Here is a 72,089-nt window from a genome sequence, read left to right as displayed (position 1 = left end):
GCTGTAAGCTTTGTACATATATATTTTTATACACTGTTTTGTAAAGGAATTTCATTGTGGATTTCACCTAACATGCACACACACACACATATATATATATATATATATATATATATATATATATATATATATATATATATATGTACATATATATGTGTGTATATATATATGTATATATATATATATATATATATATATATATATATATATATATATATATATATATATATATATATATATATATATGAAAATCGTCTTTTCTGCTGATTCTTGCTCTTATCTGCATTGAGAGAGAGAGAGAGAGAGAGAGAGAGAGAGAGAGAGAGAGAGAGAGAGAGAGAGAGAGAGAGAGAGCATCTACAGGAAGGCGAACAAACACCAACGTCCCAAATATTCTCCCCAATCGGGCCAAAGGATGCAAAGGACTCGAATAAACTGTGTCAAGGATGCCAAATAAAGAATGCCGCAATAACATAACAGAACGAGGCGTGATTGCGTTATCCTGCTTAATTCTCAAATTCTGCACATTTTGGAGCTCATGTATACCTTTCATTACGGGAAGCTCAGCTATTGCATTACTTGCAATAATCGTTAGATATTCACATAACATTCCCAAGAGCGAGACCTCAGCAGACCACCGCAATGGAATAATGCAATGTATTTCTTAAAAAAGCAACGGATGCTTTCCTTGCAAATTAGTACACAGGAAGTGCTCATTGAGGTTAACCGGCTGCTTAAGTAATACTAGGTAGACCAAAGAAAACATCTTCAGGAGGTCTGTAATGGTGCGTTCAACATCAGTTATTACATTCAGAGCTCGTCCAACCATGATATGGCCATTAGTTTACTATAATCGTCCCTAATGGGTTAAGGAGAGTGATAGGTACTGTGGGCTCCATCTGTAACTAGTACACCTGTATAAATTAATTAAAAAACTTTTGTTGTTAACAGTTCTACTTTGGCACAGGAAGAAGTAAGAGTTGATTAAACTCAATTAATTAAGTCAAAAGCGACACATTTTTTTTATGTCAAATATGGTTATGAAACTAATACAAGCACATCCATTGCAGAAACATGCATGCCCAAGCACGCCATCACTTCCTATCTTATTTGTATGATGGCAGCAGAACGGCAGAAAGTCATAATTTTAATGAAACACCGAATAAAAAAATCGCCCTTTCATTTTTTCTGCGATATAATAATATCCACGTTTCCTCTTGTCCAGTATAATGACAAACTAACAACCTCTGTAAAACGTACTGAAGTCTAATTCTTTCGTTATCATCATGGGTGTGGAACAACGCTTAGGACTTTCTCTTTACCTGTATCAATATTTTCTTATTTTTCTCCTTTGCAAGAGAGAGAGAGAGAGAGAGAGAGAGAGAGAGAGAGAGAGAGAGAGAGAGAGAGAGAGAGAGAGAGAGAGAGAGAGAGAGAGACGTGATGGGGTTGAGATTTATTTTACTGGAATGAATCAAATGTACAACAAGAATATAATGGAAATGGAGGGAGAAACTGAAGATCAGTGCAAAAGAGAAACTGAAAGACTGCCAAAAAAAAAAAAGAGAAAATGAAGGATGGTAGAAATGAGAAAAATTGAAAAATGGCAGGAAAGAGAAAATAACAAGACGGTAATTATATTAAAACGAAAAAATGAAGGGTAGTTGAAACGAGAGAAAATGAAGGACAGCAGAAAGAAGAGGAAACAAATAGAAAGAACAGAGGGAAGGAAAAGCACTAGATTAGAGAAAACTAAAGAAAGCAGAAATGACCAATATTGAACAGCAGAAAAGAGAAAAAGTGAAGGACATAACAGAACGAGAGAGGGACGGGCAGTAAAAGAGGGATAATGATGACGGTAGATGCAAAAGAAAATTAAAGGCAGATTGAATGAGGAAAATTGAATGAGATCAAGTGCAGCAGAAAAGAAAAAAAAAAAGCTGGGTAAAACCACAAGGGCAGCTGACTGACGCAAGGCATGGTTACACGAATGAATGATGATCCTTCTGCTCAAGGTAATTATCTTCTGTTAGGGAGAATAAACTATAAGAAACCAGAAATTAGGTTCGAAATCTTTGTTTTCTCAGTTTTTCTGGGAATACAGAAAAATAATATTGGATATATTCCTTCGAGAAAGTACGTTTTGAGAGAGAGAGAGAGAGAGAGAGAGAGAGAGAGAGAGAGAGAGAGAGAGAGAGAGAGAGAGAGAGAGAGAGAGAGAGAGATTTGAATGGATTCAAAATGAAAATATAAATTATGGCATATTTTGATCTTGGAGAAAGTACGATTTGAGAGAGAGAGAGAGAGAGAGAGAGAGAGAGAGAGAGAGAGATTTGAATGGATTCACAATGAAACAATAAAATTATGGCATATTTTGATCTTGGAGAAAGTACGATTTGAGAGAGAGAGAGAGAGAGAGAGAGAGAGAGAGAGAGAGAGAGAGAGAGAGAGAGAGAGAGAGATTTGAATGGATTCGCAATGAAACAATAAAATTATGGCATATTTTGATCTTGGAGAAAGTACGATTTGAGAGAGAGAGAGAGAGAGAGAGAGAGAGAGAGAGAGAGAGAGAGAGAGAGAGAGAGAGAGAGAGATTTGAATGGATTCGCAATGAAACAATAAAATTATGGCATATTTTGATCTTGGAGAAAGTACGATTTGAGAGAGAGAGAGAGAGAGAGAGAGAGAGAGAGAGAGAGAGAGAGAGAGAGAGAGAGAGGGAGATTTGAATGGATTCAAAATGAAAATATAAATTATGGCATATTTTGATCTTGGAGAAAGTACGATTTGAGAGAGAGAGAGAGAGAGAGAGAGAGAGAGAGAGAGAGAGAGAGAGAGAGAGAGAGAGAGATTTGAATGGATTCACAATGAAACAATAAAATTATGGCATATTTTGATCTTGGAGAAAGTACGATTTGAGAGAGAGAGAGAGAGAGAGAGAGAGAGAGAGAGATTTGAATGGATTCGCAATGAAACAATAAAATTATGGCATATTTTGATCTTGGAGAAAGTACGATTTGAGAGAGAGAGAGAGAGAGAGAGAGAGAGAGAGAGAGAGAGAGAGAGAGATAGAGAGAGAGATTTGAATGGATTCGCAATGAAACAATAAAATTATGGCATATTTTGATCTTGGAGAAAGTACGATTTGAGAGAGAGAGAGAGAGAGAGAGAGAGAGAGAGAGAGAGAGAGAGAGAGAGAGAGAGAGAGAGAGAGAGATTTGAATGGATTCGCAATGAAACAATAAAATTATGGCATATTTTGATCTTGGAGAAAGTACGGTTTGAGAGAGAGAGAGAGAGAGAGAGAGAGAGAAATTTGAACGGACTCACGCTGAAACAATAAAATATGGCATATTTTGATCTTGGAGAAAGCACGATTGAGAGAGAGAGAGAGAGAGAGAGAGAGAGAGAGAGAGAGAGAGAGAGAGAGAGAGAGAGAGAGAAATCTGAACGGATTCACACTGAAACAATAAAATATGGCATATTTTGATCTTGGAGAAAGCACGAGAGAGAGAGAGAGAGAGAGAGAGAGAGAGAGAGAGAGAGAGAGAGAGAGAGAGATTTGAATGGATTCACAGTGAAACAATAAAATTATGGCATATTTTGATCTTGGAGAAAATACGATTTGAGAGAGAGAGAGAGAGAGAGAGGGAGAGAGAGAGAGAGAGAGAGAGAGAGAGAGAGAGAGAGAGAGAGAGAGAGAGAGAGAGATTGAATGGATTCACACTGAAACAATAAATTATGGCATATTGTGATCTTGGAGAAAGCACGATTTGAGAGAGAGAGAGAGAGAGAGAGAGAGAGAGAGAGAGAGAGAGAGAGATCACAAAGATATTGTAAACTTATGGTCCGAGTATTTTGACAGACTAGATCACCCACGTCTGTTTTTTCTTTCTCTTCTCTCCAGTATTGAGAAAATTGATACCGGTTAAATCATTAGAATACTCAATCAAGTGGTTTACCCAAGTAGCAAGTTATGTGGTTTATTACAATGGATTTCCGGTTGCGACTAGTGTTACGTTGTTGCCTTTGCCTCTCGTCCGCGTTGCGCCACTAGGCCAATGTTTGGTTGTTTCTCTCTTCTTCTTGGCAAGGTTGTGATTATCTGATTTCCGTCGCCCATTATATTCTTCTGATGCACATAGCCTTGTAGATTTAGCTATGATGCATGAATTACTCGATGAAGTTTCAGTACCCCATGCAAGGGAGGTTTTCATATTTCTTAGATGTCCTTGCGAGTTTGTTATGCGCTTTATCAGTATGGTGATGTGCATCATACTTAGACTGTTATTTTTTCATAATTTACCTATAATTATTGTTCGTATGCTTTGCTACTTACAACCATATTTCATTGTTGCAAAATAATATATTAATCATACAACTAGGAAATGCCAAATGAGCACGGGTTTGAATTTCTGTGTTCAGTAATCCATTAATTTTCATATATTTATATGTTGCTACACTCTAACATGTTCCTTTGTTGTAGCTGAAACATTCTTCCTACAGCTACGAAATGACATCTGAGAAAAGTATATCTGAATAATACGTCACGCTGATCTTCCCAAAACATCCTCATATCCGTCCTCTCTCTCACCTGTGGAAGCTTTCTGCAGCGTCGGTGATTCACGTCTGCTCCTCTCATCGTCCCGACTCCCGCCCCCTGTCCCCGGCCCACAACACATTCGACGTCTTCCGTCGGGGAAGTCCAACTGGTTTCGTCAAAGCCGGAGTTCCTTGTCAGTCAACTTGGTTGGTTATCTTTAATTTTTATGACGTTACTGTCGCTTTAAGATTAAATAACCACGATGTATTTCGCAGCATGCAGACAAAAAAGGCTTTATGAAGGGTTTAGTCAAGTAAATGATCTTTGATAACACCAAAAGAAGCTCATGGCAGATGAGAGGCACATCTTCATGGGAAGCGTATAAAGGCAAACAGCACAGCCAGTAGGAGGTCAGTCGTGCGCTGGTTGGGCTAGTGATCGTACCACGCTCCAGGACTTGAACAGGGAACCATCTGTTGACTTCAGCTTGCCCAGCATCAGTGGATTTCTTTTTGTCAACTCATTCAGGTTAGAGTTCAACTTCTTTTGTGAATTTAATTTACTGGTCTGAAACTTAGTTTTTCAGTGGGCAAGTTGATGTGGTTTTTAATATGTTTTCAATGTTTACCAATTCCAGAGATTAGCCATTATTTAGAAATTATAAGTGCTCGTGGTTCCTGGTGTTTAGCAGACCAGACCCTGTCACCATTCTTGACATTTATAACATGAAGTTCTAGCAGGTCAATGTTATTTCAAAGAGACGGTCCACAACTGACTCACATTAGGTACAATTATATTCTAAATATACTTGAGCAACAGATCACTTCAGCTGGATAGGTCTACTGCTCAGGTAAACAAAAGCCACTGGATACAAATTAATTATGTATTTGTGAATCCTGACGTAATCCCACGTTACGGTCGGATATTCATGCTGCCGTAGCTTTGTAAACTATGCTGACATTCAATTATCCTTTATGTCTGTGTTCTGTAACTTTATTTCCAATTTTTCGACTTGAGTGATTTTGTTCGCTTTTCGCATTAGTAAGCTCTCGTGTGCTTTGAGACTTCTGATACCTGTAAAACGCAAATTAAAGCAATATGAGAGATAATGAGAGGATCCTAACTTCGACACGTTCCACTCATTAAAGATAATTTTTTTTCCACGTGACAATAGCCCCCAAAATCCAAAGAACTTCTGGATTTACTAGCAACTACTCCGCTTCCTTTTAAATATTACACTCAAGATTAAGAGAATGGTCATATTCACTTAAACAACAATAGAAGATTTTGTGATCATACAAATAAAGCAATTGTGTTTTTTTTATATTCTTAAAATATTTGCCTTATACTACATTGTTCTTATTCACATCATACTTAGCCTACTATGTTGCATTGTACTACATTGTTCATGCATCATAGATAATGTTTTACTTTATACTACCGTGTTCTTATTCACATCATACTTACTGTGTTACTTTATACTGCATTGTAATGATTCACATTATACAGACTGTGTTACCTTATACTACATTGTTCATATGCTCTTGATATTCAGCGAGGGAGTTATGTTTCGATCTCAGCTGTTGGAATGCTAATCCTGGTAGGCACTGCATGGATGCTACACATAATTTCGTCATTATTATTATTATTATTATTATTATTATTATTATTATTATTATTATTATTATCAACTTGGTCCCTATGAAGAAAACCCAGACGAACCCAGGTAGAATAAATAATCGCTGAAAAAGACTTAATCCACGACTTGCTTGAAACACAGACATAATCTCATTTAAAATTCGTTACATCGTTCCTCAGAAAGTTGCTTTGTAAGAATTCAAGTCTCGTTCTATTTGAATAATTCGTGTAAATAGATGTCGATGTTGTCTTTCTTTTTCCTTCTAGTTTTGCAGGGAAAACATTCGGAGAGGGAACAAAAGCCCTTAATAACTGAACTAGACTCCGTGCTGGCATTTAATATAGCAACTGCATTGATGATTTTCTTTCATTTTCAGGATGTGCATTTACCGCAAGATGTTTTCGGCTATGGTGGTGGCCTTGATCGTCGTGATGTGGACGGACAGACAGGCATACGCAAGCCTTTCCTCACCTGAATGCAAAGCTAGCAGTAACTGTGGGCCCGACGCTTGTTGCTTAGTCGGTAAGATTAAAATCTAAAACGTTTTGTGAAAGATTTGACTAAAGAAACTAAACTATCGTCATATTATTTTTAGATAATGAAGAAGGCATATTTCTTGTGTATAACTTCATTTGCATAAACAGATACGGATATGATTCCGAAAAGAGAAGAAAGGGAAGACAGCTTGAATCTTGATTCGAAGTAAGACTGATTTTTGCTTGCTGTTACATCCCTAGTAATGTCACGCCTATTTATTTATTTAGTTTGTTTACGAAAATTTCTGGTAGATATTATATAGCCATATCCAGATTCAACTTTCATTTGTTTTTATGATTTATGATGTATCGGGGAACGATTAGCTAGAAAATATTAAGTAAAAATCAATATGTATATTGTTTGATGATGATTCAGTTTTTCCCAAATCATTTTCTCATTCAAGTGGCGCAAAATTTATTCATACTGCCAGGATTGCTTTATAATTATATATATATATATATATATATATATATATATATATATATATATATATATATATATATATATATATATATATCTGCATGTATGTATGTATGTATTAATATATATATATATATATATATATATATATATATATATATATATATATATATATATATATATATATATATATATATATATATATATATATATATATATATATATATATATATATATATATATATATATATATGTATGTATGTATGTATGTATTAATATATATATATATATATATATATATATATATATATATATATATATATATATATATATATATATATATATATATATATATATATATATATATATATATATATATATATATATATATATATATCAGAGAACTGTAGTCTAGTTCAGGCTACATTTGGCAACATTGCGCTCCATAACTGACAAAATATTGTCGATTATCTACAAACGGCTGCTTAAGTAGGATTCTTTTCGACAATGCTTTTTTTTCTCTTTGCCACAGGATTCGCACGCTACAGCTTGCCCCAATGCGCCCCCATGGGAAATGTTGGAGACTGGTGCCGAATCCAAAATTCCCCAAGGGAAATGACCCTGAATTATCCTAACGGCCTTGTGGTAAGATTGTCGATTGACTTTTCTTGAACTCTGTCACCCTTTTTGAGAGAGATTGGTTCTCTAGGATTTCGTAATTTTAAGAAGGGGTTATTATTTTAACGTTAAATTTTGTAAGCTGCCCCGCTGGTATAGTGGTTAGTGTAGTGGGATGCCACTTAGATGTGGCAGGTTCGCGTCTCCCCCAGGGAGGTTAAAAGTCACTGGCTCTATCATGATCAGTTACTGCTGTAGTGTGGGGTCTGCAGTAGCAAGTTGAAACCAACAATCGTTGGAAGCTTGAATTTCAAGTCAATGGCCCCTGTGTGCTTGTTCCATGTGAATAGGTTTTATCTTCTGAAATAATAATAATAATAATAATAATAATAATAATAATAATAATAATAATAATAATAATAATAATAATAACCAGTGCCCTCTTAATGTTTGGATTTGCTCACAAATCCATTTGTCATTTTTGTTGGTGTTTCCAAAAGCTCTCGACGAGTATGAAAATTATAGCTACTACTTGGAAAATCTAGTTATTCTTGTTGTTTGTTAACTTACTGTTGTTATTTTGCTTGCTATTTACAATGCTAGAAATGCCTCTGGAATAAGCCGAAGATCATCAAGAGAGCTTCCACATTTGAAAGAAAGGGATAGGAAAATAACGAAAAACACAGGAATAGATAACTAAATAGATAAACGAATAAACTACTACTGAAAATAAAAGAATAATGAACACTGCAAAAACGATATTGGCAAAGGTAAGTCGAATGTTCTTGCGTTTTACCTTTAGAAAAGGAACTCAAGAAAATTGGGTACTTGCAGTGTAAGGTAGCATTGACAAAAGGGTCTGAAGATTCATTATCGTGCCCTGGCAACCTATCAGTGAGAAATCAGACGCACTGTTGATAGTTGGGTCGGGAAAACCTCTATAATGAAGCCTTCAATCTCGTTGGCCACGGCTTTAGACGGGGAGTTGAGATTATGGTTACCCAGCATCTTCTCCATTTGGTTGATAGACAAAAGTGAATTTCATGAGTATCAAATAGTTATTCAACTTTTGTTGCATTGTCTTTCATTCCTGTCCTCAATTCTGCTATGGCAGCTAAAAGTGTAGCACGATTTATTTAAGAAAGTATCTTGTCTTTTAACGAAATAAATCCATGAGTTTCCCATATGTTTTTGGGAAAGTTCTTCCCGTTTATTTACATCATTTATTGTTTCTGTAGACGTTTTCTATCAGTTTAGTCACAAAGCTTCTCCTTCTTGCAGCTCCAACTTCAAGAGGCTTACCACGGAATGTGCCCTTGCCGCGCCGGCCTCCTCTGCTCCAGAACAACTTCCCAGTGCTCTCTGCCGGAGCTGTCCGGCGACGACAATTCACTCCAAAGCATCTCAGGCTAATGCCCGGGCATGGGTTGTGGATATGAGCCCAGACAGAGCGACTCTAGGGTTCCTGCTGCTGCTAACAGCGTTCTGGAACCTAGAAAGAGTTGCTCGGTCTTGGGCTTTTTTGTATACCTTGGTCCTATTTAATCTACGTGTACCTGCCTCCCTAGGCCCCTGGATCATTGTTTGAACGGGGATGTATTTACAGTTTTCATATGCAGTATTTCCTATTTATGGTTAAGAATTTTATGTGCACAAATAACGAGTCGTTTTATATCAAAGCTGCAAAGAGTTCTGAATTCGTATACAACAGAACTCAAGTTCAATCAAGACGTTGAGATTTCAGGATGTCTATTGGAAAATTTCGTCGGGGACACTGGACAGAAGATAATTTTTCATTAACAAATCCCGTGCAGTCCTCAATATCGTAATTAGTCTAATTACTACTATTCTTTGGAAGTTAATCTCTTAAAAAATATGAGGAGAGTTTTCCATCACTCTGAGTGAAACTTGGGAGGCAGTCGTCCTCTCTCTCCTTACCAATGAACCTTCATGAAACCGAAGTGTTATGACGCTTTCTATTATCATCAGAATTAATGTTGGTCTCCTCCTTTATTCTTCATGCTCTGAAGAAAAGGAAACGAAATGTTGTAATTTTTAAGAGAGGAATGTTGCTGTTGCAGCGTTCCTGTCTTGTAGGACATATCCAGGGCTACTTTTTTTTTTTTTATCCCGAAGCATTTGCATATCTCCTTGCTAATGTTGTTTAATACTTGCAGCAAGAAGAACGTACGTTATTTGTATGCACACCATTACGCTTGAGGCTTTACAGTTGAACTCTGTATCATTAATACAACATGCATTTATGCAGGCTGCAATTAGCTATTCTTGTACCAAAGACGGCCTATTTGGGCATTTTGTTAACTATTTATAAGAGAATGAATAAAATTTTAATGATCTCAATGACTTTTTAATCAATAGGCTACAGCGTACAAATAATCCTTAAGCAATTACAATCTCACGTGAATGACTCACTTGGAGGGCAAATTCCTGTTTGGAAAACTTAAAGATTTGATATCATCATCACAAACAATAATCTTTGACGATTCTCATTCTTTTTATTCTGAAGAATTCTGTTTGCTCAGCGTTGATGAATATGAATGCCATTCACTATATATAAAATGTGAACACCCAGATGAAATCAGTACTTGGGCACTACGGAAAAATTAACGACGGTACCTCTCGTCAATTGGACATTGTCCGCTCCTATAAACCGTCCAGGGAGCTTGGCGAAAAGTCAGAAATGCCCCTTTTTCCTACATATATATATATATATACATATATATATATATATATATATATATATATATATATATATATATATATATATATATATTATATATATATATATATATATATATATATATATATATTATATATATATATATATATATATATATATATATATATATATATATATATATAAAAAAGTCGTTGCTTGTGACAGGAGGTGGCATCGGAGAAAAGCAAAAAGCCAGTCAGTGGTCCCTATGGAAACTGTTACAATGTAAAAGATTGTGAATCAAAAACACGAAACAATTAAACAAGAAAAAACGTCTCCACCACAAAGAGAGAGAGAGAGAGAGAGATAGAGAGGTTCCCTAACCTCGAAGTAGGGGGACGGAATGTCTCTTGGCTTGCCTTCATCATATGAAGACTTTCTCCCAATAGAATATCCAATCCAAAAGTCAGTGAAAGCGCCAGTGGTTCCAGGTGACTGACAGTTCGAAAAGTACATCCAAATCTATCTAACTTGGGAGGAAATTTCTGCCTGACAAGGGAATTTGCTCACCTCGGACCCCCTCCTTAACCTTAATTTATTGTTTACCTTAGCTTTTGGACTACGATCTTTTGTACTTGGGAAGTTTGAGTGGTTAACAGTGTGGTGCTCTTGCTCCTCACTAACCAGAATCTACGACAGGCTCAGTCATAACCGTCATCTCCTGCTGTCATAGCTATCAAACCGTTAATTAGACATTCACGATATGGGTCATCTCAGAATAATAAGACCCCTAATTCCTTTCGCTTAGTTGCAGGGTAAGATTACATCTCACCTGTAGGAGGCGTGTGGAGAAACAGATTCAGAAATATGTACTTATAGCGGTGCTACTTTGACTCTTTATCTACTTCGAGGTGCTAGTACTAAACATGGCAGAAGCGCCTTGGGATGCCGTGTTTAGTACTAGCCCCTAGGGAATCAAATATTATATACATCCATTTCTATATTGTGTGGTCGACAAATTATATTAATAAACGATGTCTTCGTGCGGCTGTCCACTACACATTTACTATACGGTGTTTAGTACTAGCACCTCGGAGTGGGTGACGCGTAGGTAACAAGCCAAAGTAGCACCGTTAAATCAATAGCAAAGCTGAGCCGTTTTGAATATTACAACATTCAACCTGGCACGTTGTTCTGATAATAACACTCTAGCAAGTGAAAATTGGGAAATGTCTATAATTATGCGGTAACTTCACAATTCAGATATAAAAGTCTTCATTGGTTAAAGTGATAACGGAATATTACCATACTCAAGAAATCGCATTGTGGGTGGCGCAAAATATACACAAAATACCCAACGCTTGTACAACAGTCACATAACCGGCTGCTAGATAGCCGTGAGACCGAGATCAGATTATGACTTACAAAACAGTTGTCTTTGCCGTTAATGTGTAAATACATCGTTTATCGTAAACTTGTGCTATGCATATTATTCCACAAGGAGAAACCCCTGCAATTTTCACTAGTCGTCCTTCGGATTATTTTTATTCTGTCTTGGCTATAAATTAACAAATGTAACATCTACTGACTATCCTAGCTTAAAGCGAATCAGTGAAGCAATAAAGCAAGCTATTTCACACAAGAAATGTTCCCAGCATAGACAAAAGGAAAAATGAAACATCGAAGAACTAACCTTAACCAACCTAAATAATAATGAAGAATAAAAACTACATAACAATACATTTTAAATCAAGAAAAACGAGAGTTAGAAAACTTCCCTGACGATCTAGAAAAAAAAGGCGTGAACATCACCAGGCAAACGTGATTCAAACTTACGTAGATATATACAGAAGGGCTTACATGGGCAGAGGAAACAGCTTTTGTTATATAGAACGGGGTTAAAATTGACGCTAGATTAACCACTACCTTTCGTAGACTTAAATAAACTAACATAGAAACTAGGAGGCGAATACGCTGTGGTTACTTAGTACAAACCTAACGATAGGCACAATGATTCAATCGAAAAAGACCCTATTCGAAAGAAAACGAGACCGCGGGTGATGGTTTCCACTAAAACCCACCGAAACCTTCGAGACTCAATATAATTAGATCTCCAAAAATTCATGAGACCCCACTTCGATTTCGACCAATAATATAATTTCCTTACGGCTAAAATCAATGTTTCAGATATCGTGGGCTTACGGTGATAAAGATGAAAAATATTTCTTGAATAATGCATGCAAATGCTTATGCATACAAAAAATCATCACACCTTCATATTTAATTCATAAACATGCCGATTTATATCGATAATATAACCAAAGTCCAAAGAAACAATACTAGCACGTGAAGCCGAACTTGCAACAGAGAGTCAACTCAGGTTAAATGAACGATGAGCTTCAAATAATGATTATTTATCTCATCTTGCGTAAATGAAGACATCTGGCTAAGTGAGCGCGAATAAAAGGTATTCTTATAATTTCTTGCATATAAATTTACAAGGGTAGGTTAATGTTCGAAGTAACATGGAATATTGTTGTCTGCGGGTCTGTTGTCTTGGGTCTAGGGAGGTGAATGGAATACCCACTGTAGTTTTGGTTGGAGGGCGGGAAATTTCAGTTAGTGCATGGCATGGTGGCAATGGTAATGTGGTTTTCTTTACAGAATACTCTGCATATTTATTATTTTCTTGGGCAAACAAATAATTATAATTGCTCAGTGACTGAGCACTTTCGGGGCTATTTAACCAAAGAACTTATTGAAGAAAAGTTTGAAATCCCATTCAGTTCCCGTCATCCTTATTGCTGATGATATAGTAAAATAAACTGCGAATCAGTTCATAGGCCTAGCTTCACTGGTCCATGCTTCATGTTCTAGCAGTAAACAGTATCAAAGGTTGTTTTTCAGTTTACGGATGTAGATATTACTTTGTTATCATAATACAGTTATTTTTATATGTATGCAATGAAACTGTACATAACATTAATTTTGAATGACAAGAAAATTTCATGAGTTGAACAGTCTGTGAGCATTGGTGTAAGTGTAGTCGGGGCTATACTAATGAGATAAATTATAATTATTAAAAGTGCATCATTCGTTTGTTTGATATGAGCAGACTGTTCAATACAAGAACGTCTCTGTGCTTGTGTTGGTATATTATCGATACAAATTGGCATGTTTATGATTTATATAAATAACAAGCCAACTATATCGGAAACGCTGATTGAAGCCAATCACGAGGTACCCATGGGCATGCACCAAATCTTCGCCCCCAGGTGGGGAGGTGAAATGAAACCGGCTATATGTTCTCTGCTGCACGTTTAAATGTGTTCAGTGATCTATTAATTGTCATACATTCATATGTTGCTACACTCAAACATATTCCTTTGTTGCAGCTGAAATGTTCTTCCTACAGCTATGAAATGACATCTGAGAAAAGTTTGAATAATACGTCACGGCGATCTTCCCCAAACCTCCTCATATCCACATATCCGTCCTCTCTCTCATCTGTGGAAGCTTTCTGCAGCGTCCGTGATTCACGTCTACTCCTCTCATAGTCCCGACTCCGGCCCCAATCCCCGGCCCACAACTCATTTGACGTCTTCCGTCGGGGAAGTCCAACTGGTTTCGTCAAAGCCAGAGTTCCTTGTCCGTCAATTTGGTTGGTTATCTTTCATTTTTATGACGTTACTGTCGCTTTAAGATTAAATAACCACGATGTATTTCGCAGCATGCAGACAAAATAAGGCTTTATAAAGAGTTTAGTCAAGCTAATGATCCTTGATAACGCCAAAAGAAGACTCCTGGTAGATGCGAGGCGCATCTTCATGGGAAGAGTATAAAGGCAAACAGTGGGTGCAGCCAGCAGGTCAGTTGTGCGCTGGTTGGGCTAGTGATCCTACTAAGCTCTAGGACTTGAGCAGGACATCATCTGTTGACTTCTACTTGCCTAGCATCAGTGGATTTCTTTTTGACAACTCATTCAGGTTAGAGTTCAACTTCTTTTGTGAATTTAATTTACTGGTCTGAAACTTAGTTTTTCAGTGGGCAAGTTGATGTGGTTTTTAATGTTTTCAATGTTTACCAATTCCAGAGATTAGCCATTATTTAGAAATTATAAGTGTTTGTCATTTCTGGTGTTTAGCAGACCAGACTCTGTCACTATTCTTGACATTTATAACATGAAGTTCTAGCAGGTCAATGTTATTTCAAAGAGACGGTCCACAATTGACTCACATTAGGTACAATTATATTCTAAATATACTTGAGCAACAGATCACTTCAGCTGGATAGGTCTACTGCTCAGGTAAACAAAAGCCACTGGATACAAATTAATTATGTATTTGTGAATCCTGACGTAATCCCATGTTACGTTCGGATATTCATGCTGTCGTAGCCTCGGAAACTATGCTGCCATTCACTTATCCTTTATGTCTGTGTTCTGTAACTTTATTTCCAATTTTTCGACTTGAGTGATTTTGTTCGCTTTTCGCATTGACAAGCTCTCGTGTGCTTTGAGACTTCTGATACCGGTAAAACGCAAATTAAAGCAATATGAGAGATAATGAGAGGATCCTAACTTCGACACGTTCCACTCATTAAAGATAATTTTTTTTCCACGTGACAATAGCCCCCAAAATCCAAAGAACTTCTGGATTTACTAGCAACTACTCCGCTTCCTTTTAAATATTACATTCAAGATTAAGAGAATAGCCATATTCACTTAAACAACAATCGAAGATTTTGTGATAATACAAATTAAGCAATTGGTTTTTTTTATATTTTTAAAATATTTGCCTTATACTACATTGTTCTTATTCACATCATACTTACTATGTTGCATTGTACTACATTGTTCATACATCATAGATAATGCTTTACTTTATACTGCCGTGTTCTTATTCAAATCATACATACTGTGTTACTTTATACTACATTGTTCATATTCACATTATACATACTGTGTTACTTATACTACGTTAGTCTTATTCACATCATACATATTGTGTTACATAATGCTACAATATTCTTATTCACATCATACATACTGTGTTACAGTACATTGTTCATATTAACTTCATACATACTGTATTGCCATGTGAGAAGAATATTTGGAGCCCTTGATATTCAGTCAGGGAGTTATGTTTCGATCTCAGCTGTTGGAATGCTAATCCTAGTAGGCACTGCATGGATGCTACACAAAATATCGTCATTATTATTATTATTATTATTATTATTATTATTATTATTATTATTATTATTATCAACTTGGTCCCTATGAAGAAAACCCAGACCAACCCAGGTAGAATAAATAATCGCAGAAAAAGACTTAATCCACGACTTACTTTAACACAGACATAACCTCATTTAAAATTCGTTACATCGTTCCTCAGAAAGTTGCTTTGTAAGAATTCAAGTCTCGTTCTATTTGAATAATTCATGTAAATAGATGTCGATGTTGTGTTTCTTTTTCCTTTTGGTTTTGCAGGGAAAGAGGTTCCCTCGAAGTCCACATTCGGAGAAGGAACAAAAGCCCTTAATAACTGTGAACTAGACTCCGTGCTGGCATTTAATATAGCAACGGCATTGATGATTTTCTTTCATTTTCAGGATGTGCATTTACCGCAAGATGTTTTCGGCTACGGTGGTGGCCTTGATCGTCGTGATGTGGACGGACAGACAGGCATACGCAAGCCTTTCCTCACCTGAATGCAAAGCTAGCAGTAACTGTGGGCCCGACGCTTGTTGCTTAGTCGGTAAGATTAAAATCTAAAACGTTTTGTGAAAGATTTGACTAAAGAAACTAAACTATCGTCATATTATTTTTAGATAATGAAGAAGGCATATTTCTTTTGTATAACTTCATTTGCATACACAGATCCAGATATGATTCCGAAAAGAGAAGAAAGGGAAGACAGCTTGAATCTTGATTCGAAGTAAAACTGATTTTTGCTTGCTGTTACATCCCTAGTAATGTCACGCCTATTTATTTATTTAGTTTATTTACGAAAATTTATGGTAGATGTTATATAGTCATATCCAGATTCAACTCTCATTTGTTTTTATGATTTATGATGTACCGGGGAACGATTAGCTAGAAAATATTAAGTAAAAATCAATATGTATATTGTTTGATGATGATTCAGTTTTTCCCCAAATCATTTTCTCATTTAAGTGGCGCAAAAGTTATTCATACAGCCAGGATTACTTTATAATAATTTATATATATATATGTATATATATACATACATACATACATACATACATACATACATATATATATATATATATATATATATATATATATATATATATATATATATATATATATATATATATATATATATCAGAGAATTGTAGTCTAGTTCAGGCCACATTTGGCAACATTGCACCGCATAGCTGACAAAATATTGTCGATTATCTACAAACGGCTGCTTAAGTAGGATTCTTTTCGACAATGCTTTTTTTCTCTTTGCCACAGGATTCGCACGCTACAGCTTGCCCCAATGCGCCCCAGGAAAATGTTGGAGACTGGTGCCGAATCCAAAATTCCCCAAGGGAAATGACCCTGAATTATCCTAACGGCCTTGTGGTAAGATTCTCGATTGACTTTTCTTGAACTCTGTCACCCTTTTTGAGAGAGATTGGTTCTCTAGGATTTCGTAATTTTAAGAAGGGGTTATTATTTTAACGTTAAATTTTGTAAGCTGGCCCGCTGGTATAGTGGCTAGTGTAGTGGATGCCACTTAGATGTGGCGGGTTCGCGTCTCCCCCAGGGAGGTGAAAAATCACTGGCCCTATCATGATCAGTTACTGCTGTAGTGTGGGGTCTGCAGTAGCAAGTTGAAACCAACAATCGTTGGAAGCTTGAATTTCAAGTCAGTGGCCCTTGTGTGCTTGTTCCATGTGAATAGGTTTCATCTATTGAAATAATAATAATAATAATAATAATAATAATAATAATAATAATAATAATAATAATAATAATAATAATAATAATAACCAGTGCCCTCTTAATGTTTGGATTTGCTCACAAATCCATTTGTCATTTTTGTTGGTGTTTGCAAAAGCTCTCGACGAGTATGAAAATTATAGCTACTACTTGGAAAATCTAGTTATTCTTGTTGTTTGTTAACTTACTGTTGTTATTTTGCTTGCTATTTACAATGCTAGAAATGCCTCTGGAATAAGCCGAAGATCATCAAGAGAGCTTCCAAATTTGAAAGAAAGGGATAGGAAAATAACGAAAAACACAGGAATAGATAACTAAATAGATAAACGAATAAACTGCTGCTGAAAATAAAAGAATAATGAACACTGCAAAAACGATACTAGCAAAGGTAAGTCGAATGTTCTTGAGTTTTACCTTTAGAAAAGGAACTCAAGAGAACTGGGTACTTGCAGTGTAAGGTAGCATTGACAAAAGGGTCTGAAGATTCATTATCGTGCCCTGGCAACCTATCAGTGAGAAATGAGACGCACTGTTGATAGTTGGGTCAGGAAAACCTCTATAATGAAGTCTTCAATCTCGTTGGCCACGGCTTTAGACGGGGAGTTGAGATTATGGTTACCCAGCATCTTCTCCATTTGGTTGATAGACAAAAGTGAATTTCATGAGTATCAAATAGTTATTCAACTTTTGTTGCACTGTCTTTCATTCCTGTCCTCAATTCTGCTATGGCAGCTAAAAGTGTAGCACGATTTATTTAAGAAAGTATCTTGCCTTTTAACGAAATAACTCCTTTTTATCCATGAGTTTCCCATATATTTTTGGGAAAGTTCTTCCCGTTTATTTACAACATTTATTGTTTCTGTAGACGTTTTCTATCAGTTTAGTCACAAAGCTTCTCCTTCTTGCAGCTCCAACTTCAAGAGGCTTACCACGGAATGTGCCCTTGCCGCGCCGGCCTCCTCTGCTCCAGAACAACTTCCCAGTGCTCTCTGCAGGGCTAATGCCCGGGCAAGGGTTGTGGATATGAGCCCAGACAGAGCGACTCTAGGGTACCTGCTGCTGTTAACAGCGTTCTTGAACCTAGAAAGAATCGCTCAGTCTTGAGCTTTCTTGTATACCTTGGTCCTATTTAATCTACGTGTACCTGCCTCCCTAGGCCCCTGGATCATTGTTTGAACGGGGATGTATTTACAGTTTTCATATGCAGTATTTCCTATTTATGGTTAAGAATTTTATGTGCACAAATAACGAGTCGTTTTATATCAAAGCTGCAAAGAGTTCTGAATTCGTATACAACAGAACTCAAGTTCAATCAAGACGTTGAGATTTCAGGATGTCTATTGGAAAATTTCGTCGGGGACACTGGACAGAAGATAATTTTTCATTAACAAATCCCGTGCAGTCCTCAATATCGTAATTAGTCTAATTACTACTATTCTTTGGAAGTTAATCTCTTAAAAATTATGAGGAGAGTTTTCCATCACTCTGAGTGAAACTTGGGAGGCAGTCGTCCTCTCTCTCCTTACCAATGAACCTTCATGAAACCGAAGTGTTATGACGCTTTCTATTATCATCAGAATTAATGTTGGTATCTTCCTTTATTCTTGATGCTCTGAAGAAAAGAAAACGAAATGTTGTAATTTTTAAGAGAGGAATGTTGCTGTTGCAGCGTTCCTGTCTTGTAGGACATATCCAGGGCTACTTTTTTTTTTTTATCCCGAAGCATTTGCATATCTCCTTGCTAATGTTGTTTAATACTTAGAGCAAGAAGAACGTACGTTATTTGTATGCACACCATTACGCTTGAGGCTTTACAGTTGAACTCTGTATCATTAATACAACATGCATTTATGCAGGCTGCAATTGGCTATTCTTGTACCAAAGACGGCCTATTTGGGCATTTTGTTAACTATTTATAAGAGAATGAATAAAATTTTAATGATCTCAATGACTTTTTTAATCAATAGGCTACAGCGTACAAATAATCCTTAAGCAATTACAATCTCACGTGAATGACTCACTTGGAGGGCAAATTCCCTGTTTGGAAAACTTAAAGATTTGATATCATCATCACAAACAATAATCTTTGACGATTCTCATTCTTTTTTATTCTGAAGAATTCTGTTTGCTCAGCGTTGATGAATATGAATGCCATTCACTGTATATAAAATGTGAACACCCAGATGAAATCAGTACTTGGGCACTACGGAAAAATTAACGACGGTACCTCTCGTCAATTGGACATTGTCCGCTCCTATAAACCGTCCAGGGAGCTTGGCGAAAAGTCAGAAATGCCCCTTTTTTCCTACATATATATATATATATATATATATATATATATATATATATATATATATATATATATATATATATATATATTATATATATATATATATATATATATATATATATATATATATATATATATATATATATATATATATATATATATATAAAAGTCGCTGCTTGTGACAGGAGGTGGCATCGGAGAAAAGCAAAAAGCCAGTCAGTGGTCCCTATGGAAACTGTTACAATGTAAAAGATTGTGAATCAAAAACACGAAACAATTAAACAAGAAAAAACGTCTCCACCACAAAGAGAGAGAGAGAGAGAGAGAGAGAGAGAGAGAGAGAGAGAGAGAGAGAGAGAGAGAGGTTCCCTAACCTCGAAGTAGGGGGACGGAATGTCTCTTGGCTTGCCTTCATCATATGAAGACTTTCTCCCAATACAATATCCAATCCAAAAGTCAGTGAAAGCGCCAGTGGTTCCAGGTGACTGAATGTTCGAAAAGTACATCCAAATCTATCTAACTTGGGAGGAAATTTCTGCCTGACAAGGGAATTTGCTCACCGCGGACCCCCTCCTTAACCTTAATTTATTGTTTACCTTAGCTTTTGGACTACGATCTTTTGTACTTGGGAAGTTTGAATGGTTAACAGTGTGGTGCTCTTGCTCATCACTAACCAGAATCTACGACAGGCTCAGTCATAACCGTCATCTCCTGCTGCCATAGCTATCAAACCGTTAATTAGACATTCACGATATGGGTCATCTCAGAATAATAAGACCCCTAATTCCTTTCGCTTAGTTGCAGGGTAAGATTACATCTCACCTGTAGGAGGCGTGTGGAGAAACAGATTCAGAAATATGTACTTATAGCGGTGCTACTTTGACTCTTTATCTACTCCGAGGTGCTAGTACTAAACATGGCAGAAGCTCCTTGGGATGCCGTGTTTAGTACTAGCCCCTAGGGGATCAAATATTATAAACATCCATTTCTATATTGTGTGGTCGACAAATTATATTAATAAACGATATCTTCGTGCGGCTGTCCACTACACATTTACTATACGGTGTTTAGTACTAGCACCTCGGAGTGGGTGACGCGTAGGTAACAAGCCAAAGTAGCACCGTTAAAGCAATAGCAAAGCTGAGCCGTTTTGAATATTACAGCATTCAACCTGGCACGTTGTTCTGATAATAACACTCTAGCAAGTGAAAAGTGGGAAATGTCTATAATTATGCGGTAACTTCACAATTCAGATATAAAAGTCTTCATTGGTTAAAGTGATAACGGAATATTACCATACTCAAGAAATCGCATTGTGGGTGGCGCAAAATATACACAAAATACCCAGCGCATGTACAACAGTCACATAACCGGCTGCTAGATAGCCGTGAGACCGAGATCAGATTATGACTTACAAAACAGTTGTCTTTGCCGTTAATGTGTAAATACATCGTTTATCGTAAACTTGTGCTATGCATATTATTCCACAAGGAGAAACCCCTGCAATTTTCACTAGTCGTCCTTCGGATTATTTTTATTCTGTCTTGGCTATAAATTAACAAATGTAACATCTAATGACTATCCTAGCTTAAAGCGAATCAGTGAAGCAATAAAGCAAGCTATTTCACACAAGAAATGTTCCCAGCATAGACAAAAGGAAAAATGAAACATCGAAGAACTAACCTTAACCAACCTAAATAATAATGAAGAATAAAAACTACATAACAATACATTTTAAATCAAGAAAAACGAGAGTTAGAAAACTTCCTGACGATCTAGAAAAAAAAGGCGTGAACATCACCAGGCAAACGTGATTCAACCTTACGTAGATATATACAGAAGGGCTTACATGGGCAGAGGAAACAGCTTTTGTTATATAGAACGGGGTTAAAATTGACGCTAGATTAACCACTACCTTTCGTAGACTTAAATAAACTAACATAGAAACTAGGAGGCGAATACGCTGTGGTTACTTAGTACAAACCTAACGATAGGCACAATGATTCAATCGAAAAAGACCCTATTCGAAAGAAAACGAGACCGCGGGTGATGGTTTCCACTAAAACCCACCGAAACCTTCGACTCAATATAATTAGATCTCCAAAAATTCATGAGACCCCACTTCGATTTCGACCAATAATATAATTTCCTTACGGCTAAAATCAATGTTTCAGATATCGTGGGCTTACGGTGATAAAGATGAAAAATATTTCTTGAATAATGCATGCAAATGCTTATGCATACAAAAAATCATCACACCTTCATATTTAATTCATAAACATGCCGATTTATATCGATAATATAACCAAAGTCCAAAGAAACAATACTAGCACGTGAAGCCGAACTTGCAACAGAGAGTCAACTCAGGTTAAATGAACGATGAGCTTCAAATAATGATTATTTATCTCATCTTGCGTAAATGAAGACATCTGGCTAAGTGAGCGCGAATAAAAGGTATTCTTATAATTTCTTGCATATAAATTTACAAGGGTAGGTTAATGTTCGAAGTAACATGGAATATTGTTGTCTGCGGGTCTGTTGTCTTGGGTCTAGGGGAGGTGAATGGAATACCCACTGTAGTTTTGGTTGGAGGGCGGGAAATTTCAGTTAGTGCATGGCATGGTGGCAATGGTAATGTGGTTTTCTTTACAGAATACTCTGCATATTTATTATTTTCTTGGGCATACAAATAATTATAATTGCTCAGTGACTGAGCACTTTCGGGGCTGTTTAACCAAAGAACTTATTGAAGAAAAGTTTGAAATCCCATTCAGTTCCCGTCATCCTTATTGCTGATGATAAAGTAAAATAAACTGCGAATCAGTTTCATAGGCCTAGCTTCACTGGTCCATGCTTCATGTTCTAGCGGTAAACAGTATCAAAGGTTGTTTTTCAGTTTACGGATGTAGATATTACTTTGTTATCATAATACAGTTATTTTTATATGTATGCAATGAAACTGTACATAACATTAATTTTGAATGACAAGATAAATCTCATGAGTTGAACAGTCTGTGAGCATTGGTGTAAGTGTAGTCGGGGCTATACTAATGAGATAAATTATAATTATTAAAAGTGCATCATTCGTTTGTTTGATATGAGCAGACTGTTTAATACAAGAACGTCTCTGTGCTTGTGTTGGTATATTATCGATACAAATTGGCATGTTTATGATTTATATAAATAACAAGCCAACTATATCGGAAACGCTGATTGTCAGCCAATCACGAGGTACCCATGGGCATGCACCACATCTTCGCCCCCGGGTGGGGAGGTGAAATGAAACCGGCTATATGTTCTCTGCTGCACGTTTAAATACGTGTTCAGTAATCTATTAATTGTCATACATTCATATGTTGCTACACTCAAACATATTCCTTTGTTGCAGCTGAAGTGTTCTTCCTACAGCTACGAAATGACATCTGAGAAAAGTATTTGAATAATACGTCACGCTGATCTTCCCCAAACCCCCTCATATCCGCATATCCGTCCTCTCTCTCACCTGTGGAAGCTTTCTGCAACATCCGTGATTCACGTCTACTCCTCTCATAGTCCCGACTCCGGCCCCAATCCCCGGCCCACAACACATTTGACGTCTTCCGTCGGGGAAGTCCAACTGGTTTCGTCAAAGCCGGAGTTCCTTGTCAGTCAACTTGGTTGGTTATCTTTCATTTTTATGACGTTACTGTCGCTTTAAGATAAATAACCACGATGTATTTCGCAGCATGCAGACAAAATAAGGCTTTATAAAGAGTTCAGTTAAACGAATGATCCTTGATAACGCCAAAAGAAGACTCCTGGCAGATGCGAGGCGCATCTTCATGGGAAGCATATAAAGGCAAACATTGCAGCCAGTAGGTCAGTCGTGCGCTGGTTGGGCTAGTGATCCTACTACGCTCTAGGACTTGAGCAGGACATCATCTGTTGACTTCTACTTGCCTAGCATCAGTGGATTTCTTTTTGCCAACTCATTCAGGTTAGAGTTCAGCTTCTTTTGTGAATTTAATTTACTGGTCTGAAACTTAGTTTTTCAGTGGGCAAGTTGATGTGGTTTTTAATGTTTTCAATGTTTACCAATTCCAGAGATTAGCCATTATTTAGAAATTATAAGTGCTTGTGATTCCTGGTGTTTAGCAGACCAGACTCTGTCACTATTCTTGACATTTATAACATGAAGTTCTAGCAGGTCAATGTTATTTCAAAGAGACGGTCCACAATTGACTCACATTAAGTACAATTATCTTCTAAATATACCTGAGGAATAGATCACTTCAGCTGGATAGGTCTACTGCTCAGGTAAACAAAAGCCACTGGATACAAATTAATTATGTATTTGTGAATCCTGACGTAATCCCATGTTACGGTCGGATATTCATGCTGTCGTAGCTTTGTAAACTATGCTGCCATTTACTTATGCTTTGTGTCTGCGTTCTGTAACTTTATTTCCAATTTTTCGACTTGAGTGATTTTGTTCGCTTTTCGCATTAACAAGCTCTTGTGTGCTTTGAGACTTCTGATACCGGTAAAACGCAAATTAAAGCAATATGAGAGATAATGAGAGGATCCTAACTTCGACACGTTCCACTCATTAAAGATAATTTTTTTTTTCACGGGACAATAGCTCCCAAAATACAAAAAACTTCTGGATTTACTAACAATTGCTCCGCTTCGTTTTAAATATTATATTCAAGATTAAGAGAATGGCCATATTCACTTACACAACAATCGAAGATTTTGTGATGATACAAATAAAGCAATTGTTTTTTTTATCTTTGTAAAATACTTGCCTTATACTACATTGTTCATATTCACATTATACATAATGTTTTACTTTATACTACATTGTAATTATTCACATTATACATGCTGTGTTACCTTATACTACATTATTCTCATTCATATCGTACATACTGTCTTACCTTATACTGCATTGTTCATATTCACATCATACATATTGTGTTACCTTATACTACGTTAGTCTTATTCACATCATACATACTGTGTTGCATTATGCTACATTATTCTTATTCACATTATACATACTGTGTTACATTTTGCTACAATATTCTTATTCACATCATACATACTGTTCCATTATAGTACATTGTTCATATTAACTTCATACATACTGTGTTGCCACTTGAGAAGAATATTTGGAGCCCTTGATATTCAGTCAGGGAGTTATGTTTCAATCTCAGCTGTTGGAATGCTAATCCTTGTAGGTGAAGTGTCAACACTGCGGAAACTTGCCACTGATAATAAAAGTTTTCTAACGCCAAAAATTTAAACGATAAATGTTGTCATGACGTTCCCAGAAAGTTTATGGGGACAGAACATTTGAAGACCAGTGAATATGTATGAAATTTGTGAGATTCAAGTAGCAAGTGTATTTGTATATTTTGTTGGCTACAGTGGACTTTGTAGTTCCTACAAAAATTCATTTAGAAACAATTATTTAACATTATTTTGACTTGAACAAATATTGTCATTATTTCCACTTGAAATGAACAAATAATTCTTTCTAAGGTAGGCTACTTTTGTGGATCTGTACTGAACAGATAGGGAAATACTTTAATCATTTGGTCAAAGTTTATAACCTCACTAAGTAACGTTAACTTATGTTCCCGCAGAAAGTAAATAGTTTGAAAATAGCAACCATATGACAGTTGAATGTACTGAAGCCCACTTTTAACTCTCTCTCTCTCTGAGTTAGTGATTGACTAATAATACCCATTCTTATGTTACCGAGTTTCCTCAAATTCTCCGTTTTAGTTAGTAGTTGTCTTTTGGAAACTCATATAATTTTCTGTTTGCCTTCCTGAAGGTGTCATATTATCGAGATGCCATATTAGGCGATTTGCGCAACTCAAGAACATTTTTAATTCTATTCAAGTTTTTGATCAGGTCAACAAATGCACTAACCGAAACTCTTTCTTCTATCTAATGCTTCCTTCGCAACTACAGTAGGTCTTTCTTTTGTTCCTAACTCTCGGTGAAACTTTCCTTTTATCATGAATAATGTTATGCTGAATGTATTGTCATCAGTATTCTGGGGTCTTAGTGATATACTCTCGGTTACTTTTGTAGGTTTGAAAATAAGTGTTCTTTCACCCCCAAAAAAAAAATTAGAGTACGGAACTTTGGAATGATATCACGTTAAAGGGAATATCTTGAATGCCAAGACTATGATGTTGAATGTTTTTTTTTTTTTTTTACAATGTCTTCATAGTTAAATTCCGTCAACGAATAGAGTTGCATCGGCATACCAATAATCTGTTCATGAATTTGTATTCTTAGAAAGATTACGCTCAAAAGACTTCTTCCGCAAAATTGTAGTATTCTTTTTCATTAAATGAAGGGACTAGCTGAGAAAATGTCACTTACTTCTTTTTTTTTCGATTGGCAAGATGATACACTATAAAGGTCACCGTAATTAACAAATAAAACATAATTAACATAACAAAATGATTAACAGTCACTTTAGCTAGTCTCTAGACAGCGACAACCACAACACACTCATCAAAGAACTCGTGATACGGTGAAGAGGATTTCTCTTAAAATAATTAGTAATAATAATCCATGTGATGATAATGGTGATTACTGTAATTATGATGAGATATATAAATACAAAACACATAACAGGTGCTGCAGGCTAGTATCTCCAGACAGCGTTAACCACAACGCACATTAAACCACTTCATATCCTGCCGTTATCTCGTCTGAATGAATTACGCAAGGTAACCTTCCATTCTCAGAAATTTGGTCAAAGTAAGGACCTTGGGAAGCGATCTGTATCCTTCGCAGCAGGAGAGATCCCTGGATTCCTTTGTACAGAGGCGCGATTAACGTAGAGGTGAGGGGACCCAGCGTCCAGAGGGGATGGAGAAGAAGAAAGATGCTGAGCACGGACGCACTCTTCATTGTCTCATTTACAGTATATACATTCTTCTTTTTATTTGCTATTTTCCCCAGTTTTCTTCTTTTTCTAAATATTTATCGAATGAAGGTCTAACGAAAATCGCGCTGTCCCGATTGCTGGCTGTTCTGCCTGAAATGGCGGCACAGAAGACATGATAACTATGCGTTTTGCTAATTTGCCCCTCTTTCTCTCCAGTCTGTCCGCTTATCTATCTAGCCTTGTCGTCTCGTCTGTGAGCGATATTTCAAGCATATCTTTAAAACCTAGTGGAAGAAAACCCAGGCAGACAACGCTGAATCTGTCCAACATTTCCAAGCAAACAAAAAGACTCGTGTTCGAGAGATTGCCAATTAGGTGATGGAGCATCATGAGGGATGTAAACGATCCTTTTCCTGCTGCTGGCAGGATGCTGGGCTGTTTAGGGGATTTAAAGGATTTAAGCCTTTTAAGAGGTGGATGACGACCCCTACAATGTTTGATTGTGGAAGGGACCTGCCGACTCGTGGTCACTTGGGGTAGGGCAGTGACACGCAACTATTTCAACAAACGACAATGTCAAATAGTAACTTGTTAAGCCAGTGAAATAATACACACATATATATATGTATATATATATGTATATATGTGTGTATATACTGTTTACATACATATGCATATATATTCATATATATGTATATACAATACATATACTGTATATATATATATATATATATATATATATATATATATATATATATATATATATATATATATATATATATATATATATGAATAAAAGAAGACAGAAATATAACAAAAGCAAAATACAATAGTTGAGCTTGCATTCATGGCTTCGTTGTCTTCCTTGAAGCGGCGAATATTTTCGTGGGGTATTTCTGTACTCTATTGGGATGCCCTTCTTGAGCGACCCCCATTATAATACTGCAAATGAGTAAATATTACTTAGATTTTTCTGTATCCTTTAGATTAGTAATATTCAATACTTAGATACGGACGACCAAAGTCCATAACCTAATCTAAACCTAAAAGATGCAAGTAGAGGAGGGAAAATATTTTAAAGGATAAGATGGTTTTACCTCGAGATAGCAATACTTTAACTTTTTTTGTATTGTGGCCACCATAACAGCACATGTGTAACTGTACCAGACCGCTAAGGTTTGTTGCAAATTTTGATGTTGCATGTTTTTAATACTTTTTCTCTCTTTTTTATCTTTTACAAGATGGGACCGTTAATCTTATGCTGAACACGCCCCTTTTAGCCGGAACTGATAGAAGAATTCTAGGAAAGCAATGATACCAAATATGCTGACATGGCAGGAACGACAACTCCAATGTTCATTTCAAACCAGGGACAAACTTGTAAATATTAAGCTTCTTCATGGTAGCTGGATGACTAGCGGCACATGGTATATTTACCAAGAATATTTTCGACATTTTCTCTTTTTATCGAACTGGCTTCATAGAACTATGGGCCATCATACCATTCACGAATAATCAATCGTTAGTAGTGAGTCATTCCTCTTCACATGCATAACGTCCCTTGCCCTTGGGCGTTACTTGTCACACCCAGACCTAAGGACAAAACTCAGTTTGTTTGGTTCGACAGTGGATGGAATGGAGTGATGGGCTTTGCCACAGATTCTAAACAGAATATTTTTCGAGAACCTACGGCAGTAAAAGATGGCCTTGTCGCTGATTGCATTCTGACATTTGAAATGCATTGCATGGGTGCTACGCAAAATTTCGTCATTATTATTATTATTATCAACTTGGTCCCTATGAAGAAAACCCAGACGAACCCAGGTAGAATGAATAATTGCTGAAAAATACTTAATCCACGACTTGCTTGAAACACAGACATAACCTCGTTTAAAATTAATTACATCGTTCCTCAGAAAGTTGCTTTGTAAGAATTCAAGTCTCGTTCTATTTGAATAATTCGTGTAAATAGATGTCGATGTTGTGTTTCTTTTTCCTTTTAGTTTTGCAGGGAAAGAGGTTCCCTCGAAGTCCACATTCGGAGAGGGAACAAAAGCCCTTAATAACTGTGAACTAGACTCCGTGCTGACATTTAATATAGCAACGGCATTGATGATTTCCTTTCATTTTCAGGATGTGCATTTACCGCAAGATGTTTTCGGCTATGGTGGTGGCCTTGATCGTCGTGATGTGGACGGACAGACAGGCATATGCAGGCCCTTCCTTACCTGAATGCAAAGCTAGCAGTGGTTGTGGGCCCGACGCTTGTTGCTTAGTTGGTAAGTTTAAAAGCTAAAACGTTTTGTGAAAGATTTGACTAAAGAAATTAAACTATCATCATATATATATTTTAAGATAATAAAGAAGGCATACTTCTTGTGTATATGTATAATTTCATTTACATAAACAGATCCGGATATGATTCCGAAAAGAGAAGAAAAGCAAGAAATCCTTAGTAATGTCACGCCTATTTATTTATTTAGTTTATTTACGAAAATTTATGGTAGATGTTATATAGTCATATCCAGATTCAACCTCGTTTGTTTTTATTTTATGATTTATGATGTATCGGGAAGCGACTAGCTAGAAAACATTAAGTAGAAATCAAAATATATATTATTCGATGATGATTCAGTTTTTCCCCAAATCATTTTCTCATTTAAGTCACGCAAAATTTATTCATACTGCCAGGATTGTGTTTATAAAATTATATATATATATATATATATATATATATATATATATATATATATATATATATATATATATATATATATATGTAAATATTTATATATACATATGTAAATATATATTCATATATATATATATATATATATATATATATATATATATATATATATATATATATATATATATATATATATATATATATATATATGAACATATATATATATCAGAGAATTGTAGTCTAGTTCAGACCACATTTGGCAACATTGCGCTCCATAACTGACAAAATATTGTCGATTATCTACAAGCGGCTGCTTAAATAGGATTCTTTTCGACAATGCTTTTTTTTCTCTTTGCCACAGGGTTCGAACGCTACAGCTTCCCACGATGCGCCCCCAGGGGAAATGTTGGAGACTGGTGCCGAATCCAAAATTCCCCAAGGGAAATGACCCTGGGTTATCCTAACGGCCTTGTGGTAAGATTCTCGATTGACTTTTCATGAACTCTGTCACCCTTTTTGAGAGGGATTGGTTCTCTAGGGTTTCGTAATTTTAAGAAGGGGTTATTATTTTAACGTTAAATTCTGTAAGCTGGCCCGCTGATGTGGCGGGTTCGCGTCTCCCCCAGGGAGATGAGAAGTCACTGGTTCTGCATCATGATCAGGGTCTGCAGTGGCAAGTTGAAGCCAACATTCTTTGGAAGCTTGAATTTCAAGTCAGTGGCCCCTGTGTGCTTGTTCCATGTGAATAGGTTTCATCTACTGAAGTAATACTAATAATAAAAATAATAATAATTGTAATAACCAGTGCCCTTTTAATGTTTGGGTTTGCTCACAAATCCATTTGTCATTTTTGGTGGTGTTTTGAAAAGCTCTCGACAAGTATGAAAATGATAGCTACTACTTGGAAAATCTAGTTATTCTTGTTGTTTGTTAAATTACTGTTGTTATTTTGCTTGTTATTTACAATGCTAGAAATGCCTCTGAAACAAGCCGAAGATCATGAAGAGAGCTTCCACATTTGAAAGAAAGGGATAGGAAAATAACGAAAAATACAGGAATAGATAACTAAATAGATAAACGAATAAACTGCTACTGAAAATAGAAGAATAATAAACACAGCAAAAACGATACTGGCAAAGGTAAGTCGAATGTTCTTGAGTTTTACTTTTAGAAAAGGAACTCAAGAAAATTGGGTACTTGCAGTGTAAGGTAGCATTGACAAAAGGGTCTGAAGATTCATTATCGTGCATTGGCAACCTATCAGTGAGAAATCAGACGCACTGTGCCACGGCTTTAGACGGGGAGTTGAGATTATGGTTACCCAGCATCATCTCCATTTGGTTGAGAGACAAAAGTGAATTTCATGAGTATCAAATAGTTATTCAACTTTTGTTGCACTGTCTTTCATTCCTGTCCTCAATTCTGCTATGGCAGCTAAAAGTGTAGCACAATTTATTTAACAAAGTAGCTTGCCTTTTAACGAAATAACTTCTTTTTATCCATGAGTTTCCCATCTGTTTTTGGCAAGCTTCTTTCCGTTTATTTACATAATTTATTGTTTCTGTAGACGTTTTCTATCAGTTTAGTCACAAAGCTTCTTCTTCTTGCAGCTCGAACTTCAAGAGGCTTACCACGGATTCTGCCCTTGCCGCGCCGGCCTCCTCTGCTCCAGAAAAACTTCCCAGTGCTCTCTGCCGGAGCTGTCCGGCGACGACAATTCACTCCAAAGCATCTCAGACTAATGCCCGGGCAAGGGTTGTGGATATGAGCCCAGACAGAGCGACTCTAGGGTACCGGCTGCTGCTAACAGCGTTCTTGAACCTAGAAGGAGTCGCTCGGTCTTGAGCTTTCTTGTATACCTTGGTCCTATTTAATCTACGTGTACCTGCCTCCCTAGGCCCCTAGATCATTGTTTGAACGGGGATGTATTTACAGTTTTCATATACAGTATTTCCTATTTATGGTTAAGAATTTTATGTGCACAAATAACGAGTCGTTTGATATTAAAGCTGCAAAGAGTTCTGAATTCGTATACAACAGAACTCAGGTTCAATCAAGACGTTGAGATTTCAGGATGTCTATTGGAAATTTTCGTCGGGAACACTGGACATAAGATAATTTTTCATTAACAAATCCCGCGCAGTCCTCAGAATCTTTATGTCTAATTACTATTATTCTTTGGAAGTTAATCTCTTAAAAAATTTGAGGAGCGTTTTCCATCACTCAGACTGAGTGAAACTTGGGAGACAGTCGTCCTCTCTCTCCTTACCAATGAACCTTCATGAAACCGAAGTGTTATGACGCTTTCTATTATCATCAGAAATAATGTTGGTCTCCTCCTTTATTCTTGATGCTCTGAAGAAAAGGAAACGAAATGTTGTAATTTTTAAGAGAGGAATGTAGCTGTTGCAGCATTCTGCCTTGTAGGACATATCCAGGGATACTTTTTTTTTTTTATCCCGAAGCATGTGTATATCTCCTTGCTAATGTTGTTTAATACTTGCAGCAAGAAGAACGTACGTTATTTGTATGCACACCATTACGCTTGAGGCTTTACAGTTGAACTATGTATCATTATTACAACATGCATTTATGCAGGCCGCAATTGGCTATTCTTGTACCAAAGACGGCCTATTTGGGCATTTTGTTAATTATTTATAAGAGAATGAATAAATTTTTAATGATCTCAATAACTCTTTTTTAATCAATAGGCTACGGCGTACAAATAATCCTTAAGCAATTATAATCTCACGTGAATGACTCACTTTGCAGGGCAAATCCCGTTTGGAAAACGTAAAGATTTGATATCATCACAAACAATAATCTTTGACGATTCTCATTCTTTTTTATTCTGAAGAATTCTGTTTGCTCGGCACTGATAAATATGAATGCCATTCACTATATATAAAATGTGAATACCCAGACGAAATCAGTATTTGGGCACTACGGAAAAATTAACAACAGAATATCTCTCCTCTATTGGACGTTGCCCTCTCCTAAAAACCGTCCAGGGAGCCTGGCGAAAAGTCAGAAATGCCCCTTTTTTTCCTACATATCTACCTATATATACAAATATATGTTATATATATGTGTGTGTCTATATATTTATATAAATTTATAAGTCGTTTCTTGTGACAGGAGGTGGTCCCTATGAAAACTGTTACAATGTAAATGATTGTGAATAAAAAAAACGAAACAATTAAAAAAGAAAAAAGTCTTCACCACGGGGAGAGAGAGAGAGAGAGAGAGAGAGAGAGAGAGAAGTTCGCGCTAACCTCGAAATAGGGGGACGGAAATATCTCTTGGCTTGCCTTCATCGTATGAAGACTTTCTCCCAATAGAATCGGTAGAGTTCTCGGTTAGCACTCTGCTAGGCCCGAGTTCGAGTCTCCGACCGGCCAACGAAGAATTAGAGGAATTTATTTCTGGTGACAGAAATTCATTTCTCGCTATAATGTGGTTCGGATTCCACAATAAGCTGTAGGTCCCGTTGCTAGGTAACCAATTGGTTCTGAACGTAAAATAAGTCTAATCCTTCAGGCTAGCCCTAGGAGAGCTGTTAATCAGCTCAGTGGTCTGGTTAAACTAACGTATAATTAACTTTTCCCAATAGAATATCCAAGCCAAAAGTCAGTGAAAGCGCCAGTGGTTCCAGGTGACTGATAGTTCGAAAAGTACATCCAAATCTATCTAACTTGGGAGGAAATTTCTGCCTGACAAGGGAATTTGCTCACCTCGGACCCCCTCCTTGACCTTTAATTTATTGTTTACCTTAGCTTTTGGACTATGATCTTTTGTACTTGGGAAGTTTGAATGGTTAACAGTGTGGTGCTCTTGCTCCTCACTAACCAGAATTTACGACAGGCTCAGTCATAACCGTCATCTCCTGCTGTCATAACTATCAAACCGTTAATAATTCACGATATGGGTAATCTCAGAATAATAATAATAATAATAATAATAATAATAATAATAATAATAATAATAATAATAATAATAATAATAATATTTATCTCGGCTCAGGGCCATGTACATGGAATATACAAATACAATACAATACACACAATCTAGATACATAAGATAACATGATAAAAATAATAATCGGCAGTATCCACACAGTTGCTGAAGAAGTAGGAAAAATAGAATTCATAATAATGGTAATGACAGTAATTATATAGAGAATAATAGTAAAAAAACATTAAAAATGATAACAATTAAAAATACAGATTGCAGACGATTACTTTCCAGCTAGGAACCTTAGTTGGTTACATTAAGTCAGGTCCAGAAGGCTAAAAACGAGAATTAAAAATTACAAAAGTATACAATGATGTTATTTACTTCAGTAATAAAAAAAAGGAAAAACACCAATAATAACAAGAAATGTAGAGATATAATAATAATAATAATAATAATAATAATAATAATAATGACAGATTCTGGAGATACTTCATAGTTGCAAAAATACAGAATAAGTCATTTAAGGAACAGGCGCCTCATTATCCCATCTTTCCCACAATTTAGATCTCCTTCTTAAGTTAAGTATATCTTAGTTTAACCAAACCACTGAGCTGATTAACAGCTCTCCTAGGGCTGGCCCGAAGGATTAGATTTATTTTTACGTGGCTAAGAACCAATTGGTTACCTAGCAACGGGACCTACAGCTTATTGTGGAATCCGAACCACATTATAGCGAGAAATGAATTTCTATCACCAGAAACAAATTCCTCTTGTTCTTCACTGGCCGGTCAGATCTTCTTGCCTCACTGATTAGGATGCTCTTTGTATGAGCGAATTACTGCTGTTTCTCAGCCGGGTGACCCCTAATTCCTTTAGCTTAGTTGCAGGGTAAGATTACATCTCACCTGTAGGAGGCGTGTGAAGAAACAGATTCAGAAATATGTAGTTATAGCGGTGCTACTTTGGCTTTTTATCTACGCGTCACCTACTCCGAGGTGCTAGTACTAAACATGGCGGAAGCTCCTTGGGATGCCGTGTTTAGTACCCCATAGGGGATCAAATATGATATACATCCATTTCTATATTGTGTGGTCGACAAATTATATTAATAAATAAACGATATCTTCGTGCGGCCGTCCACTTTACATTTACTATACGGTGTTTAGTACTAGCACCTCGGAGTGGGTGACGCGTAGGTAACAAGCCAAAGTAGCACAGTTAAAGCAATAGCAAAGCTGAGCCGTTTTGAATATTACAGCATTCAACTTGGCACGTTGTTCTGATAATAACACTCCAGAGGTGATAAGTGGGAAATGTCCGTAATTATGCGGTAACTTCACAATTCAGATATAAAAGTCTTCTTTGGTTAAAGTAATAACGGAGTATTACCATACTCAAGAAGTCGCAATGTGGGTGGCGCAAAATATACACAAAATACCCAGTGCATGTACAACAGTCACATAACCGGCTGCTAGATGGCCGTGAGACAGAGATCAGATTGGGACCAGTTGTCTGTCGTAATATGTAAATACATCGTTTACCGTAAACTACTTCACACAAAAATGTCCCCAGCATAGACAAAAGGAAAAATGAAACATCGAAGAACTAACCTTAACCAGCCTAAATAATAATGAAGATGAAAAACCACATCACAACACATTTAAAATCAAGAAAAACGAGAGTTAGGAAACCTCCCTAACAATCTGAAAAAAAAAGCGTGAACACCACCAGGCAACACGTGATTCAAACTTACGTAGATATATACAGAATGGCTTACATGGGCAGAGGAAACAGCTTTTTTTGTTTAGAACGGGGTTAAAATTGACGTTAGGTTAACCAACTGCCTTTCGTAGAGTTAAATAAACTAACATAGAAACTAGAAGGCGAATACGCTGTGGTTACTTAGTGCAAACCTAACGATAGGCTCAATGATTCAATCGAAAAAGACCCTATTCGAAAGGAAACGAGACCGCGGGTGATGGTTTCCACTAAAACCCACCGAAACCTTCGAGACTCAATATAATAAGATCTCAAAAAATTCGTGAGACTCCATTTCGATTTCGACCAATAATATAATTTCCTTACGGCTAAAATCAATGTTTTAGATATCGTAGGCTTGTGGTGATAAAGATGAAAAATATTTCTTGAATAATGCATGCAAATGCTTATACATACAAAGAATCAGCACACCATATAATTCATAAAAATGCCGATTTATATCGATAATATAACCAAAGTCCAAAGAAACAATACTAGCACGTGAAGCCGAACTTGCAACAAAGAGTCAACTCAGGTTAAACGCAAACGAACGATGAGCTTTAAGTAATTATTATTTATCTCATCGTGCGTAAATAAAAAGACATCTGGGTATGTGAGCGCCAGTAAAAGCAGCATAACGTTTCGATTTCATTAAGGTTCATTGGCGAGGAGAAAGAGGACGACTGTCTCCAAAGTTTCACTCTGTCTGAGTGATTGAAAACGCTCCTCAAATTTCTTAAGAGATTAGCTTCCGAAAAATAATAATTTTTTGCATATGCTGTAAATTACAAGCAGTGGCGTTCCTGGGGGGGGGGGGCTGTTTGAAATCGCCCCCCGGGCCCCAAAGTGAGGGGGGTGCCCCCAAAATGTGAAATTTAACCATTGCTGCTATGATAGGACAAGCTAAATTTCTTAAATTTGCATTTACAAATGCCTTTAAAATGATCCTATAATTGCTCATATTCTAAAAATTTCCCCCCCCCCCCGAACCCCCTCAGCTGCTTTGGCTCGTTTCGCTTGCCTCCCACCCCATAAGAGGGGCCCCAAATGGAACAGTGCCCCCCCGGCCCCAAAATGTCTAGGAACCAGGCCTGTACTGACAAAAGTCAGTACTTTGAATAACATCTAATCGGGTAGAAGGGCATAGACTGCATGCCCAGTTTTTCTTCTTAATATAACTAAAATAACATTTTCAAGTATTTCATCTTGTATATACCTATATATGCAATGACATATAGGAAAAAAGGTCCCGTTTTGGGAAAAACAAACCCCCCATAAAAACTCTGGGTACGGGCCTGGGAACGCCCCTGATTACAAGAGTAGGTTAATGTTCAAAATAACGTGGCCTATTGTTGTCTACGGGCCTGTTGTCTTACGCCTAGGGGAGGAGAATGGAATACCCACTGCAGCCTTGGTTGGAGGGCGGGAAATTTCAGTTAATGCATGGCGTGGTGGTAATGGTAATGTGGTTTCCTTTACAGAATACTCTGCATATTTATTATTTTCTTGGGCATACAAATAATTATAATAGGTCAGTGACGGGACACTTTCGGGACTATTTAGCCAAAGAACTTACTGAAGAAAAGTTTGAAATCCCATTCAGTTCCCGTCATCCTTACTGCTGATGATAGTAAAATAAACTGCTAATCAGTTGCATAAGCCTAGCTTCACTGGTCCATGCTTCATGTTCTAGCGGTAAAACAACATCAAAGGTTGTTTTACAGTATACGGACGTACTTTGTTATCATAATAAAGTAATTTTTATATGCAAATAATGAAACTGTACATAGCATTAATTTTTAATACTAAGAAAATCTCATGAGTTGAACAGTCTGTGAGCATTGGTATAAGTGTAGCCTGGGCTATATACTAATGAGATAAATTATAATTATTAAAAGTGCATCATTCGTTTGTTTGATATGAGTAGACTGTTTGATACAAGTTCGTCTTTCGTGTGTTTGTGTTGGTATATTATCGATACAAATCGGCATGTTTATGATTTACATAAATAACAAGCCAGCGATATCGGAAACGCTGATTGTCAGCCAATCATGTGGTACCCATGGGCATGCGCCACATCTTCACCCGTGGGTGAGGAGGTGAAATTAAACCAACCATATGTTCTCTAACTACTGCACGTTTAATGCTTAGGCCTGTTGGACTTACTACTGTTAAAGATTGGCTACCTTCTTTAAAATCAGAATGTAACTAAAAAAAAAAAAAACTCCAAAGGAATGAATAATTTAGAATGGGGATAAAGTTTCACTAACCTTATTCACGCCTGTTTTGGAGCAAGAGAACCCTTTCGTTTCTTGATCCCGCATAACATGCATCAAATCAGAGCACCAAAGAATGGTCAACGGCAGCTCCCGATTTCCTTGATGCTTTGGCTTCTTTCTGTTCTTTTCGGTAGGCAATGCTTTTGTTTTAGTCAATGTATTCTTTGTAGTTGATTGTTCTTCTCCATATAGGCCTATTAACTATTGAAGTGATATCTCGTATGAAATATTCCTCGTCCCTTTGTCACTGTATTCTTTAGGATTAACTTTCCAAAATCAAGGGTGTTCTATGAACTCCCTAGAAATTCTTTACCACTCGGTGTTGCACCATCTAAAGGACTGTTCGGCTACTGAAAAGTATCGCTACACAAATCCACAAAAGTAAAGAAACCTGGCGTTGGTGTACATACATAGTGTCCGATTATCTGTAACCTGACTTCGCCCACTCTTGTGGCAGGACGATAGCCCCCATACGTTCGCAATCAAACTAACTTGCGATTCCGGTGGTCATTTATAATGGGAGTAGCTGAAAGAACACTGCTAGACTATGGGGGGTACCTTAACAGCATTATTTTCCTTTAAAGTAATACTCACAGGAAAAGAACTCACAGATCTATGCACGCAAGACGATGTGTTTTTGTTTTAGTTGCCTGAATTTTGGAGGAAATTTCGAGAAACCACAGCGGACGGCCGAGTCTCTCTAGGTTTTGGTTGGTTCCTGCTTATTTCGTCTGTATACCAAAGACTTCTTGACAGTGCAGCTTTAAAGGTCTTAACTTTAGGTGTCAGGTCACCATTAACGCTCACATGGAACTGAAGGACACTATCTTATAGCGCCCGAGGAACAAAATTCTTCGCAAGGTAGGACACTAGAATGGCTTCCACTTTCGGTGTCAAGGTGAACGTAAAAAGCGTTAAGGGAGGGAACTAGACATGCCACCTAAGGATGTAGAAATAGATCTAGATATATAATAAGAGGCAATGCTGTCAGGGTAGATTATAGCTAATGAAAATTAACTTTCCATAGGTAATTTATTATAAAGCTTTGCTGCTACTCCTGCAGTGTGCCCACGACTTGGAGTTCTAAAGAGAGCATCAAGGAACCCGGAAGTTAGGCTAACGTCTCTCTCTCTCTCTCTCTCTCTCTCTCTCTCTCTCTCTCTCTCTACTTGCCTACCTACTAGTTTGTTACTTTGTAATTCACAATCTTTTATGCGCCAGTAGGAAAAAATAATAATTACGACGTTTTCTTTCCTTCGTGCATGCTTTAAACATAACGTTTGTTAATTGGCTACTCGCAATTCCCCTTACCCGGATTATAAGCCTAACAATCTAATTTCATTTCGATCTCTAATTAAATGGATAAATGCATTCAACTTATTATCGAAACTTTAATAGCCTTAATATTGGTTGAGAATGGGAAATGCTCATGATTTTTATACATATTGTAGGCATTAATACGACATTTTGTAATGGCAGCGGTAAACTTTGTCATAGACAGGGGAAATACGTTTATAGGTCTATATATGGTTATTACTAAAGAGAATTCAAAGCATGAAGTATTTATGGGTGAACAGATGGTTATGTCATATACTAAGAATTTTTGCCACGGACCTTTCAGTTAATAGAAACGGAGAGGTAAGAAATACGTAGAATAAATAGACCTATATCTAATGCAAGACTGAAGATGGAAAATATTAATCAAATTCCGATTTCAAAGACGAATCGGTGCTCTCTTTCCTTGTATATGTATGTGTGCGCGTGTGCTACTTTGGCTTGCTATCTACGAGTCACCTCCGAGGTGTTAGTACTAAACCTGGCGGAAGCTCAATGGGACGCCGCGTTTAGTACTAGCCCCTCGGGGATCAAAGAAATAATTTATTAACATAATAAATTTTTTACCGCACAATATAGAAAAGGGTGTATATAATACTTTGATCCCCGAGGGGCTAGTACTGAACACGGTGTCCCAATGAGCTTCCACCATGTTTAGAACTAGCACCTCGGAGGTGACACGTAGATAACAAGCCAAAGTAGCACTGTGTGTGCATGTGTGCGTTGGCCTCAGTCATTATTTTGTTTGTAGGTCCATTCCAACTCCTAGATTTAAAGGTATTTAAGAAAATTTGATTTCAAATTCGAAACTTCTCTGTCTAGATCAGTATTTTGTATGCTTTGCAATGCGAAGGTTTCTCCCTCACTCTTGTAACGGTTTTTGATAAAAAATTTGTATGTCTTGGAGCTTTTCTTATCTAATTTGATTATGGTAAAACAGAAAATGAAGTAGTCTTATAATCAGACAGAACATGATCAAAAGAGAGTGTTTTCTCTTCTCTCTCTCTCTCTCTCTCTCTCTCTCTCTCTCTCACACACACACATTACCATATGAAAATTTCTTTCCTTGCACTTGGGCTCATTTTTCCACCTGTCTGTTTTAGATGGCTGTTCATTGTCTTATCAAACTTTTTGCCTCAGATCAGTATACCTCTTACGTTTTCATCTTCACTTAAGGCCTCTGAAATTTTAAGAGGTCAAGTGAAAGAACGAAAGGTGATGATTGTGATCTTACGGAAAGTGCAGTCACAGTTTTTATAACCAATCAGGACGAGGAGTCTGACAGTATGTGGTGCTGCACACACACACATACTAACACGCATACACACATATATATGTATATATATACATATATACATACGTTCATATATATATATATATATATATATATATATATATATATATATATATATACACACACACACACACACACACACACACACACATATATATATATATATATATATATATATATATATATATATATATATATATATATATATATATGTGTGTGTGTGTGTGTGTGTGTGTGTGTGTGTGTGTGTGTGTGTAAGCATAAGGAACAGCATCTCTTGTTAAGCCTACGGAATAACGAATAACGTTTGAGTATCAGATTTTTAAAAATCAAATGCCAGTGGGACGAGCAACTAGTTGCTCTTTTCAAAAAAAGGGGAAAAAAGAAGAGTGGATGTTAACCACAAAGAAGCAAAAGTTACAAGATACAAGTTCATGAAACCAGCGTGATACAGTGGTAACGTTAATTCACGAGTGTTGATAACTTGCAATATGTATTCTATAGCAACCACATTAACATGCTCTCATGAAAACACGTAAATGCTCATGTTAGTAACAAAACAGGCCTGTAATTAATCATAAGGCTTAGCTGGGAGAAGATTCATGTAGCCGGGAGGTCGGTTTGTAGATGATTTCCTTGACTTCTCTGGTCACGCCGCATATAAAATATTAAACAATCGTGAGACCTACTTTTAAGCCAGGCTATAAATACACACACACATCACATACATATATATTTGTAAATGTTATAAATATCGTTAATAATAATAACCTACTGTACATCAGAGTAGGATTCATATAGCCCAGGCTATGCGAGAGAGGAAAATAGGAGAAAAAATCACCAAATAAATTTGGACAAATATAAATGAATACTAACCCACAGGAATTTTCAGAATTGCATTATAGATGGCTACTGCTCAGTGTAGTTTTTCACTTTGCTTGGGACTCCAATAAATATCTTGTATTGACGGATAGTTCAGTAAATTTGTGCTACGAATACAGGTTGTTGTCTGTAAGAGCCTATCATGAATATAGTTCTCTATTATAGGAAGATCTCGTCAAAGTTTTCTATTATAATTTCATGATAAACTAAATCATTTTTGTGGTCTAGACGGGACATGTTTAACTCTCATATACATTTTTGGAAAATGAACTAACTCTTTTGCTCACGTTGTATGTTATGAAATAAAATCAAGTCGATAGTATCTTGAATTTAGATATGAATGCATAAGCTATAGTTCAAGGGGCAACTTTTGAATAGTAGAAGTACAGTGTTACCACGATGTGCCTAAAGTCATCACCAGCAATTCGACCAAGGGAATGGCCTAAGTAAGCCACAAACATCATTAAGTCCTTATAACGAATCTGTATGTTTCAGGAAAACTATATACATAGATGAAAGCGGTAACCATCCGATGCTCATTAGTATCACAACTGTCAGTTATATTTTGTAATGTTTAGGCTACCTTCGTATACTTGCTTTGTAAGGGCGTCAAACGCCTCTCCTTTCTTGTGTTTCTCTCTTCATACGTACATTAATCACGTCATATATGTTACTTGTTGATATTTCCGTCTTTCACTTCTGACATTTCTTGAACCTCACAGCTTTCGTAACATGTTATACTAAGTATTAAAGTGTATATATATTTTGAAATGTTTCAAACCAGGTTTTCCTCTTTGAGGGGTTTTATTAATTGTTGATGCGGGCATGATACCAGCATGTAATCACGGCCTTGACAATCTTTAAGAACTAGTGTTAAAACTAATGAGTTTTTGTTTGGGCCTAAAAAGCTTTTATGTTTTTTTCCGTCTCCTTCGGCTAATTTGCAGGAGTTTAAATACATCAGGTAATCTCATCTTCATGAATGGTATTGTAAATACATACCTCCAATGTATGATATGTAAGATCAAATATAGCTCATGTATCATGTGCATAGTCTTTTCAGACGTGTCACGTGAATCTATTCCTTCATCGATGAATGCGACTCTTTATACATTTTGTAATATAGCACATAATTATTGAAGATTCTTTCTGTCTATATATGTATACACACACACACACACACACACACACACACAGATATATATATATATATATATATATATATATATATATATATATATATATATATATATATATATATAGTGCCTTTATATTAGGTTTTAGTGAATTTCCTTGAAGAAACTTAAAGAAGTCAAGAAGCTGATTATTTTTTAAAGCCTAAACTTTTCGTAACATGCCTTGTTGCTAGAATTCGCTTAGATATATTCCAACACTTTACTCTTCGGTAGAAAAACGACTGGATTTTCGATGTATTTTTATTAAAAGAATGTCATCCGTAACTAAGTCATCACAACAGTTATTGCTGAATATCTACACTATCGTTGTATACAATCACAGCACAGATCTCAAGTCAAATTAAACGTAAGCTTCTATTTACGATGACATTCTGACAAGTTTGAAATCTATTGCATTCAAATCTAGATTGTGAAACTGGTGGGCCAGCCAGCAGCACTCTAGTTTGCAATTGCGTAAAAAAAAAGAAGAAAAATCCATAGATTGACTTAATTTTTTTGAGGATTGTGTCTGGACGACCAACACTAACAAAGTTTTGACCAACTTGAGCTTTTGTTTATATCACTAACTGTAGTTTTTACTGCAGAGACGTCCAAATTTCTCTTTCTCTTACAGCAGTGAGCACCACTGCCCGAGTGGAATGTTCGATTTTATGGGCCGTGTGGCTGAGCTACTTGAATAGGTTTCGACCAAAAAAGTGTTCAGACTTTTACATGAATAATGGCTGGCATAAAACCCATAATAACGTTAATATCAAACAGAGTATATATAAAGGATCCAACCAAATGCAATAAATAAAGGAATAGGTGGATATCTTCAACAGACTCACATTTTTTTCAGCGAGCCACACAATTAAGTGAGCAAATCTTGGACAACCTTACTTCATTCAATGTTAATTCAATATAAAACATTATACTAGTTATCTATGTTGCAAATGTAATAAATTATGCATACTGCACCCTATTTACCATAGCTTTACACAGAAAACTGCTAATCTACATGAAAACTTAAAAAATTAATAATTACATATATACATTTGTGTCTTAATTATGAATTAGTTGTGAAGGATAAAAAATAGGAATGTCCTGAGCACTGAAGTGAAGAGAGGTTTTACGAATATTGTTCAGCAATCTACGTCTTTCCATTTCTCACATAGCCATATCCGGTACATTCAAGTCAAAAGAGACTCGATATACGTCATGAAACATCATTTTTCTCTTCCAAATGTGCGAAGATTTTCATGCAATCTGAATTACAGAGTGCATCTCTGCTTTTGAATGCTGAATAAGCATTGTCAGATTACCGTTCTCGTCTTCACAAGAGTGAATTTCGTTGCAATCACTCGAAGGAAACGAAGTAGAGGAATATGAGAAAGAAGAAGAAATGTTATGAGGGTTGAGCCCTTGCGTCGACGTCTATATACAGCTACAAAATTACTGAAATACACTTTGGCGGAGAGTGGAGCTGAGAAAAAAAATGAGACTTCAGTAACCCTGAGATGAACCGATTATGAAATGATGCTGATGTCAATCTTTGGTTTCTCATTTGGGTCGCTCTTGACCGGAGATGGAGCTCCGAAGTAGGCACTGATCTCTTCCACGGTTTTGCCCTTGGTCTCTGGGACGACGAGAACACAGAAGGCCACGTTCACGACGCACACGGAGGCGAACATCCAGAAAACTCCATAGTCGTGGATAACGTCCTGCAAACAGAAATGAAAATGATTTGAGTATGGAATATTATTGTTAAATGATGAACTGTTGCTGGCTGGCATGGCTATAAAATTTTTATCGGCGTTTACGACGTGATGTCAAGAAAGTTGGAATTGAGGAGTCTAGAGCATAACAATGAAATGAAATTAGAGACAGTTTTGGTGTAACGATGTAAACAAAATTTAACCAGATTTCATGAGTCTAAATGAAGCGTCACAATATTAACATACATTAACATTAAACATAATCCCAGGATCATAATTCGCCCGAAGTAAGGATAAGTGGTGAATGTTCATTACCTGCAGCGGAGTGAATGTTAGAGTGCAGACGAAAGACGTGGACCAGTTCGTCATGATGCTGAAACTGCTGGCTTCACCTACTACTGCTCTTGGGAAAAGCTCACCTGGAAAGAGAGAGGAAATATACATAAGAATAAATGTTATGTACGTAAAGGAACATGAAATGATACCTATGCTCTAAATTCTCTTTCTCTCTATCTCAAAAGAAAAAAAAAAGGTAGACATCAGCTTCAATGATTTTTCTAATACATGTAGGTTTAAAAATAAATTTAGTACCGCAAATGAAACGAGTTTCCCAGTTTCAATTCACACAGAGAAGCCTAGATAGTTTTTGTTTTTGGCAACTCATTCACACAACTGTAGTTAATAAGTGGAAACTGCTAAATTTCTAAATAATTTCTTAAAAATCTAATAATGTCCCTATCACCAACAAACATGTTTTTCATCATATTTAGTTCTACACGTAGAATTTTTAATAAAAAAAATTGTATCGTAATAAGCCACAAATAAGAAATAATATCAATATAAGGCTGGATTTAGTTTTTATATTATGTTCCACAAAGTAAACTAACTTTAACCATTGTTAAAAGGTGCAAAAATACGATTATTTGGTAACATTCGCTGGTGCTAGGGACGAGTAGAGTTTTCTTTATCTTTCCTATGAATATCAGATTGACGGCAGACTGACAGTCTTGATTTTCACGTCATCTTACAGTAGGACTTCAAATACCACAGTCGTCATGATAACATATGTGGTGAATATCTCATGATTCAAGCACTGAGAGAACGAAAAACGAATAGATAACAAATAATTCAGTATAACCAGAAATTCCATGATTGGAGAATTGATAAGGAATGAAAAAGAATGTGACTAAGGTGCAATATTACATCTCGTCTTCAATACTTACTCATCATAAGCCAAGGAATGGGTCCATAGCCAATGGAGGCGGAAGTGATGAACAGCATGAGAGACACCAAAGGCAGCCATTGGAGGGAGTCGGCTTGGCCTATCGCCTTCTCATAAAAGAAGAAGCCCAATGCCACTGCGGAGCACAGAATGGAATTACATATAGATTTTTTTTTCTTTTTTAATTAAAATATGGTTCAAGAGCTCGAAGTTTGTCCGTAGAACTTGAGAATAAAATTGTAGCTTCTTTTCAATACTCATTCTCAAAGCTGGCAAATGTTATGCAGTGAATAAGTATGAGATTCACTGATCGGATTATGAAAGAGAGAGAGAGAAAGAGAGAGAGAGAGACGATGTTTATAATTTAAAGTGATGAGCCATGATACCAAGTAAATTGAAGTGTAACCATAACAAACCTCCAAGATGTGGGAAAGGAAGGAGGAGTTAGAGGATAGACTAAGAAGTGAAAAGGTCAGCAAAATTGACCTGATTTGTCCTTGCCAAAAGTGGGAGTTAAGATTGAACCATTAAGAGTAAAGTAGACGTCCTCAAGGAGGCGGAGTTTTATTCAACATAGGTCCAGAGTTCATTCTGATCAATTTTTAGCGAGAGTTACTTGTAAACCAAATTGGGTAGGATTGTGTCACTCGCTCCTCTCTTAACATCAAGAAATTTCTAAGTCCAGGGTGGCTGGCCGTGTGAAATAGTAGTGTTAGAATAAAACTTATGAAAAACCGTGCCCGGTGAATTCTTACCCCCCTCCGGGAAAAGTGAAAAATATTAATAGACAATTTCAACCTAACTTACCGAGTCCCCTGCGTTACTATCAAGTGAAAGTCAACAGACAAACAGAGTCATTCATATGTGGTGCAACGCAATACAAAGAAAAACTGCACCGCATAACACAAACAATTACTAAATTTTCGGAGTTTATCATTTGACCTTTTATTATTGTCCCATCACAAAAAATATTCACAAATATTTTGCAGGTAATAAAAAAGGATTTGTTACCCAGAGAAATAGCCATGAATAAAGCTGATCCAGTGAGAAGGATTTTGCGCCCGGCTCTGTCAATAAACAGTGAAGAAGCTGCAGTCGCCACAATTTGGACTAGACCAACCAAGATTGAACTTAGGCTCTCTGGGATGCTAGTGCCTGCCTCCTGCAAGGACAGATGAAAAATGGGTGTTAAACGGATAGGCTGTGCGAGAATTTGTAGGCATATAAGCAGTGATGGCCGTACCATTAGCAATAAATACTCTAAAAGTGTACCCTCCTACCCTGTTTTATAGTCTAGCAACTTTTCAGTTCGTATGTAATCAACTTTTTTACATGCATTAATTCTATTTCACTAACCAGGTATTTATATATCTTTAACTGAAAACATTTGTTCTTATGACTAAGCTCATTTTCGTCAAGGTGATATTTAACATGATACATCGAAAATTAGGCTTTTGCTTAATATACGTCTGTTCAAAAATGTAACTTGAATATTGTTTTTCAGTTCCATCAGCCGAGTCACGAGAGATAAAGCTTGGCAAAGAGTTCAAATCTAAAAATGAAGTATTCCACTGGGCGAGTAAAGAAATCAGAACTTGCCTTGAAAATACTCGTCAAGTTGACGAGAACAGCACTGACGCCGGAGAACTGCTGGAAGAACATGAGAGCCATTGAGATGGTGAGAGGTTTCAGCAGATGGGGATTGACGAGCAGATCCTTGACTGAAACCTTGTTTTCTCTGGCCTCTTCCATATCGGCCCTCATCATGTCAAGTTCCCTCTGGATGTTGTAGTCCTTTCCTGGTAAGAACAGTGCTCTCTTATGATACAGTTGAACAGGCGGGATACTCTTTTTCTCATATATATATATATATATATATATATATATATATATATATATATATATATATATAAATTATTTCAGAACGCCACATTTACTATAGATTAAACTAATATTTTGGTGACTAACACTTTATTAATTAAATGTAGCTTTAATGTCAGTTCAAGTAAATTTACTAAAAATGATACTATCAAAAGCATCATGATTCATCTCTTGGAACTAAGTGCGTGATTAAGTTTTTAGAGCTCCTTTGAGCGTCACATTGTAAAGCCTGACCTCTGAAGAACTGCAGAGAGGCCATTGCTTCCTTTTCCTTTCCCTTGGAGAGGAGGTACACTGGAGATTCTTTGGAAATCAGAATCAGCACGAAAAAGACAAAGACTGGACACATACATATGGTAGCGAATAACTGCCACGTGTCCACAATAGCGCCGAAAATGTATGCAAATTCAATCCCTATAACCACCATCAACTGGAAGCCACTGCCTGTGAAATGGAGAGGTTACCACGTTAGTGCTACATTAGATGAGGTCAGTGAGGAAATGTGTTATACGAAAGGTATGTCAGATAAGAGAAAGAGCCGTGTGAATGCTTTTTCAGGAAAGCCTATAGAATCACTGACTGGGCAAGGAATGCCTTAAGTCTTAGAGGGAAAGGAGGAAAATGGCTGTACTATTAAGTTAAAATTTCTGCTTCAGCGACGTACTATACACGGGGGGTGGGGGGAGGCTTATCGTGCACCATTTAGCGACTTTATCTGTCACACCTACCAAGTGTTCCTCTGATCTCCACGGATGCCAGTTCCCCAATATAAGCGTTAGCTGCAATGCAATTGATTCCAATTGCGAGACCAACAACAACGCGAGAGGAGATGAGCATAGCAAAGTTCTGAGCAAAAACTGAAAAGAAGAAAAAAGGAAAAAATTAAGTTTTGTTGCAGAGTAGATCAGAATAAGTTGTCGTGAAAGCTTTAGTAAAAACGCTACGGTTTACCATCTTTATCTAATATTGACAAAAAAGTAAAATAGCGACAAACAAGAAGCGTAATATATTTTGCAAGCACTTATGTGATAGTTTGAATGTAGTAAAATGACAAGAAGCTGATATCATATTGCCATTGTAGATCAATGAAGTTAGTCAAAACATTTACTCACTTGTAAGAAGCCATGATATAAGCAATCCTACGCAGGTAGAAAGCATGGCTCCCTTTCTTCCAATGGCGTTGATGAGCAGACCTCCTAGAGGACCTCCTATGAAAGCGCCGATGTTAAGGGTAGACGCATACCAGCTGTTTTGGCCTTCCGACAGATAAAGCTCGCCGTCTGTGTAGTTGTAAGTCATGTTCTGTGGTTTGACTAGCATGGATCCGGCCGGTGAACTGTAGCCTATAGCTACTCCAAAGTTTAAAGCTCCCATACATGCTGGAAAGATATTTAGATGAAATTAATTGATTTCGTTGTATATTGAATGTTCAGCTCATGAGTAAGACAGAACTAATACGTTGAAGGAGGAAAGGGAGATGCCTTGAAGAAGTATTACTCACTTTTGGTTTTCCACGGAAATATTACTCCTGTCCGCCAGTATCTCAGAAGTTGTTTTTCTCGTCAGTGAGTTACAGGAGTATTTTTATATTTAGGTTAGTCTAGAAAATATCCAGTTTCAAATTTTCTCCCTGCATGGGAATGTCTTCAGCTAGGAATTTCTGTAAAAATCTTGATACTTTGCACTGCTTATGAAATGTGCTTGGAGAAATAAAACTCTTTTGTATCAGATCTCTTAATCTGGCCAAGTGACTTCTACACGGCACCATGAATAACTTATGGGAAGAATGCAGGCATAGGCCAAAAGAAAAGGCAAAGATGTTCGGAGCTGATGAAGCTCATATTAAATTTTTGTTAGCTATTTGATAGATCTTATTCCCTACTCATTAAGATTTCTATCATTGACTGCCAATGAATTAATGACTTACCCGAGAAGGCACCGAGATACTGGGTGGCATAAGAGGGCTTCCTGGAGTCGTCGACGAGCTGGGCAGATGAGGCTCCCGATTCCATCATCTTTAGTTGGTTGTTCTGAATTGCCTGCAAAAGTAGATGGAAGTAAATGAGAACTAACTGCATATTTACGTGTGAAGGACTAAAAGTGGCGTTGATAAATCGATAACAAAAGGAAACAATGCATAAATGTAAAAATGAAGGGCTGCACAAAAGGAACTTATGCGTATCATGTACGTATCTTGGGTAAGAAGCAAATTAAGGAATGGATATTCGAAATGTCAAACTCTTGAAAGTAAATGAATATTATTATAAATCAAGTAAATGTTTATATTCATGGATTGTTTTATCGTCTTAGCCCTTTTAATGTAAAGCGGCATATTCTTTATTTTTATTACGGGAAAGGAACTTTCCTAAACCCATGAAATTGCTAATAATTAAAGAAATCATGAAAACTGTCTCACGTATTTTCTGTTGGTTTTGCTTCGCAGTCCAGGGTAATGCTCTGTATTTGTCATTCACGCATATACTGGAACGGGCTAATAGTTTGCAGGTTTCTAGTTAATGTGCTTATTTGTTTCTCACTGGCACTGAAATGTTCATGCGGGTATAGAAGTCGCAAAATATTATTTTGGTTTTACTTTAAGGGACTTTTAATGTAATGAATCAAAATTTTATTTTATGCTCTTATGAATGACTTCAGAAACATTGGTTTCTAGGACAGAAAAAAATTCGGTCTCACTGTAATACAAGAAAAAGCCCTTATACATAGTTTTTGCTCCTCGAATTGGGATAATGCTCATTTCTAATAAAAGAAAAAGCTTTTGTTTTTTTTTTTCATTGTTGCGATTGATTTTCGTTGTGATGACCCTAATCACGACATACGCACAGGCATCTCATAAAGAGTCACTATCGAGACTTAAAATTGTTCTTGAAAGCGACAGTATCAACTGAGAAAAATTATTTTCAGGCGGACAGTCTGTATCCAAAGAGCCGTGAGTGCTAATGAATCACTTTGTTTGCCATCATTCATCACGGGAAGATATGTAATGCCTTGAAATGCCAATGTCTAGCGCCTGTTTATCTTTTATCAGTTTATTTTGATTTGCGGAAGAAACCTGGGATTATAGAATGCATTATCGGGCGCTTCGATTCAGTTATCTGGCTCGTACTTGCATTAGAGAACTGATATGACGATTTTTCAGTCCAGTGTTCAGCAGCGATAACGTACTACATTGACTACCTAAAGCAGCCGCCCTTGTTATTTGAGGAACATAATCTGAAGTTTTAAACGATACAGATAATGTAAGGTTTTAAGACTAAGTAAATCCCACACTCGATGCATTCTCTGTTTGGCTGAAGGCTATTCAGGCAAGTGACTAAGAACTTCTAGTCTAAAAATAAAGATTTGAATGGCAAACCAAAGTGTTATCTAAATTTTCAAAGAAAATCTAGTTCAGATAAAGTCTACAGATCATGCAACGATACGGCATAATTACGACGTGCAGAATGTCTCGATTGTGCTAATTAAGAAGCAGTTATTGTCTAGATGCTTGTCCGGTGTTGTGTAAAACAACAAAATTTAAAATTAGTCGAGCCAGCTGTTTATTTTCTGGCAAGGTGACGCTGGTTGCTACGCCGATGGCCCCCACCTCAATTCCTCCATCTCACCCCCTACCCCTACCCCTCCACAGTCAGTTCAATCTCAGTGGCGTCTGGCTGCTCATATCTCCTTTAGACTGCTTGCTTTGACTGGTTAGACAGTGCCAAGCGTGAAAAGGCTTTGCTGCTAGGCGTCTATAAAAATGAGATCGAAATTTATGGCTCCGAATCGAATGATGCAATGCCAGCCGCGCTTGCTTGCTTGCTAGCTATATATTTAAGTAGTCCATCCACCCCTGACGAGGGGTTAATCGCCAAATGTGAATTTTGGCACACGTCTAAGATATATTTGATCGGTGCCACAAGTTTACCACAAGTCCTCGGATTAAAGAAGAGAGAAAAATCAAATAAGCATCATCTTGAACTTCACATACAACATTATATTAAAAGAGAAATTATTGAATCTTGGGAAGTTAGCAGTAAACTACCATTATCGCTCAAAATATGGCATTTGCGGTAAAGCAGTTCAAATCTACTTTTTATTCGATCGATTGATTGACAGAGAGAGAGAGTCGTGAAGCAGAAGGATACATGAAACCTTTTTTTCTAATTTCTCTTCTAATTTTTTTACATTTTTTTCTGGTATAATTTAAGCTAAATATTCTTGATGAGCAATGGATAAATAAAAAGTCAATAAATAAATGAATATATGGACTATATGTACTTGTTTCATATGTAACAGAAGCCCTTTACTGTGTTTTGATGAAATGTGAGGAAAAAGGAAACCGAGAATTTCATAAAGTCAAAATGAAATATATACAAAATAACTTTTCATGCATTTCATCATCAGTCATGAATTTGTAAAATAACTCCTAAAGTTTAAGGAGCTAAGACGAAAGGACTCTGTCATACGCGGGAATAAATAAACTTAATTCTAAATAAAGTCTGTCAAGACAGCTGAGAACATTGGACAAATTTACGTTCTTTAGCGACAGATTTCAACATATACAAAAACGCATTCAAATAAGTATTAAGTGAATGTACAGCATTTATGTTCCTCAATTTTTCAATAGTTTCTAGTGAATAATCGCATTGAAGGAGACAAAAATTGTCCACCAAAATCGAAAGCATGAGGTTACTTCACGAATATACCGTAATGTTTGCATAAGCCCACGAATTGCAAGCTGTTAACACTGCATGACCCGTCCCTAGGATGTCAGGCGGCGTCTGACGTTTGTGTCTCCCACGTGTCACGTCTGAGTGTCCCAGTCTTCCTTCGGCTCTCTTATCCAAAGATGCCTTGAAATTGTATGTGCAGTTTTTCAGGTGTAGGTCAAAAGGTCGGACAACACAAGGGCCTTATCTAATCAGGGTCCAAAGACAATAAGTCAATGGAAGGGGAGGATAAAAAAAAAAAGCGAATCAGGAGGAGATTGTTGTCTGTTTGTTTCTGTTTATATTAACAACTGATATATCACATGACAGGTATGCTATGCTTCGGGAGCATAGCATACCTGTCATTAGCTTTCAAGTCCTGTAAGATCAGGGGTAAGTCCATAAATTTCGAATTTCACTGGGGATGGGTGATGCAGAATTGTAACAGTCCTGGCTAGATCCTACTAAGATGTTATACTCGGATTAAAGGGTAAACTAATTTGTAATATATCAGAGAAACAAAAGAGTAGCGTACTCTAAAAACAATTTCATAGATAATATGATGTTCATGGAAAGTTATCTTGTTATACCATAAAACGAAAAATACATTACATGAATAGGAATGGTTGTCACGATTCTATGTCACTCGAAAAAAAAAAAAAAAAAAACAGAAGGCCATAAATCATTAAGAACATTTGAAACTTACCTCCTCAGTTCCTGAATGCAGCAATGACCTTGAATAATTTCAACTTGTCTTATTCTGGTAACTTTTCTCTTGTAGTTTCGTGTTAACGTATTTTCTCTTGCAGCTTGGTAATATTTCAGTTTATTTCCCTTGTAGCTGGATTACTTCTTACTCTTGCAGCTTCATAACTAATTACGTCTCGTAGCTTGGTAACTTTAGTTAAATATCTTACGACCTCTTAACTTCTTCATTTAATTCTGTGCAGCCAAGATACTTCTTTCCTTTTGTTGTCTTATGTTATGTATTGGGTGTTGAAAGAGTGTCACTTGGGGCTTAAGGCAGTGTAATAAAAGCAGGAAGCGGTGCGGTCCAATCACCTACGCCGCTCCCTCGACACTGACGGTGGTCCTGGACTCTGGAGATTGTACTATTGTAGTTCATGAACAGTGTTACCAGATCTCATTTGCCATTTGATGCTAAACTCTATATGAAATTATGCTAAATCTATCAAAATTATGCTAGCGGAATGAAAAAATTGTGTTAATTTTATGCTAACTTAATATAATTTCATATTCATAGTAAATACAGATATATAACATAAAAATACAATTGGCAATTAGCCTAATAAACATTTGACATTTCTATTACAGATGTGCCTTGAAGGTATTGGATTTGGATATCAAATAAAAAGTTTTCTTATTTTACGAAAAATATGAAATTAAGTCAACAGGAAATCACAGATACAGTTGTTACAAAATAAACTTGATTTTCGTAAAGGCATTAATAAACAAATAAAAAAAATCACTTCTTCAAACCGACGATTTGAAAGGGTACATGTACATAATACCAACGAAAAGATTTCATTGTTAAATATGAGCTAAATGTGTAAAGTTGATAACCCTATTTATCGTAAATATCTTTGTTTACGGACCCCAGCATGTCCTTGGGAGGATTAAATTTGGTGCAGTCACCTGCTTTCTTGATTCCTTCACTGCATATTAGTTCATTTTTCAATGAGACACTTAACAGTCTGTTTCGTTTTTCATTTTTTAAAGTTTACCATGGAGAAAATACGGTCACAGTCTGCATTGGATATGGGAATGGTGAGCAAGGCTCGAACGAGCTTTGAAAGAATAGGATATTTCTTACTTTGAAAACTTTTGCCCAGAATGACTGTGTTAATATTTTCAGAAAGAAAACTGTCAATATCGCCACCTTACTATCCAAGTTTTGTTATTCATGCTCCAAGATTACATCTGGAAATTTTGAAGACATTTCAAAAATGGATGATACATCAGTCCCTACCAAATTTGTAGAATCAGGAGTGGAACACACATCCATCAGTATTTGATCATTTAAGGGGAGACGTTTCTTTAATTGCATTGCTAATTCTACTAAAAATTTCAGAAGGCGCTCGAACATTTGTGCTGTTTTCGGATCCTCTCTCGCATTTTTTCAAATGATTCTCTCTCTCTCTCTCTCTCTCTCTCTCTCTCTCTCTCTCTCTCTCTCTCTCGCATTCATACGTAACACATGCAAGCACGTGAGCCTAAAACATGATTCGCCCTCTCTGTCTGTCTGTCTGTCGTTTCCTAAGAATTTAGTCTGAAATCTTTTGTAGTGTTTTTATTCTACAATCTCTCTCTCTCTCTCTCTCTCTCTCTCTCTCTCTCTCTCTCTCTCTCTCTCTCTCTCTCTCTCTCTCTCTCTCTCTCTCTCATATATAGAAAAATTATAAGAATTTTTAGTAGGTTACGTAGTCAGGGAGAATTTCGGAGATTTTTCTGTTAGGTGAAAATTTCATTGTGATGAAAAGCCATTAATATATTGTAATAAAAAAGAATAATTAAGAAACACATTCTTAGCAGCATTTGCGAATGAATTTTAGTTACCATCCATTCAAAATTCACCATCATTCTCTCTCTCTCTCTCTCTCTCTCTCTCTCTCTCTATATATATATATATATATATATATATATATATATATATATATATATTCAAGTATATATTTATATAAATATGTATATATAAACACATAGATAAATATATATATATAAACACATAGATAAATATATATATATATATATATGTATATGTATACATATATATATATATATATATATATATTATCTGGTATATATCTCTCTCTCTATCTCTCTCTCTCTCTCTCTTATCTGCAGCTCTCTCTCTCTCTCTCTCTCTCTGTTGCTTTTATTTCCATACACACACGTACATATATATATATATATATATATATATATATATATATATATATATATATATATATATATACACACATGTATATTGCATGTATGTATGTATGTATGTATGTATGTATGCATGCGCATGTTTTAGGCTATATATATCTATTAATCTTAATATTGATATGTCCGTCTGTCTGTTCGTCGGACTGAATGTGTCTCTCAGTCTGTCTGTCTGTCTGTCTCTCAGTCTCCGACCAAGTGCAAGTGAGCGTGACTGTCAAGAGTGGGTGCCTTTATATTTGTTTGCAATTGTATCTCTGCGTCCAAATGCAGAAATGTTGCTGAGACATATAATAGTCAGCTACTGAGCCATCATTATATTATGCTTCATGAGGTCACAGTTATTACATTAAAAAATTCCAGCTGTCAGAAATGAGCTTAAGCTACAATGGGCTCTCGCCTTTAAACAAAAGATCGATAATATGATGCGTATTTTTGTTTCCATCATTCCAATAGCAATAAGTAAACTCCTTTTTTTTACATTTCGCCCAGAAAGTTCTTTAAATACAAGAATATATTTTTAAATTCAAAATTTATAATAAAAATTCACAATCTTACTTTGAAGAAAAATTTCTGTTACTTGAAAAACTCTAACTTAATTCACTCTTGAATTAAATTATTAAACAAAATTAAATCACAAAAAATGTTAATTTACCAAGAAACGCTAAGATGTGAAATAAATCTAAGTAATCAAAAGTTAATCACAACAACTGATAAAATGTGAAATTAAATTAAGTAAGGAAAAGTTAAACCGCTAAGAAAGACTTAAGAAAATTAAGCAAATAATTTGAAAATACAAGAACGTACAAAATACACAAAACTGAAATGTGTAAAAAACGAAATAAATTCACCAAAAAATCTTACTAAGTTAACCGGTTTAATAAACACAAATCAATTTAAACAACACTCACTAAATTCCAACTCACTTTGAATAACATGTCTTCATTTCAAAAATAAGCTTTTAACTATGGTTAGATTGATAAAATTCACTTTACCTTACATAAGCTTGTGAAAGTTTTCACAAGATTACCCCAAATGCAGCTGCTTGAAATTCACTGAACACACTTTTCTGATAGGCGCCGTTACCAATATATACACAAAATCAAAATGGAGTGACTGACAATTAATTACTTTGCGTTATCTGAGAGAGAGAGAGAGAGAACTTCTCTTTTTAAATCTAAACCGCATGGTGCCAGTCTCTTTATGAAAAAGGGTTTCTGTATCCAGTTACAAGCATTTCCTCATAAATCATTCTAGCAAAGTATGATGACATCATGTAAAACATTTTGGAACGAAGACCCACAGAATATTCTAAAACGTTTTGGCAACGGGACACAAAAAGCACGTGGTTCATCTTAGCATGAATTTTGACTACATTACTTTTAACATGAAACTGTAAATGCCCATCATCACGATAAAAAAAAAAAAACCATATGATCGGCACGTTTAATAAACAGAGTGTGAGCCTTCCCTAATCTCTACTGTCAATGCGACTTAATTGCTTGACTCACAACAAAAGCGATCATGTTGACAATTCCAGAAACACATGTTCTGGATGACAAAATCTTCTAAATTACTTTAAATTGCGCTGTTAAATTATCTAAATAATTCATATTTGTGAGATCTGACATTACTAAGACATTTTTGTTTTTACATATCTGTTACTATTACACAGAATACATGATACCTAGAATACTAAACATAACATACTGTAAAGATACACATTTTTAAAGATTGTATTATGAGACTCCTCCCCCAAGAAGATTAATTATCCCAGGTTTGAACCCAAATACTTACAACAGGATAAATAATCTGCAACTACATTGTTCTTTCCTGAAATGTGCTTCACTTTTACATTATAAGGTTGCAGGCACAAAGACCACCTTGTCAGTCTGTGAATCTGATTTTTCCTTTTCTGAATAAAAATGAGGGGGTTGTGGTCAGATAACACTAAAATTTCTTCATTCTTGGGCCTGTTCACATACACTTCAAAGTTTTTCAGTGCTGTGTTTAATGCTAATGTTTCTTTATATATATATATATATATATATATATATATATATATATATATATATATATATATATATATATATATATACATACACACACACACACACATATATATATATATATATATATATATATATATATATATATATATATATATATATATATATAAATATACAAGGTGTCCATAAAGTCTCTTTACAATTTAAAAAATATACTTCAAAAGCAAATGAATAGACAAATATGTGGAAATTATTACAAAATAAGGATTAGATACTGAAGCTTTTTTGCCTCAGTTAATACACCTCCATATGGGCACCATTAGTTGCTCGAAGCATCAATGGTGGCAGTGGCATCAGTGATCTTTGTTTGATACACGATATCTTTAACATAACCCATAGAAAGAAGTCCAGGGGAGTGATAATCTGGTGAACGAAGTGGCCAGGGAATTGGGCCATCCCTTCCAATCCACTGGTCTGGAAATGTTTGAATTAGGAACCCTCGAGCATGCAGTCCCCAATGTGGTGATGGTGCACCATCTTGCTGGAAAATGATGGTTGGTTGAAGGTCATCTAGTTGTGGTGCCACATATTCAGTCAAAAGGTCAAGGTAAACATCTGCAGTAATAGATCTCTCGTTGAAGAAAAATGAATCAATGATTCGATTGCACATGATCCCACACCACACATTCACCTTTGGACTATCTCAGTGAAGTTCTCTAGTCATAAGGGGGATGTTCTGATCCCCAGATTTTCACATTATGTGTGTTCAGTTTTCCAGAAACATGACTAAACATCACTAAAACAAACTCGGTTGAGGAACGTTTCACCCTCAGAAATTTGTTCCAGCATGTTGCAAAGTCTTTTAGTCTTGGTTTATAATTTGGCTTGATTACCTGTATGAGTTGCACTTTGTTAGCATGCTATTGCAAGTTCTTGTGTAGACTTTGTGTACCCCTGAACGTGGTATCTATAAGTGTCTGGCAGCAGTATGGATGGACTTTGTGGGAGAATGATCAAAGGCTTGTCTTATATGATCAATGTTTTCCTCAGATGTTCTTGGTCATCCACTCCTCCCTTTATCCAACACTGTCCCTGTCTCCATAAATTTCTTGTGCCGTGCACAAATTGACGGATGTGACGGTGTATCTCTTCATGCTTAGTTCTGTAGTTTCGCTGAGTCTGCATATACTATTTTGTTTCAATAAACCATGACACACATTATGCATTTTCTTGAGGAGTAGCCATTTTGTTCATTTAACAGTACCTCTTTCATCAACAGGGCACCTAAAGTACACAAATGCAATGTAATTAAAAACTTTGATAACTGCTGAACACATAGAACAAATCTGATTAACATATCTCATCAATGGCTTTTGTAGTATATTTTTTAAATTGTAAAGAACTTCATGGACACCCCGTATATAACATGAATATAAACGGACAAAGTGACAACGATGGGGAAAGTTATAACAAAGGATTCGCTTTAAGTGAGAAATTCAGTATTTTCTTACTTAAATCCCAGTTCTCGGTACTGGAGTTATTTTGTTTTGTTCTCAAGCTTCCTCAGTATGCTACCAAAATCTATTGCAAATAAACTATTGCCGAGATATTTAAAGGCTTATGCTTTGACATCCATGACCGTGGGGCTGGTACTAAACACGGCGTTCATTTGAGTGGTCCTGGTAAGGATGAAGCATCTATCACAAAACTTTTGAGGGAGGGACTTTAATCTGAATCAGAAGGGGGCATGATATGGGCTTAGTAAGGGCAGATTGTAGATCCCTGAAAGAGTGGAAGGTATAGGACAGAATGGTATAAAGGAAAGACATAAATCAAGCCCTCCCTCACCCTTCCTTTTATTGCCGTTGAAAGATGTGACAGTGTGGAGAATACTGATATGTACGGATGACAGTCCATTGGTGATTTGATCCGGTAGTAAAAAGTATGGGCATCCAAGTAATGCAGAAGAGTTTGGCCTACACCAATAAATATGTTAGAGGGAGTTTCGGAGAAAATTGAATGTCGGAAATTCAGCATATAAAGTTCATCAACTACACTTTTACATAGATGGACCTACCTGATTCTGGCGCAAAAGAACTCATTTCGAAGAATACAGGAAAAAATATCTCTAAGCACATCCTTTCTGGCCCCCTTTTTTGTCGATAATACAGCGACATGGGTGTTGCTTTGAAACTTGTCCCTCTACTATGGTTTAGTTGATGTTACCTGCTGCTCTAAAGAGCAAGAGCCAGTGCCAGCACATGGCTGGCTTAATCTAATAACAAGAACAATCCCAGTTGTGCTGCCAGTTTCACAAGCCTTAGTGCAGGAAAATGGTAACAGAAAACGCAAAATTTGCTATGTTTTACATATTATGTCTCCTAACATATTACGAAACGGGAATTGTTAATCTCGGCCACAAGTGACCGCTTTCAGTACAACAGGATCCAAAGAAAATTGAAACGAGGTTACTTTGCTCTCCTGTCGAAATTTTACATATAAAAGGGCTTACTTTGGCAAAATTTCATTCTTGCTTCAATATTGCCAGTAAAAAAATACTTGCTATTTACAACTGAAGTATCTAAAAATATGTAGTATTTAGATGTCAAATACACACAAATTAATCACTTTTATAAACATTAAACGTCTCACCTCTGAAGTACTGAAGAGCGTCTCTTGCCTCCTGGTGCCTGGCCTTCATGATTAAGAACTGGGGAGACTCCTTATTGAAAAACATACAGATGAAACACAGTATTGCAGGGGTGGCAGAAATAGCTGCCAGGCCTCGCCAGCTGAAAATGACAGATCCCAGTCCAAAGACAAATATATTGCCTACAGTAATCATCACTGGAAAGCAGGCACCTAACAAAGAAAGAAATAAGTCCAAATTAGATAGCAGTCTGTAGTTTCAGGACAACTTTCAGGCAGAGACATCACTAAGGCTGGTAAACAGGCTAAAATATTAAACCACAGAATGAGCGAAATTTATTAACAGATGGAGCTTCTTATTCTAGCTGGTCACTAAACACCGCTTTGCAAGAAAGCGTCAAGAATACTTGCCAAGTGATCACCTGACAGCGGGCGATGCAATTTCACCAATGTAAGCCGGTCAAACTACAGTCACTGCCTCGGTCCCTATGCTGTTAAGGATTCGCCCAAACATCAGGAGAGGAAAACTCGTTCATAAAGCTGCATAATGACAAGAGCATTAGTGATAATGATAATACTTAACCAAACCCAAGAAAATTTCAAAATTGACCACTGTGAATTTTCTATCATACACATCGATGGTTAAAAATGATATTTTGAGCTTATAAAACATATAACGTAAGCGTTGCTGTTCTTATTACTCCAGAACACACAAACGCACACACACACACACACACACACACACACACACACACACACACATATATATATATATATATATATATATATAAAATATATATATATATATATATATATATATATATATAATTATATAATATATATATATATATATATATATATATATATATATATATATATATATATATATATATATATATATATATATGTGTGTGTGTGTGTGTGTGTATGTGTGTGTGTATGAAATTACCAAGTTTTCAATTAATATTCTTCTGATCGTATTGGATATAACCCATCAAAATGAAATATAACAGGCATGAGTGTACTGAGAGCCACCTAATCTTATTTTCATCGTTTATCAGATAGCAGGCAATAAAAGCAATATCACGCTTAAGCAAGTTATCAGATGTTTACCAAAGTAATTTCGTCCAAGACTGCTGAGATGTTTGTAAATTTACCCCGAAGTGTTTGGTAATTATACCGTGCCTAGTGGTGCGGTTCCTGCATTGTGACCTGTATTTATAAGCAATACAATTTGAAGAAATTTCTTTAACTATGGGAAGCCATCCAATTATGCTCACTGCCTCTACCCCAAGCAACGCGACTCTCCTACCCCATCTACTCCTGCAGTAGCCACAAAGCAAAGCTCCAAGCGCTGCAGCCAGAGTAAGGCAAGAGCCAAAGATGTTCAACTCCACGGCATCTAGTTGCAGTTTGCCCTCTGCCTCACTAATCGAATTCTTGAGCCTAGGACCAGCTAGAGAAGTGTAACCAAAAGATGCCCCAGTTGAAGCTCCTGCCAGCGCAGCTGCAAACGTGAAACCTGAGTTGTCATACATTTTCATTTGACTACCCGTGGCTCAAGACAGTTGTAAAAGTGGCTCTGAGACACTGAGCTTGAAAATCGAAGCTTAGGTCAATTTTATCATGAGAATTAGAGGTAATTCATTATAAGGTTCTAGTACGGGTTAATCTTTTGATGACACGTTTTGTAAAACACCATACAATAGTATATAACTTAATCTTAAAGCTGTACAAAGGAATATCTCGTTAACTTTCGTAGTCTTTCAAAGTATTTTTCGGGCAAATATAGACCATTCCTATACATTTACGCATAGGTATAAATTCTGCGCATGTAGGCATAGTACTGCACTTGCTTACACTGCAAAACATTGTTTCGAAAGAGTTATAGCTTATCCATGCAAGGTTTCCATTGCGGCTGGTAGGAGCCATGAGTTTAGAATGACCAGGATAGGCCTACCATGTAACCTTACTAGAATGGCTGGGAACCCTCGCCTGAGAGAGAGAGAGAGAGAGAGAGAGTAGTAGATACCCCCCGATTATTCATCTTCATTGGCGACCACTTAAAAAAAATTGGGGGGATTGATTTTGAAGCGACATTGGAGCAAAGTTGCTCGGCGGACGTCATGTCTGCTCTTCTATGTTGAGACATAGGATAGATTATAAGTTAGACTTAAGTTAACATAAGTTATATTAGGCTATATGCGAAATTATATTATATTTATATCTATGATAGCTGTATCAATTGAAAGGTAATATAAATTTTCCATGTTCTTATAGTTATCAGATTTTTCATATTCACATGCAACGCTCAAAGTTATTACAAACATCTTCAGACGATCTCAGTTTAATTGTTATTTTCTACTCTCTGCCTTTCACATTTTTCATTCATGTAGATTTTGTGCTTGCTTCATATAAATGTTTTCACTTAATAATAATAATAATAATAATAATAATAATAATAATAATAATAATAATAATAATAATAATATAATAATAATAACGGCAACTTTCCGCACAGTATTCATAGAAATGCCGCGAACAGTTAATAATTTTGACGAGTAATTTTTAGTTTTCTGTAAAAGAAAACTATTGTCCGTCCGCATTTTTTTTTCTGTCCGCAATTTTTCTGTCGGCCCTCAGATCTCAAAAACTATAGGCTATTGGGCTGCAAATTGGTATTTTGATCACCCATCCTCCAATCATCAGTATTTTGATTTTATTTAAGGTTAAAGTTAGCCATAATCGTGCCTCTGGCAACGATTAAGGATACGCTACCACCGGGCCGTGGTTATATTTTCATGGGCCGCGGATCATACAGCGTTAAACTTAGACACCGGAAGATAGGCTAAATCTATTTTCGGTGGTCTCGATTATACGCTGTAGCGGCTGTACACTCGATTGCACCGAAGACACTTCGGCCCATTTTTTTTATTTTATTTTATTTTTTTTTTTTGATGCTTGACAAAACCAGTTTGCATTTTATAACGGTATACTCCAACACTTTTATTGGCAAATTAACCACAGCACTCATCAGTCACGATCATGATAAAAAACTGCAAAAAACTCTAATATTTCTAAATTGCGTTCATGTGTATATGGGTAGTTTGCAACATGGAGATATCTGTCGAGACTGTAGTCCACGAGAAAAGCGTAGAAGATTGCACTCTTTCAATTCTTAGTCTTTGTGGTAACCGTAGGCCTACTTGCTGTATGTAGAGCTTACTATGGCCCTCACCGCATGAAATGCATGATTATGAAGAGCCTTATTTTCATACCCAGAAAAACAAATGCATATTTCTTGACTAAAAGCTTGGCATATATGTGGTTAACGGATATAAGCTCTCTCTCATATTTAACCATATGCAGTAACATATTTAGCCATACATCGTATTTTAAGAAGGAAAACATCAAGCACTAATAATGGAGGAAATGAAAATGACCAACTTATGAGGCTGCCCACCTTCTTCAACAAAATGCTTTGTTGATCAAAATAGCCTCTTGAAGGCTGGGAATTTTATAGAATGCCCAACCATCATTGATAACATGTGATAGACTGGTGACATTCTGTTCGATCTCTGTAGAGATAGTGTGGCTGAGATTTCTTTGCGACGTTTTCAGATCGATAATCAAGCCACGAAAATTATAAGAAAAAATAATTGATTAGATAATAAAACTGAAAGCAACATTGGGTCACTGTTCTAAATTACAAATCGTAAATTACTTTATCAAACTACTATAAATCATCGGGCAATCTTGTCTTAAATTTGAGATGTCAGGTGTCTTTCATGGCTAATCTAATGCTCATTACTATTAATTTTGCGGTTTCCTATTGGATATATATCATTTACTCATAGTTTTGTCATCAGCTAGTTAAACATTACATTGATCATATTTCTTCTGGCAATTATCGACTACTGCTCAGCCTTGATACGTCCCCACACCGTCTACGAAAAATAAACTCTTTGCGAAGGAATGCTCTTACTTCCCTTTTAGTTTTCTGCAAAAGAAAACTATTGAGATGGCTATTTACCGTCCGCACTTTTTCTGTAATTTTTCACGTAATTTTAGCATTAAAGCTTTTTCGCAAGAACACAGACAGCAAATGAATAAGATGGACAAGCGAGACTTCCTTAAGTTCACCGTCAGTCTTGTTATCATATCAGCTGATTACCTCACGGCAGATCATACTGTAGAGTGAAAGCAATTATGTATGGTGAAAGCACTTAAAGTTTTCTACGATGTTCCACGTGCGATGGGTTTCTATAGAAACAGGAAAAATGTTTGTATGGAAAAACGAAGGAAAGTCAGAACTCCGCTTAAGTGCAAAGTATGCACAGAAATTCATCCAGATCTATTTACGCTTTTCGCATTTTATGGCAATGATGAGAGTATTTTTTATCAGTCTAAGAGGTGAAGATTTCTATCTATCTCACAGCGATATCTGTTGTTCACCGATAAAACTTCAATCGCTATACGAAGCGATAATTCAGTGGACTTGCTAAAAAATACGGTGTTCATATCTAGTTTTTACACGTTTCACATGCGAGAAGTTAACGAGATATCAGCAAAACTGTCATGATGTTGAAACATGATATAGAGCTTGGCTGTAGCTTCACTTCCCAGCCCGAGAAGAACCCTAAAAGAGTTCAGAGGTCTGGTTAAACAAATCATTTATAACTAACTAACACTTAAAAAAGGCCACAGAACTTGAATGAATTGCTTTGTTCGTCAGGAACCTTCCTCACTGTGATTTTTTTTAACAAGAAATTTGATCAACCTGAGGTGTTGAATGTTTCCAAAAATGTCACAATTTTGAGAGATTTAATTACTGTGTAATAAATAAAATCGACAATGCACTTCAAGTACGTATTACAAGAGAATGCGACCTACTCTCTGTCACACTGTTTATTATGTGCGTTTGCAGTGGATGACAATGTGTGATTTGGAATCCAGTTTTTATCGTACCATCGTGCCAAATGATCCGGACAAATTTCTGTGGCCGAATTTATGTTATAGATTTCCTTGTTCTGCAATTGACATAAAGGTGACGGCTGAGTAAGTGTATATTAAATGTTAAATAAATGTGTATTACCTCGTAGATCTAGGTTAATTAACTAGGCATTTAGTTGCATAGCCCAAGGTATCTAGACTTTAGATAGGCAACTAGGCATTTTTGTGGTAAATTTTTACAACAGTTCCAACTCCATTTTTCTAAAGTAATTATGTATTTTCATGTGTGTTTTAATGTGTTCTGAATGGTTATGATAGTAATACATCGGGGAAATGAGTTATTTTTAAGTTACTAGCCTATACACCCCTACTACATCCAACAAGGTTGGGGACCCTTGGGGAATGTGGGGGTTTTGGGTGGGGTAAATCACCATCGACACAAAACAGCATTTGAATTAATGAATAAAATGAGGTAACTCATAGCATACCTAGCAAGCCATAGTCAGGCAACGTAGGCTAGTGTAATGTAGAACCGCAAGGGGGTGGCGGAATGGTGCTTTGCGCCTTATCCGCATTTATAATGATTCATGGCAGGCTCGTATATACTGGCAAGAGGTAATGTTGTGCTGCGCGCGCTAGCCACAGGGGTTACAGAAAGTAAATCATGTTACAATATTTTAAAAACAATTATAACTTTATCTTAACTGGATGGACACAAACATTTTGATGGGTTATATCCAGAACAAGATGGTTATGGCTCATCTACAGTGTCATCGTCATCGTCGTCATCAGAAAATGATTCCCTAGGTGGTGATGGTGGCTGAGTGTCACTTAAAGGTGGATATAATTTAGCAGCTTCAAGTAAAAATTGGTGTAAAACTGAACTGTGCTGCTGCAGGTAACACTCCATGTTGTCTTTAAAAATCAATGCATCATGTTTTATTTTCAAAGAAATCGTGAATTACGCGAAAATAATCAAAGTTACAAGACGAACACAGACTGGACATGACCTCACTCTATGACAGACTTGAACCAAATGGCAAGGGAAAATGTCTGACACCTGTAAGATTTTCACTAGGTCACATGACTCCCAGACAACACGTAACTACTCACAATGCAATTTTAAGGGGGAAAAAATTCGCATCAGAACCACAGTGCAGTTCTAAACAAAAACAAACTCGCGTCAGAGTACAAACTGTGTCCGTGTTAAAGTAAACAGAACACTTAGAAATTTTTTGAGGATGGGGATTATATAAACATTCATTTCTCGGATATGGTGAATTTCCCCAAAAAGTGTTCAGAGACAAAGTTTAATTACTTTTTATGCAAAAAGCATCTATAATACTATAATTATTATAGACTGAGTTGGAACTATTGTAAAATAATACAATTTTTTAAAAATTTTATCCAGGACCTGAAACCATGAATTCTAATTGTGTAGTACAGATGAGAAATATAGTTTTTCAGGCATTGGTTTTATAAGAGTTTAACGAATTTGACATTAATTTCTGCCGGAAATGGTTGGTTCCATTACACTCTCCCTGTAGCCAGAAATATTAGGGATCACAATGAAAACAGATGGGTTTGGATGTGGAACATAACATAGTGAAATGCAAGGATGCACCCTAGCCTAACCTGATTGAGGGGGACCCTTTCCCGCCCTACCTAACCTGACTCAAGTCATGGAAGTCATAATGAAATAATACAGTGATGTATCCTAGCCTAACATTTCTTAACCTAACGTATTTTCGGGTGCCAGGTTCTACCTGAGTGCCCAACCCCCCAACCTACCAGACCTAGAGTGCTGCAGATCAGAGAAACATCATTTTCAATCATACCCTATAATATAATTTGGTTACCATTACTAAATGGAATGTGTAGCCCCTGGCTTCTTTCCAACCTACCCAGGCCATATTAATTTGATTTTAAATTGTAGTTGTCCATTGTTGTTAGACAAAATAATGGAGCCTGCAGTGGTTTAGTGGTCTTGTGGATTGGGAGGGGGTTTGTAAAGGTGAGGAAATCTTGGCGCTTTGGTAGAGAGAGGTTGTGGGACGCTGTTTCGAGGGTTGTTTTCTTAGGGTTGTAAGGTTGCTTTGGAATTAGCGCCCTGTACTGATGTCTAATAAGGTGAGTTTTTGGTTATACCTTTTTTGTGTTATTCTAATTTACAAGCTATCTAGGCAGTTTTGGTTAAGAAGATGGCAATGAAAATCTCAGCTGATATGATTAAGCCCTTTAAGGGCAAAGGAGACGTAATTGCTTGGTTAAAAAAGGTAAGATTGGTCACTAAGCTTCAGAAAGTGAATGCTATGGCTGCATTTATTCCATTGTTTTTTGACGGTGATGCATTGGCCTTGTATTTGGAAATGAAAGTTGATGACCAAAGTGACAGTGAAACGATTGAAGAATTACTGAAAGAAGCCTTTTCAGATGGAGCTTTTGTAGCAATTAAGAAGGTTGGCAGGGTTAGCTGGGTTTAATGAGGTTATTATTTGTTGTAATGGTGTGCAGCTACCAGGAATTCAGGGAATGGCGATGAGCAAAATTATTAATAGAGTGAGAATATTTGTAAGGACTGGGGTATGAGCGACTTACTGGCTGGGTGTTTACTGGTTTATTGGTAGTTCCTTACTGAGATAAATGTACAGAATCTTCGATGTTATTGACGCGTGCGAGCGGTAATGTAGCGTCTACACACAGACAGGTAAAACAGAGATAAAAGGTTCAGACATCTGTGTTTGTCGGCAGACAAACAGATGGCGATATCAAGAGACATGATTAACATACAGTGATGAAACATATATCAATGGAAAGGCCAGGAAATTCTACATATGGCCAATTGCATGAGATTCAAGACAGATTAATGAATACAATGCGGTAGCATAATATATGTGAAATGGCGAGACGTTTGGCATCTTCACAAACAGAAACATACACACAGTTTGATACAGAAGATTCGTTGGAACATTATGAATACACGATTAGAATGCTTGCTTGGCATTGCAAGTAGTGGTGATTGTACATACATCAAGACAACAGTGGCTAGGGAGAAACAGACGGAAATATTTTATGGTTGAAATAGCTTTCCTGTAGAGAAAGAAAACGAGACGCTGGCTTTGTCCTGTCCACTTCGATGATGACGATTGACGAACACATGAACACAAACGTGTTTGGAAGAGGCAGCGTCGGGGCTCTTACAAGTACTCTCCCCCAAGACGTGTGTAACGTCTGATTGTTTGGAAGAGACGGCATCGGGGCGACGAGCTCTTACAATGTTCCCCCCACAAGCAAGGCATCGATGCGGAAATTGTCTAGCCGACAATTGTAGTTGGCTCGAAGGGCTTGGGCTAGGGGCAGGTAGGAGGCTGAAGGGCGGCACCGGCCAGCAGAAGCTCGAGGAGGACGGGAGTGGGTTGAAGGGTGACGTCGGATGATCTTTCGGTGGCCGGCTCGAGGGCTGAAGGATGACGGCGGCTGATCCTTGGTAGCCAGCTCGAGAGGGGCGGCAGCAGGCTGAAGGATGACGTGGCTGGTCCTTCGTTGGTCAGCTCGTCCAGTACGAGTGCGGGGACGGCTTCAGGTTTCTTGGAGGAGGCATCCAGGGCTCCGGTGGTGGAGTGGGTCATCTCGGAGGGTTGGACTTCTATTGAGAACTCAGGAACGGCGGGAAACAGCGAGGCGGCGAAGGGTCTGTCGGCGCGTGGGTCGTCATCTTGGGTTGGCCGGGTCCTTCGGGTCACTCCGGGGTCACCAGTGTAAGGACTGGGGCATGAGCGACATACTGGCTGGGTGTTTACTGGTTTATTGGTAGTTCCTTACTGAGATAAATGTAACAGGAACGCTATTTCAACCATACATAGCCACTGTTGTCTTGATGTATGTACAATCACCACTACTTGCATTGCCATGCAAGCATTCTAATCGTGTACTCATAATGTTCCTGTAGAGAAAGAAAACGAGACGCTGGCTTTGTCCTGTCCACTTCGATGATGACGATTGACGAACACACGAACACACACGTGTTTGGAAGAGGCAGCGTTGGGCCTCTTACATATTGACTTCTAATACATTCAGTGATGTTCCTGCTGTGAGTACATCTAGGCCCAAGTCTGTTAAGAGTAAAGCAATATTTTTTGGGGGGGGGGGGCAAATGAGTTCAGTAGATGAAATTTTGGTGAATTCAGGGGTCAGTGTTATGGGTGTGGAGGCCCACATATGCTGCATAATTATAAGGGCTGAAAACCAGTTGCATGCTTCCAGTGTAATAAGGTGGGTCATATTTTATCTCAATGTGAATCGGGAAACGAAAAAGGGGGACTGGTACGCCAACAGAGGTGTAAGGGCGTCACATTCGAGGTTACCATTTGTTAAATTGGAGGTGGATGGGTATTCTGTGGTGGGCTTGATGGACACAGGTTGTTTTACTACGGTTGTTGGTTCATATTTAGTGGATATAGTTAGCGCAGGAAGGTTCATAACTGTCTTTGAGGGGAGAGAGATCTTGTGTAAAGGTGAAACGTTTGTAAAATTGAGTATTGATGATGTTATAAGAGGTGCAAAAGAAACGAGCAGGTAAAAGTGACTGCTACTTTATTACAGATCCAGGCAGCTTATATAGCGGCAGACTGGTGCTGAGCCGCGAAAGGCAATGAGATTGTATGTGACTTGAGGTCATAATAATTAACAATAATATACAGCGAGCAAGTACAGTTTACAATATAAAAACAGATAGAATTCCAATGTGGACATAATCTTGATGCCTGCAAATAAAGAAATATAAGATACACAATTGATAATAGGTGATCAAATACATATATAGTTTAAATGATTGAAATCGCATGACCCGGCACGTTAGGCGTGACTAATTGTATGGCAAAGAAACTGGGAAGTCACCATAGAAAACTTGCTCAGCAGAGACTTAGCGAATGACACGTTCGATGGAGACTCCGCTGACGGCTCTGTAGGTGACTTTACAAATACCTGATCAGTCTGCATATCTACTGGGGCGCTGAAGGGTGCCACGGCTGCGTGAGGACAATGGGGGAGCGCTCTGTGCGTGAGGCTGTTTGGCTGCGGGTGGCCTTTTCCTGGGATGGCCGTGCGCCCGCTGCTTGCGGGGCCTTGGCTGTGGTGAAGGGCGGCCGGCAGGGGGTGCGCTGCGGTGACGTCTGTGTCCTCCTCCAGGAGGGCAGGCTTTAACCGGTCTATTGAAACCCAGTTGTTCCTCCCGGAAAGTGCTAGCACGAACGCCTTGTTCCACTCCAGCACGTGGAAGGGGCCCCTATAGGGCCTGGTCAGTGGCGGGCGGACGGCATCATCCCTGACGAAGACGTGAGTGGTGGATGATAGCCCTGGTGGTGTGAAAGTGGTCAACCTGTCGGTGTACGTGCGCTTGCAGGGGGCGAACTTGCTGACCACATCATGGAACCTCTGCAGTGACGGATTGTGGCGATCTTCCGTCACGAGTTCGCCTGAGACCACGAGGAACTCGCCGTAGGTCTTTTCAGCTGCAGACGGGGTGCCGTCGGCTTTGGGGGCGGTTCTCAAGCCGAGGAGGACCCACGGAAGCTGATATTTCCAATCCTCGGTGGTGCAGCAGGCCATGAGAGATGCCTTCAGGGACCTGTGGAACCGCTCGACCAGGCCATTGGCCACCGGGTTGTACGCCGTGGTGGTGTGATGCGTGGTCCCCAGCAGCTGAGCCAGGGTGGACCATAATTCGGACAGGAAAGCGTGGCCCCTGTGGGTTGTGATGTGGTCCGGGACGCCGAAGCGACTGACCCAACTGGAAAGCAGGGCCTCGGCACACACGCTGGCAGTGGCTTTTTGCATCGGTGTGGCTTCGGGCCACCTCATTGAGCGATCTACCACTGTCAGGAGATATCTGGACCCACCTGATGGGGGGAGGGGCCCAATGACGTCGATATGTATGTGGCCGAAACACCGCTCTGGCTGTGGGAACTCGCCTATTCCAGACTGTGTGTGACGTCCCACCTTGCTGGTTTGGCACTGCAGGCACTGTTTAGCCCAGGACTTGGCATCTTTCTGCACTCCGTGCCAGACGAACTTCTTTGACAGCAGCTTGGCCGTTGTTCTGCCGGAGGGATGTGAGAGGCCGTGAATGATGTCGAATACCTGGCGGTGGCGGGAGGCTGGGACCAAGGGGCGGGGCTGACCAGTACTGATGTTGCAGAGGAGACTTGGGCCCTCGGGGGCGAGGGGCACGTCCCTCCACTTAAGGGACGTGACAGCGGTGCGGTAGGCTGGGGTTTCTGGGTCTGCGACCTGTTCCCTGGTGAGGTCTTCGTAGTTTACCCCGAGCTGCACTGCGTTCAGCTCGACTCTGGAGAGGGCGTCTGCTACAGGATTTTTCTTGCCGGGAGGGTACCTGACGGAGCAGGTGAATTCGGCAATGGCTGAGAGGTGTCGCTGCTGCCTGGAAGACCATGCGTCCCCCTGCTTGATGAAGGCCTGAACCAATGGCTGGTGGTCCGTGAAGATTGTGAAGGGTGTCCCTTCCAGGAGGAACTTGAAGTGCTGGACTGCACGGTACATCGCGCAGAGTTCCCTGTCGAAGGTGCTGTAGCGGGTCTCTGTGGGGTTGAACTTCTTGCTGAAGAAGGCGATGGGCTGGGGAGCGCCGTTGATGACCTGCTCCAGGACAGCACCACAGGCGACGTTGCTGGCGTCCGTTGTCAGCTGGAGGGGGGCCCTGGGATCCTGGTGTGCCAAGGCGGTTGCCTCGGCGAGGGCGGCTTTCGTTTGGGGGAAGGCCTGCTGCTGGCTGGGTCCCCACGACAGGGACTTTGGTTGGCCTTTGAGCACTTCCGTCAGGGGGGCCGTGGTGTGCGTGACCCCGGGGATGAACCGCCTGTAGAAATTCACCATCCCGAGGAACTCCTGGACGGCCTTGAAGGAGGTGGGGGTGGGGAACCTGGTGACGGCTGCGACCTTGGATGTGAATGGGCAGACGCCTGCCGGGGATATCTCGTGGCCCAGGAAATCAGCTTTCTGGACGCCGAAGGTGCATTTGTCGAAATGCATGACGAGGCCGTTCTCCTGGAGGCGCTGCAGGACTGCCCGGATGTGTTTTTGGTGTTCACTGTGGGACCTGGAAAATATGAGGATGTCATCAACGTAGCAGACGCAGAACTTCAGTTCCCCGAGGATGCTGTCCATGAGCCGCTGGAAGGTCGGCCCGGCATTCCTCAGTCCGAAGGTGGAGAAGGCAAACACGTAGGACCCGAACGGTGTGATGATGGTGGTCTTTGGTATATCCTCTGGTGCGACAGGTACCCGAAAATATGATTTTAGAAGGTCTAATTTAGTGAATATTTTGGCTCTGTGAAAGGAGGCCGTGAGGTCCTGCATGTTCGGCAAGGGGTAGTGGTCGGGCTCCGTTGCAATGTTGAGACGCCTGTAGTCGCCGCAGGGTCTCCAGGAGCCGTCCGGTTTCTGCACCATGTGGAGGGGAGAGGCCCACGGACTGGAGGCCTTTTTGCAGATTCCCATTTGCTCCATTTCTGCGAATGCGTTTTTGGCCTCCTGAAGGCGCCTTGGGGGAAGCCTCTGGAACTTTGCTTGTGTAGGGGGGCCCTTAGTCGTTATGTGATGGTAAATGCCATGTTTGGCTGGGGCCCCGGGGACTTGGCGGAGCTCGGGCTTGAATACTTCAGGAAACTCCGTTAGCAGCTGCGCATACTGGTGGGGGGCGACGGAGCAGATGATGGGTGCCTTGGGTCCTGTTGCTAACGGGAGGAACCGGCAGGAGTCGGTGTCGAGGAGGCGCTTACGCCCGACGTCGACTGCCAGCCCGAAGTGTGCGAGAAGTCAGCACCCAGGAGCGGGGTTCCTACGTCCGCGACGACGAAGTCCCAGGAATAACTCTGGCCAAGGATGGAGATCGACAGGGGCCTGGTGCTGTAGGAGAGGATGGTGGATCCGTTGGCGGCCGTCAGGAAGGCGGCCGGATCCGGTTCCTGCTTGCGGTCCTCCTTGGATGCTGGGAAGATCGATCTAAAGGCCCCTGTGTCGACCAGCATCATCCTGCCAG

The 72,089-nt window shown here is 37.7% G+C and overlaps 3 protein-coding genes and 2 long non-coding RNA genes across 6 annotated transcripts; 4 read left to right on the top strand and 1 right to left on the bottom strand.

Annotated features, from left to right (window-relative positions):
* Positions 1-4,921: 4,921 nt before the first annotated feature.
* On the top strand, positions 4,922-9,179 carry LOC136841630 (astakine-like). The gene is made up of 4 exons (XM_067108751.1): positions 4,922-5,071; positions 6,559-6,704; positions 7,672-7,784; positions 9,039-9,179. Exons 2-4 carry the CDS (start codon positions 6,560-6,562, stop codon positions 9,168-9,170), a joined length of 390 nt encoding a protein of 129 aa, XP_066964852.1. The 5' UTR covers positions 4,922-5,071; position 6,559; the 3' UTR covers positions 9,171-9,179.
* Positions 9,180-16,052: 6,873 nt separating this feature from the next.
* LOC136841631 (uncharacterized) lies at positions 16,053-19,337 on the top strand. Its single transcript, XR_010854046.1, has 3 exons — positions 16,053-16,193; positions 16,919-17,029; positions 18,298-19,337. It is a non-coding gene; the product is annotated as an uncharacterized lncRNA (long non-coding RNA).
* Positions 19,338-23,501: 4,164 nt separating this feature from the next.
* On the top strand, positions 23,502-31,956 carry LOC136841629 (astakine-like). The gene is made up of 4 exons (XM_067108750.1): positions 23,502-23,655; positions 28,711-28,856; positions 29,628-29,740; positions 30,877-31,956. The coding sequence occupies exons 2-4, from the start codon at positions 28,712-28,714 to the stop codon at positions 31,006-31,008; spliced, it is 390 nt and encodes a 129-aa protein (XP_066964851.1). The 5' UTR covers positions 23,502-23,655; position 28,711; the 3' UTR covers positions 31,009-31,956.
* A 5,975-nt stretch (positions 31,957-37,931) lies between these two features.
* On the top strand, positions 37,932-46,685 carry LOC136841648 (uncharacterized). Its single transcript, XR_010854054.1, has 2 exons — positions 37,932-38,121; positions 46,388-46,685. It is a non-coding gene; the product is annotated as an uncharacterized lncRNA (long non-coding RNA).
* LOC136841645 (facilitated trehalose transporter Tret1-like) lies at positions 42,194-52,568 on the bottom strand. Of its 2 annotated transcripts, none has more exons than XM_067108772.1 (10): positions 52,180-52,568; positions 48,692-48,803; positions 47,877-48,143; positions 47,493-47,621; positions 46,999-47,208; positions 46,483-46,682; positions 45,895-46,045; positions 44,885-45,019; positions 43,977-44,080; positions 42,194-43,667 (listed from the first exon to the last, which is right to left on the bottom strand). In XM_067108772.1, exons 2-10 carry the CDS (start codon positions 48,777-48,779, stop codon positions 43,473-43,475), a joined length of 1,479 nt encoding a protein of 492 aa, XP_066964873.1. In that variant the 5' UTR covers positions 48,780-48,803; positions 52,180-52,568; the 3' UTR covers positions 42,194-43,472. The 2 variants fall into 2 exon arrangements, with proteins under 2 accessions (XP_066964873.1, XP_066964874.1); XM_067108773.1 differs by lacking the exon at positions 52,180-52,568 and adding an exon at positions 51,471-51,675.
* Between the last annotated feature and the right edge of the window lie 19,521 nt (positions 52,569-72,089).

This window comes from Macrobrachium rosenbergii, chromosome 9 (genome assembly GCF_040412425.1).
Source record: "Macrobrachium rosenbergii isolate ZJJX-2024 chromosome 9, ASM4041242v1, whole genome shotgun sequence".
Classification (NCBI taxonomy): Eukaryota; Metazoa; Arthropoda; class Malacostraca; order Decapoda; family Palaemonidae; genus Macrobrachium; species Macrobrachium rosenbergii.
The sequence above is the reverse complement of the archived record's forward strand: the minus strand, read 5'-3'. Positions and strand labels throughout refer to the sequence as shown.

What these genes read in the sequence shown, in the direction of transcription:
- LOC136841645 (XM_067108772.1), bottom strand. Translation starts at nt 48,779, where the DNA reads ATGATGGAATCGGGAGCCTCATCTGCCCAGCTCGTCGACGACTCCAGG. An exon ending in ATTCATGGCTATTTCTCTGG is followed by an intron (nt 45,020 to 45,894) that starts GTAACAAATCCT and finishes TGTGCTCCGCAG; the next exon opens with TGGCATTGGGCTTCTTCTTT. An exon ending in TAACATTCACTCCGCTGCAG is followed by an intron (nt 43,668 to 43,976) that starts GTAATGAACATT and finishes TTCTGTTTGCAG; the next exon opens with GACGTTATCCACGACTATGG.
- LOC136841629 (XM_067108750.1), top strand. Translation starts at nt 28,712, where the DNA reads ATGTGCATTTACCGCAAGATGTTTTCGGCTATGGTGGTGGCCTTGATC. An exon ending in CGACGCTTGTTGCTTAGTTG is followed by an intron (nt 28,857 to 29,627) that starts GTAAGTTTAAAA and finishes TCTTTGCCACAG; the next exon opens with GGTTCGAACGCTACAGCTTC. An exon ending in GTTATCCTAACGGCCTTGTG is followed by an intron (nt 29,741 to 30,876) that starts GTAAGATTCTCG and finishes TTCTTCTTGCAG; the next exon opens with CTCGAACTTCAAGAGGCTTA.
- LOC136841630 (XM_067108751.1), top strand. Translation starts at nt 6,560, where the DNA reads ATGTGCATTTACCGCAAGATGTTTTCGGCTATGGTGGTGGCCTTGATC. An exon ending in CGACGCTTGTTGCTTAGTCG is followed by an intron (nt 6,705 to 7,671) that starts GTAAGATTAAAA and finishes TCTTTGCCACAG; the next exon opens with GATTCGCACGCTACAGCTTG. An exon ending in ATTATCCTAACGGCCTTGTG is followed by an intron (nt 7,785 to 9,038) that starts GTAAGATTGTCG and finishes TCCTTCTTGCAG; the next exon opens with CTCCAACTTCAAGAGGCTTA.